Source organism: Perissodus microlepis, chromosome 9 (assembly GCF_051167445.1).
Source record: "Perissodus microlepis isolate ML-2025 ecotype Zambia chromosome 9, ASM5116744v1, whole genome shotgun sequence".
Taxonomy (NCBI): Eukaryota; Metazoa; Chordata; class Actinopteri; order Cichliformes; family Cichlidae; genus Perissodus; species Perissodus microlepis.
The window spans coordinates 1,304,462-1,376,550 of NC_140469.1; the positions used below are offsets into that span (position 1 = coordinate 1,304,462).

At 44.2% G+C, this 72,089-nt stretch overlaps 1 protein-coding gene across 1 annotated transcript; it reads left to right on the forward strand.

The window, feature by feature from the left end:
* Positions 1-22,535: 22,535 nt before the first annotated feature.
* On the forward strand, positions 22,536-58,815 carry snx7 (sorting nexin 7). The gene is made up of 9 exons (XM_084938715.1): positions 22,536-22,717; positions 40,859-41,047; positions 42,337-42,447; positions 42,949-43,107; positions 43,217-43,415; positions 44,770-44,969; positions 45,603-45,689; positions 48,618-48,770; positions 57,283-58,815. The coding sequence occupies exons 1-9, from the start codon at positions 22,634-22,636 to the stop codon at positions 57,355-57,357; spliced, it is 1,257 nt and encodes a 418-aa protein (XP_084794841.1). The 5' UTR covers positions 22,536-22,633; the 3' UTR covers positions 57,358-58,815.
* The last annotated feature ends 13,274 nt before the right edge of the window (positions 58,816-72,089 follow it).

Genomic DNA, 72,089 nt, shown 5'->3' on the forward strand with positions numbered 1-72,089 from the left:
ACAATAGCTGGTGACCTGCAGAATCACCGCTCTCACAATTGGAGGCAATTACTTTTACACAGCGCACAAAAACACTGTGACGTCAGACACATTCACACTCACTTTTTCATCTGCGTAAATAAATCATTTGGCCAGTGGCATGTGCCATGGTGATCCATAAATGTGATCACAAGTTCATTTAATTATTTTCAACCCAACAAAACAAATAAACAAAAACATGATGCTGATGCTATGAACACTCTACACACATGAGTCAAGATGCAGGAAAACTGCTCACGGAAACGCTGCACACTCCAGTTATCATAGTTATCATAGTTCTGTTTCCCTCTCTTTGATGAGTTCTCAGCCAGCTCTCGATCTGATGATGTGTAGCTTGCTCATCAGCCCAGAAGAGACCACAACGCAACCTCACACAGTGGTTGCGTGCTTTGTCCACAGTGGCAAAGACTTGCACTTTCATATTCAATTCAGCTTCTCCATCATGTACTTTTAGATGTTTCATACAGGGTTCAGCATATTAGTTGTTTTCACAGGTGTGCTCTATCTCAACAATGGCTCATAATAAGACGACAGTCTTTCACACAGGTCAAGTGCCTCTATGCACTTCATTAGTTTAAATATTTGCCTATATCACTTCACCTCATATGTCATTGTACTGAATTTCAGCAACCCTAAGCTTAATGCAGATTACTTTTAACAATTATCCACCTCAATTAAATCTATGGTCTGGAGCACAGGCTGTTGTCGAACAGGGCAAGCTAAGGAATAAACATTTTGTGTCAGCAAGGGGTGGGGGGAAGCCATTCACCAGAGCATATCTTAAGTGCTGCTGATGTGGGCTGGCCTTCTCCACACGCTCTTCAAGGCTGGTGTGTTTTCTGAAAACTTCTAACATTTGAATCTCTTCCATTTATAAGCCTGCGATTAACCGCACGGCTCAGGTCCGCGTGAAACCCGTGCGACCGTGCTCGCGTGAACCCGCGCAGCTAAGGAGCCGTCGCTCTCTTTTATTTAAAGTCCAGCATAAACGTCTGTCACCCTCTGACACACTCTTGGTTGCCTAGGAACCCATGATAACAACAACAGCCGGTGTCACAGACCACGTGTTCTGCTCCACACCCACTCACACAAACACACTCAAACACAACAACAACAACACAGAATAGGCCTATTGTCCAGCACATTCTGGACCCCGCGGAACTTCTCAACGCCCCACAAAGTGGCGGAGAACTCACCTCTTGCTCCACAAAGCAGCGAGGAACTCACTTCTCGCTCCACAAAGCAGCGAACTTCTCAACGCCTCACAAAATGGCGGAGACTGCACAACCACACGGTTATAGAGTCGGGCTCTAGGGACTTACTTGGTGTTGCTTAGCGTGTAATATCAGCCTCGGATCCCGCCGATCGTCATTCATCGAGGAGAAAAGACAGACAGTTAATCCACAGGAACTTCCTGGCTGACGTCAGTCTTTCAGCGTGTCTCTTCTCCCCTCGGTGAATGTCGACTCCAGGGATCCGGCATCGAAGGACCAATTAATGATAGGTTTGTAGCTTGAACCTTTTCGCTGGAACGTTGAAGACAATATAATTACACAGCAAAAGCATTGAACACCAAGTAGGCAAAGTTCTTCGTGTTACTCATGCATGAGGGAGACCTGCCTGGAGCCAAGTGTCGTTCCACCACTTGACCCCCGTCAGACTCTCAGCCAGGTTCCCCATAGCACTCCTTTTATTGTGGTTACATGAATATGCATAGGGTCATTAACATATAACATCTTACATAGGTATACATGTGAACAAAGAATACTGTGTGTGTGTGTGTGTGTGTGGGGGGGGGGGTCAGAGTGTGACCCCATAAATGACTTCCCTAAACCTGCTGGTCTGGAAGTCCAACAGTTCATCTAAACAAAAGGCACTTAGCCTAAAACAGATATAACCACGTTTATCCTACCATAAAACAATAAGACAAGGTACGACCTCTTCCCATGCTCCCAGGATGTAGGTGTGCATTCCAGTGTGGAATACACACCAAGCCTTTGCAGCCTGCTAAAGATCACACATCCTATCACTACACAATTGATTATACACCTCTAAGCATATATGGTTAAATATTTCTAAGCATAAATGACAATCAACAATACAAAACCTAACAGGTGACACCACCAAAGGTGGTTTAGAACAACAGTCCTGTGTGACTTCAAGTACCAGACAGACATGAAGCTACTGTCCAACCAAACAGACACAGGCAAGGTTGACAAGGAGCAGAAGACTACAGCTGAGACAGCTTTGGCAATCCCATCAAATAGCAGCATCAGGACAAAGAAGCATGAGAACACAGAGCTGTGACCGTATATTGTAAGGAAGGTGGGATTGAAAGAGTCCCCCCAGCTTACCTCTCATCACATCTGAGAGAGGATAAAGGTCTTAACATCAAGCTTTTTATGTTTAAAATGATACAGAGTGCAATAACAGATTTTATCAATGTGCTTTTGGTAATAGTTACCATCTTTATTCATTATCAAAGACATAATGAAACACAATTTCAACCTCTGCATATCAGTGTCTGTGTGCGGCTGCAAAAATGCGAAAGATAAGAAAGGTGTCACCAATTCTGAATAAGAGAAACGGTATTAACTGCAGTAGTGGTTGATCACAGAACCGTCATTTATAATTGATTTTTGCGATAGTTAATTGTGGTTAATTGCTTAATACTGAACCAAATATAATCACATATAAGTTTAATCACTATAAGGAAAAAGAAAGTATGGTTCTAATTAGAGATGGACCGATCCGATATTAGGTATCGGTATCGGTCCGATACTGGCCCAAATTACTGGATCTGATATCGGAGAGAAATAAAAAATGTAATCCGATCCATTAAATATCAAAAAAGCACCTCACAAAACTTGCTACACAGCGTAACTCGGCCCATAACGTAGCACGTCGCAGCAGTGTGGTCACGTGATAGAGCGGCTGTGTGTATTTGTAGCCTCGCTACCAAACCAGCATTTCATCTCCGAGGAAGTGATCCCAGAGAGAAGTAAAGCAAGTATGTAAGTTCATCTCTGAATGTCTGTAAAGCATTCCCAGGTTAAGCTTAACAACAGAGCGACTGCCTCTCTCTCTCTCTCTCCTGCTGCTACTTCAATCGTGAAACTGATCAATGATCAGCTGATCGGCTTTTCTGTCGCGAGTCCGTCTCTCTTCTTTGTTTTTGGCCCACTTCTCACCAGAAAGAGGAAACCAGCGGCTGAACAACAGCAGCACTATTAAGCTTGATAAGCTTTTGTTAGAATTTATTTAATATTACTTTCTACACCAGGATCTTTTTCTACGTAGCTGACGGCTGGTAACTGTGCAGGGGCGGATCTAGCAAAGTTTAGCCAGGGGGGCCGATAGGGCATGAACAGGGAAAAGGGGGCACAAAGACATACTTTTCTTTCTTATTCTTATTTGAAATATCGAGCTTTTAATAAATAATTATCTGACTCTTACACCCAAAGTTTTAATCTGATGTAAAATATATAGAAGTCCATTACTGTATATAGTAACTGTTAAGTCTAATATACCCTAGTAAGCTATAGTACTTTTTCCTTTGGCAAGATACCATCTGTGCAGTCTGCAGTTCTGTTGTAGAAATATGTTGAATCTATTTAATTATTCTTGAAAAATAATTTATTTCTGTGCATTTTTCCCCCTGCATCAAATTAAATTTGATTACATCGATTAAGCATCATGAGGTGGGGGGGTGGTGGGGGGTGGTTCCCTATTTTTTTTTGCTGGGAGTTTGCAACCCTATTAGTTAGGTTGCTTAATATTTCTGCTAAGTACTCTTTAAAATACCAGAATAGGGAGGATGGAGTAGGTTTAAGTTTATTAGATTGATCAGTGTTGCTGAACTATGAAATATTTTGGGCACAGTATATTTTTTACATACAGGTGTAACAGAATAGCTTTAGTGTTGTTGTTTATTTAAACTTGAGTATAAACTTATACAAAAAGCAGCAAGATATTAAAAAACGTTTTATTGATTAAAAAACACACTATATCGGATTCATATCGGTATCGGCAGATATCCAAATTTATGATATCGGTATCGGACATAAAAAAGTGGTATCGTGCCATCTCTAGTTCTAATGGTTCTAGTGATAGGCCTCCCCCTGAGAATCCGCATGAAGACAGCCTTGGATGTGTGTTTGTGGAAACGTTGGGAGGGGCAGTGAGTGAGCGACACCAAGGTGCAACTAATCTTAGATAAATATCTCAATTTAAATGTATGATTTAACAAAATAAATTGTATCAAGTATATTGTGATCATCAAACACAGAGTTTTGAAGAGAAAAAGTTAAAGAAAGTATTCCTGGATTAAAAAGAGCAGAAATGGATGTTCATGTGAAATTGAACTGAAGATAAATTGCACGAGCTGAATGAAACATGAAGTATTAATATGTGAATTATTGACAAATTATAATAAGCATAACACAAAATAGAAGAAAATGTAATGAAGCTATTTCAAAGTTTAAACAGTGTTTTAAATTATGTATATAAAAAGTCATATAAGGAGAGGATTATGTGGTGTTGCTGGACATTGGAAGATTATATGTCGACAACTGTGATTGGATGTCCAGAGGGGAGAAGAGGGAGGGGAGGAAATTGGGCAGATGAGTATAAAAGATAGCACCTAGAAACATTCTGGGACACTTCCTCTAATTCTCACAATGAGCAGACTCCAGAGAGTCCACAAGCTGAATTATATCAAACAACGCTAGAGGGGTTACCAAAACTGTAAACCTGAAAATTAGTTTTGTATTCATTCTTTTTTCTGTCTGCTCATTGTTTTGCTGTATTTAAGTATAAATTCAAGACTCTGAGGATTTTCATTGTTCCCTGCTGGACTTGGCTTCTCTCCTATTGGACAAAGAGAAGGGCATTGGTGGCCAAGGCGTGTTCATTCTCTCAACCTGTCTCCTCACAACAATAAGAACAAGGTCAACACTGAGTCAGAGTCAGTTAATTAGATAAGTATAATTCAGTTCAATTTTATTTATACAGCACCAAATCCCAACAACAGTCACTTCGAGGCGCTTTATATTGTAAGGTAGGCCGTACAATAATAAAAAGAAAAAGGAGGAATCTCAACAATCACATAAATATTAGAAAGAGGTTGCAGATATCGGGAGCTGAAATTAGCAAAGATGCTCTATATACATATATATAGCGGGAGGGGCCCACAGCAGCACCTGCTGCTTGTTGAGAGTAAGAGCAATACCTGCTTTCACACCAGAAAGTCGTCATAAGTCTCCAATAGCACCAGCAAAAGTTGCCAGATTTGTCGCTAGTTGCTTTTTAGAAAGAAAATTGCTAAGGGTGTCTGAAAACTCGCTAAAGATAGCGACAAAGTTGCTAAGTTGGCAACACAGCTTGATGAGTTCCAATACTTGGACAATATTATACAGACCGAAAAGACAAAAGTCAAACTTTTTGGAATGTTTGAATCCCATTAGGAGGAATGGGAATTTTGTGCAACAGAATGGTATATAATATGGTTGCATCACCCCCACCGAGGTCTTCTGTGCAGACTTTGCTGCTGTGCAGGACAATGTATCTTCATCACTGATTATCTCTGTCTTTGGCATTTTGGATACAGAAAATAGGTGATTTCTTTTTCTCTTTTGTTCCTTTTTTTGCCATGCTCTTACACCATCAGTCACAAGAGACACACACACACAAACACACACACACTTGTGTGTGTACCCGGCCCCCAAAAGGACATTGTTGCCCTTAATCATCACTAGTGATGCAACTCAGCTTTCATATCTTTTTATATAACCATTTAAAACTATTTACAGAACAATCAGGTGTTCTGCATCAAATAAGCAGTCACACAAATTATTGATTTTTAAATATAATTTTATTTTGCCTAAAACGCCAGAATCGCAGGTTAAACCTCACAAAATTTCAACAACCACCAAACAGCTAAAACAGTAAATGAGAGCAGGAACACGGATTCTGCACAAACCGCGCTTTGTGTTTACTCCCTTTTTGCAATAGATTCAGAAGCTGCAGGTTTTTCTCTCTCTCCAAACAATATTGAATGAACCAGCAGCAAAAGAAGATCCAAACTACGCTTCACATTTCGCTTCACATAAACATCGTCATGAATTCACTCTAAGTTTTGCTGTTTTGCTTCCACCACGATAAAATCACACTTCATGCAGAGCTCGCTGTCTCTCTCTCTCTCTGTACTTCAAGAACAGTTTTACATCCAAAAATCTGTTTTCTGCATTATTCTCTTGCTTATTACGCACCAGTCTGTTTACAGCGCTGTCGGCCGCGTTTTTTTTTTTTCCTTTTACTTAATTCCAAAAAGAAAACCTCATTTCTGCTGTTCAATAGGCTACTAAACAAATTGAAACTTTTTAAAATGATGCAAAATTGCAAAACGCTCAGCTGTGTCTCTAATCAAACCTCTATAACTTTGCTCTGCTTCACATCAGCAGCATCAGGTAATGTTCATATGTTGATTAATGACTTTCTTTCGTTTTTGATCTACTGCAGAATATTTTTCAGGTTATCTGCTATAAAATCCCAGGCAAGGAACGTTGCCTTCATGTTTTTCTGTGTTTTTTCCTGAGTTACTGTGACACAAAGGCATCTGCTGTGATGTTTACACTTTTGATAAAGTCTTGCAAGTGTCAGCTTTCTTTTTATAGATATAAATATACGGAAATGTACTGATACGTGATCAGAATTATAATATTTCTGACTGAGGCAAAATTTCCCCGATTCGGGACCTTGTGAATCAGAATCGAATTGATTCTAGAAATCAGTGACGATACCCAGCCCTACTTGCGGCCGCAGCTCAATGCAGCGGCTTCAGCAATGGAGATGCTGAACATGGTCTATTCGGACTCATTGTCCCCAGTCTCCCTCGTAGTACTGTTGAAGCTCTGCCGGAGGTGTGAGTTGAAGATCTCACGGACCAGGGCCTCTGCTAGGCATTCCCAGCACACCCTCACTGTACGTTTAGGCACGCCAGGTCTGTCCAGCGTCCTCCCCCTCCCACCTGATCCAACTCTCCACCAGGTGGTGATCAGTTGATAGCTCGGCCCCTCTCATTACCCAAGTGTCCAAAACATATGGCCTTAGGTCTGATGATACGGTTATAAAATCGAGTGTCCTGGTGCCACATGCACTTATGGACACTCTTATGTTCGAACATGGTGTTCGTTATGGCCAAACTGTGGTTTGCACAGAAGTCCAATAACAAAACACCGCTTGGGTTCAGATCCGGGAGGCCGTTCCTCCCAATCACGCCCCTCCAGGTCTCGCTGTCATTGCCCACGTGAGCATTGAAGTCTCCCAGTAGGTCAAGAGAGTCCCCAGGTGGAGCACCTTATTCATAATTAAGAATAATTAAGTCATTCATTACGGAAACAGTGAAAAACAGCCGAAAACACATGAGCTGCTGCAACCAGCACAGCAGAGCACCATGGTAACTAATTTTATACATTTGTTGTATCAAAGTAATTGTAAATTGCACCTTTTCACTCACTTCCCTTAAAGTCTGAGGGGGCTCAAACAGCAGTGTTCAGCTTGCCTCTTCCTCGTCCTCTATAGCAGTCTTTTTCAAACTGTGGTACGCGTTACACTAGTGATACTTGGGTTCTCTCTGGTGGTACGCGGGAAATCTCCAATTTTTTTAAAGATTCAACAATATACCATTGTGGAGGTATGCAAGGACGATACAAGAGTTCCCAAGACTCTTCTGGGAGCCGGAGTCAACCAGAAAATGTCTCCCTGAGCATGAGACCTCTGTGAAGAGCAGCCTTTCCGTATCGCCAGCGGTCACGACCGCTACAGAGCGCTGGCAGGCTCATTTCCCTGGCCTTAAAACTGCAAAGGCGGCACTGTCACGCTGATGGTAAAAACACAACCCTTTTCCACTGTGCCGTCGTGCTGCGATCCCAGCCACCATCGATGAGTCGGAGGCCCCCAGGAGAATCGTGGGGCCGCGGGAGATTCCGTCAGTGAGTCGGGAACTATTGCCTGGATGCCGAAGCTCCTAGTATCCAGGAGAATGCAATCCGCTTCTTCTGCGAGTGAGCGGTAATCCTTCACGGCAAGCACAAAACCATGCAAAAACCACAAAGGAGGGTCGTGAAGCCAAAAATCCGGCAGCTTAACTGCCACAGCACAAATTCAAACGTACAGCTCTGCTATCACTTCCAACATAAATGAAGACAGAAAACTAAACAGCAGTGACGTTTATAGGGTTACTGAAGTTGGGCTAGCTGGTATATAATGATGTGCTACGTGGTGGTTAGCTACACAGCTATGTTAGCATAACATAAACACAGTGAAGCTGGAGGATGAACGCTAACTTTTTTCCACTCAGTGAGGGTTCTCGATGGTTAGGAACAAATGTAATCACATGGCAGGATGCTGTAAACGGACCAAACTTCAGTCAGGAGAACAACTGCAACATAAGGTTAGTCATTAATATACTGCTGCATGGGCTGGGCTGTAGTTACATCGTAAGGTTTTAAAAATTGAGCTTTAAAATGATTAGCGGTGATAAAAACCGAGAGAGGCCGACAGTGATCACTGACTTTTTTAGGGGCTTGTTGAGATTAAATAGAACAAGATAAAAAGCATTAAAACATGTTAAAAACACAACAGCCTTAATAAATGCAGAGTAGTTTGGACCTGGAAGCAGGATTCATCACATCATCACTTAAAGATTGGCTATCCCACCTAATATGAATGTTTCAATGCAGTACAGTTGTTATTATTATCACTCGTCACATCCTGTTTATGACACTTCAAACAAATAACATTCATATAAGAAACAAAATTGTCTTGTGTAAACTGTATGTGGTGTTAAATAGGCCTATACTACTGTACTTTAATGTCGGTCATAAGGGAGGTACTTCAAGAGCCATATATTTTATGAAGTGGAACCACTGCTCTACAGTATGTATATCAGAAAGCCTTTCTCCTGGAAATCAGCCTTGCTCGCCCACGTTAGGGCCCTCCAACTCTCCCTTTACCCAGCAACTTAGAGATGCAGTGAGCAGGTGGTTGAGCATTTGGATAAGATCTTAAAATCTATCATTCATAAGTTCATTTATAACAACAAACACAGTCAGAATCAATTGCTAGACCCTGTGTTGTTTGTAGTAAAGGAGATGAGCTGGTATTCAGTAGAAAACCTCGTGGGGCCTTTTTATGGCCTCTGACAGTGGACAGTGCTTGTCCTGCTAGATCTCATTTCGATACTGTTGACCATAACATTTTATTAAAATGATTAGAGCACGCTGTAGGTGTTGAAGGTACTTCACTACAGTGGTTTGAATCAAATGTATCTATAACAGACTTCAGTTTGTTTCTGTAAACACAGAGTCCTCTTCACACACTAAGGTTAATTTTGGAGTTCCACAGGGTTCAATCAGAATCAGAATCAGAAAGACTTTATTTATCCCCAAGGGGCAATTAACATACAGCAGAGCAGCATGGCGTTGAAGATAAGGATGCTAGAACCAGTTCTGTTTACATTATACATGTAAACAGAATTATACATGCAGTATCATTAGAAGGCATAGCGTACATTTTTACTGCTATGGGGATGACACCCAACTTTTTCTGTGCATGAAGCCAGATAACACACACCGCTTAGTTAAACAGCAGGGATGTCTTGGCTTGACTTGAATGAGCTCCAATTTTCTGCTTCAAAATTCAGATAAAACTGAGGTTATTGCACTTGGCCCTAACAGTCTTGTCAGATGCTTACTCTGGTTCCTTTTTTGATAAAGCATATGGTTAGGGATGGATATTGTTGTTACACTCTAATAGGCTGCTGGGGGATCCCAGTGATGCAATGAGTGTTTCTTCTTCTGTCACCTTTTTCAATCACTATGTATTTATACACCTCTCTGCATTTTATCATTAGTTATTATCAATCTCTGGCTCTGTTCCACAGCGTGGCTTTGTCTTCCTTCTCTCACCCCAGCTGGTCGGGGCAGATGACCACGCCGCCCTGAGCCTGGCTCTGCTGGAGTTTTGTGCCTAGAGCAGGGGTCTCGAACTCCAGTCCTCGAGGGCCGGTGTCCTGAAACTTTTCCATGTGTCCCTGTTGCAACACACCTGAATAAAATTAGAAGGTCATTAGCAAGAGTCTATAGAACTTGACTGCATGCTGAAGTGGCAACCTCTAACCCTACTCAAGTAAATTTAAGTAAATGTACGTGTTTGGAAAAATGTACTTCTAAAAGTACTTTTATTGGACCATGTTCATTCACTCATGAGCTGCTATAACAGGAATCAAATGGCTGAATTGCCACCACAGCATGCAGTCGCGTTCTATAGTCTTGCTAATAACCTACAAATCGTATTCAGGTTTGTTGCAGCAAGGAAATATGGAAAAGTTTCAGGACAGCGGCCCTCGAGGACTGGAGTTTGAGACCCCTAGCCTAGAGGCAACTGTTGTTGTGATTAAGCACTATATTAATAAAATAAAATGGATGGATAAAAACAGTGTATAGAAATAATAATAATAATAACAAATGCATGCTCAATCATCCAGGTAAGTAAATCCCAAAAAGTTGACTTTCTTTATCCATCAAGCTAGGGTCCCCTAACAGAGGAGTTCCTCTTCTTGCCAGAGATCTTCGATGATGACAGGATCTTAGCTTGGTTGTTATCAAAGTTTTTGTAAAGTATACAATAACTAGTATTATCATTATGCTATATTTTCAAAAATAAGTAATGCCTTGGAATAGAAAATAGTAATACTTTATTAACATTTAAAACTAAAGTACAGTATTTGAATGTGTGTATTGTGTCTACTGTTTGTTAACTCACCATATTCATAATGGGTTTGCAGGGTTAGGGGTGTGTGTGTGTGTGTGGGGGGGGGGGGGTTAGGGTCTTTAGGCTCCCCCCCCCCCCGCCACCAGTATATTTTTAAGCAAATATTTCTAACTTTTATTTGAATATTCAGTTTCCTACCATCTTCTCTTAAAGGGTAATTGCCAGGTAACCCGCCCTCCCCCTTCGCACACACATGCACACAAAGAAAACACACAGTATAATTCACAGCCTCGTTATAGTGAATAAATATTTATGCCATTTACACCATCAAACTTAGATTGCTAAGGATGAAGAACCTTTTGTTCTTTAAAGAACCATTTGTAATAGCTGAAGAACCATCTACAAAATAAAAAGGTTCTTTGACGTATGATGGTTCTTTAAAGAACCATGAGGACATCTGAAGAACCATTTAAGAACCATAATTTTTCTGAGTGTAGGGGGCATATCCCAATTTGACCTCAGGTCTTCAGGCAGAGAAAAACAAGAAACACGAGGAGCAAGAAGCATGAAGATACCAAAAGCATCTTGCTGAGGTGTTACTTGCTATGGGAAACTTATTAGTGTGGGAAGGGTATATAGTTGAGCCAGTATATATTTGATCCCATGTAGATTGAAAACCCAAAATAAATTCAAGCTTGTGCACCCAGTTATTGTTTCTTTATAATCCCCCTGGAAAGAGAAGAGTAGGATGAAATCATTAATAGTGGATGCTCATAAATGGTAAATAGTCTGATTCCTATATAGGGCCTTTCTACTCTATACAGCATGCCACATTCACCCAGTCACACCCATTCACTTCCTTCTATTCCTTTAAGTGCTTACTAAGAGGCTAAAACAGCTTGTTTCATACAGTGGATGGGCTAATAAGCGGCACCAAAGCACAGAATAAAAATCATACAATGCTCTTCTACTCAAAATAAATACGGTGCCCTAACTTAATCATCTTAAGTAAACTCTACTCAATTTTTTGGAGGCAACGAGTTTGCATGGTTTTCTCCAGTCCTGTGAACTAATTAGATTTTACAGTGCAGAGTACAACAACACAAATATGAATCTGGGAAATTAAAAACTCGTTTGGCTCTCGGTGAAGGCAGTCGCACTTTTCTCCTCTCCTCCTCTCCCTTATCTTCCCTGCTTAGCCTCTTGTGTCCTTGCCTTGTCTCATGTGTATTACTTTTTCCTGGAACACTCTCTCACAGTCTGTTCTCTAAACCAGCGGTCTCCAACCTTTTTTCTGCCACGGACCGGTTTATGCCCGACAATATTTTCACGGACCGGCCTTTAAGGTGTCGCGGATAAATACAACAAAATAAAACTAGTACCGATACCAAAAAAAAGAAGATTTATTCATAACACACGTGAAAAGACCCAGGAAAACCGAGTTAAAAACGATAACAAAATAACTCTAAAAACGGATAAAAACCCTGAAAACCATACATTTCACACCTGAGCCTCAACTCTCGCGGCCCGGTACCAAACGACTCACGGACCGGTACCGGTCTGAGGCCCGGGGGTTGGGGACCGCTGCTCTAAAACCTAAAGAGAATTATGGATTTGATCAACTGGTCTCTGAATGCTATTGACACCCTTTTCTCAACGAGAAGTCTGGGCTCGGGAGAGCCTGAGTGCCCTGGAGGGACTTTCCCTGCCGGATACACGATGGACGGGTGGCAGACATGGAGGATTGTGTGCCTGGCGGGACTGTCGATCGAGGAAGCTGAAGATATCTACCTATTCGGAACCATGATAACAGGGTTCTTGGTGATCGGAGCTGGCTTGGCCCTGGCTTATCGGAGAATTAAGAAAGCGGAACCGGCTGTTCAAACCCCCCCAAGGCTGCCCGCTGGGATTGAAATGGTGGGACGAGGCGCGACTTCTCAGAACGGGCTCACTGAGAGCAGCATGGTTAAGATCTTGGAGACTTGGAGAAGCTCACGGCTGCCGTGAATACTCAGAATAAGACCTCTGAGCGTACATTGGATTACATCATGGAGAAGTTTACTCAGAATAACATCTCTGAGTGAAAGTTGGATCACATCTTGGAGCAGCTCACTGCGGTCGTGAGTTCTCAGAATCTGCTCTCTGAGCACAAGAATGATAAGACCACGGAGCGCAAGTCTGATAACATCATAGAGAAGCTCGCGGCTCTCCAACGGGAGATTGAGAGACCAGTGTCGGTGTCAACGTGTTAAAGAGCAACTTTGAAATTCTCATGAGTTGTTCGCAAAAAAGAAAAACCACCATTTTATTGCGGTTATCCCTTCGGCGCCAGCTGTGGGCTCAAGGCTGGAGCTGAACAAAAACTCCCTGATAACGACTGTGTTTAGACTGTTCTTCCCACTCCATGCAAGGCCACCTGGGTTGGCTGGTAGACTGTTTACTTAGCCTGGCAGGGCGAAGGACACTGTCTCAGCTGAACTCTGGACACGCACACACATACTCTTACACTGATAAGCACTCACTCATCCTCCCTCCCCTTCCAATGCCTTCGATGCTTGTTGCCTCCTGGGAACACGAGGCGGGTCTGAGCCCGCGCTGGAGAGTCGGCGCAGTGGCAGGATGGCTGCTGTGTTGCCTGGGAGAACTCCTTATCCCCTACCCAACCCTGTTGCTGGTCACGTGCTCTATAATGTTGTACTGTGGACATTTATGTGCTTTCTGTGCAGAGCAGTTTTTTTGTTTCCTGTTCTCATGCTGTCCTCTATAGCCCAGCATGAGGTCTCTTTTTTTCCTCTTGTACTTTCCCATTGTAGTGTATATTTCAGAGGTTTTTCTGTAATGCAACCGTTCTCTGACTTGTATCCCCATGTGATGTCTGTGTTTCGTGTGTAAGGTCGGGGGGCGGGTTCATTCCACTGCAGGGCAACCTGCCACTGCATGTGGCAAATAAAATTTTAACTTGAACTTGAATTACAGATTATGTCTGTGAGATCAGATGATTTTCAGAGCTCACATAAAGCTCCTTTTTTGCTTTTCTTCTTTAACGTTTATGCATTTGTTACTACATGTGGTCAGAGTTTATACTCTATCAGGCATTGTAAAGTTTTGTGCTTTATGAGGTATTGTCATCTCCCTTTGGAACAGAGATGGGCCCCAGCCCTGCACACCTGCTGGGAATCAAAACAAATTTCTGGCCATTTGGGCAGAAATATTTAGGCCTATTGTACTACAGTGTGCCTGAATAATACACTATTTGCGTCTGCATTATCATTATGTGGGCTTGTAAGCAGAGGATGAAAAAACAATGGGATAGTTAGGGAGGGGACAGCAATAGGAGTATGAAACAATTTGGTTTAGGAGAAAAAATGCCCTTCAACAGAAAAGGCCCTGTGGTCTGCATGTGGTCCTAATTAGAAGGCAACATTTTTTGACGGTAAATTGATTTTTAATTGTTCAGTCCCTGATTCATCCAGGTGGCCGAGTTCTCCTATTTAATCCCTCTCTGTATGTCTGTCTCCCTCCCTCTCTTTGAGTGGAACATGTTTGGAGCTGCCTGCCACACTTAGCAGCAATTTCCTGAACAAGAGCAATTCATTCAGCATTAGACAGAGAGGAGGGTGCTAGGAGGGGGACACTGGAAACACACAAAAACAAGAGTTCATCCATAATTGTCAGTAATGCTTTTCTACTTTAGTCATTTTGGATGTGGTACAGGGGAAATAGTCACAGTGGATGTTTCCATTTACCTTCATTTTGTTGCCTTCTTACCAAGAAGCCACTCAGACTTGTGCAGGCTAATGGCTGTGATGGTGTGTAAAAGCAGTTTGACTGCACTGATCTACATCAGCCATTGTTGAAGCAGGCCTGGGGATTTTCTGATCTGATTATTACACTGCCACTGGCTGCGCATGAAATCTGGTGCTGTGCCAGTTTATCTGGTGAATGGAGGGGAACACTGGGAGTCTGTGACAGTGGGGTGACACCAGTATCTCCCTTTGTCCACTCCGCTTTTTATTAAGAATCAGCTCTTGTCACGAGGTGATCTGTGGTCAATACTTCTATTTTTGTGGTTATATACACACTACAGCGTGTAACTGCAGCCTGCTCAGTATTAACTATGAATTACATGTATTTTATCAGCTGCAGCATAACAAGTTACATTAGGATTCACAGCAGTTTCATAAATATATGAAACATAAAAATGTTAAGTTCATTTTAAAGACTGGCAGCTTTTCCAGTCTGAATGTGATGTTGTGCCAAAGACGTTTTGCTTTTCCAACATGAGCTCTATAAATTCTCTTGTTTGTGTGTTACTTTTATTTGGTTATTTATTCAATTCGTGCTTCAATTTCAATTCGCATTATTTCTGTTATTACGGTGCATGTGCAATACGGCAATATCCAAGCTGACAGGCAGGAGGAGGAAAAAAAGACAGAAAAGGAAAAGCATCATAATTCAACCTGGAATTCAAATGATTAAAATGACCCAAGCTCAGTTTAACTGTTCTATAAAATAAAGCTGCTATTAAATGTTTCTCCTTCAGACTAAACCTGGATGTACGGTTCAAAGGACTTAGTATGACATGGCTGCATTACAGCCTGGATTCCCATCTACCCGGATGTATAACTCCATGTCACAGTAACATAGTAACACTGCAGTATATTGATTAATACAGCCGTGAAACAGACTGTAAAATGAGGTGCATGCAAAAAGCTCCAGGAGCAGCTCACTGAATATCAAAAGTCTTACTTTGTGGTAATCTTCTCAGCCACCTGTGGAACTGATTCAGTATGACTTCTATTTTTAGATCCAATCTGCGCATTTTCTCACTTTCAGTCTGCAGCTCTGAATACCCATGTGTTCAGTAACTGTTGTTAAATATTTATTGACCCCAAATCCAACATCACCTGCTCAGTATCCATTGCAATGGCTTTAAGTACTCGAAGGATGTACTTAGCAGCGGTGTGACCTTTCCCTCTGCTCGGACACACCGTGGCACCAAAATGAGGTTCATGACATCTGTAATCACTCATCTGCGTGCATTCCCTGGTGTTTAGGCTGCAAGTCTATTCTTTATATTGCTTTTATGTTCCCACCAAGTCAACCTCCAGTACAGTTCCTCATCTCTTATTATCGCTTTAAAAGTCACAGTTTCATAGAAATTCACAGAAACTGTAATCCAGGTGCCTTTTTCCTAACATCTGTCTTGTTGAACATTAGTTTATATGCAGTGTTGCTCCATTATGATAGCAAAGATGTTGAAATGGAGACATGATTAAAAAGTGAGAAAATCCTTAGCAACGGCCAAGCGAATGACCCAAATCACCAGCTGCTGTCATCACAAAGCAATATACGCACAATGCACAAACAAAAGAAATGAGTTCACACAACAGTTGGGAAAAAATGTCTGTAAAGCTGCGTTTCCATCTTGTCCTTCCACCACAACAAATCTCTCACTTTTTACACACCAGTGTTGAAGCCAGAGCGCCAACTGATGTGATGTTTGATTTTTACACCTGCGCTGACGAAACGCACAGCGAAACAGTGAACCCTGACAAAGCTCATCCACCCATACAGCAGGGAACGGTCATCACTGTCACCATCACAGGATTTCCAGTCTAACAGCCACAGAGCTACCCCCACGCAGACTGCCTGTTTTCACTGTGAGAGAAAAGCAGCCACGCTGAGCCTGGGAGGACGTGCAGCTTTATTTTAAAAATCAATCAGACAGACAAACTGGTATGAAATGGCAGGGAGATAATGTGATGGTGTGGCGTGGTGACCTTTAAACACGGCCTGCCGCTACAGCCCAACCACCACAAAACCCTGACCTTTGTAGAAGCATTACAGAAGCCTCTAATCTGAGAGCTGGTTGGGGGATGGGGACACATGCACACATATGTACCTAATTTGCACAGGCATGGACACCACCTTGTATTTGTTTCATGCATATTTATGGATAAAGGCTGACACACGCGCAGCCATGTATTTACAGGTAGACACACGGAAACATATCGTGCAGACACACACAAACAAACACACACTCAGCAGCCTTCCAGTTGGCTGCAAAGGCCAGATGTGATAATGGCTTCCTGTATGTTAATGCTGCTGGCTGGAACGCCTCTGTCTGCTCCTCAGTATTCCGCTCAGGTGACGCTCACATCATTTTGAATTGCAAAATGCCAGAAGTGGAATGACACATTGTTTTTAATGCCATTGCCAGTGTGCATTTAGAGAAAATACAGGAAAAATATCCTGTGGAGTGTTTGAATAGATAATTATGTGCGGCACTGTGTGTGCATATGTAAGTACGTACGTGTGCAGAGTGCAGACTGAGCAATCTGACCCAGGCAAGTGGAAGACCCGTGGTAATTGTTGGAAATGAGAAGATGGATCCATATATATTGATTATCTTCGTCCATTAGGAAAAATTGGTGATGTTTAAGCAAGTGATGTGATGACACATCAATACAAGAGAGCCAGGAATAAAAAAAATAACATCTATGATTCCAAAGGAAGTGCACATTCTGGCAGTCTGGTTGAATACAGTCTTATCAACAACTGCTTTGCTGAAGAGGAAATATATGACTTTTTCAGCTGAGTTATTTCTGCACAAACCGTCTGCAATTAAGAAACGGTAATTTATGGTTGGATGTCATTTGGCAGAGGAGGGAGAAGAAAGAAGAAGGTGGAGAAATGTTGTTTTACTATTTAAAAATGGGGATATTGATGCACATTGTTAGACAGTCTCCAAGGAGACATTGATAGTGCTGCAGTGTTATTCACATGAATAGTGTCATGGTGAAAATGAAGCAGGATATATGACCCTGAGTGAACTGCATGTGATCAGTGTGTAGAAGTGTCTTCCTGCACATTCCTGGCGTCATGGCAACATGAAGCCAACATTCATTATTTGAATACAATATCAGCAGTAACACTGCAAAAATGCCCAAGTGCTTCAAATAAAATACAAATAATCTGAAGTATATTTATTCATAATGGAAGAACGAACAAAGAATTTCTTTGTAGTGAAGCGACACTGTGAGTTTAAAACAATGAAAACTTTCTAGTGGACTCCACTGCAATCAACCTATTCTGCACATACACAGCATCATCACTGTGGTGTGCAGTGTTGGATCTGGGATTAAAGCACTCAGTGTCGTCTTCAGCTTCCGCGTTGGTTGAATACCTCTGGATACCTTCTCCACTTTTAATATTAGGCTGCAAGCTTTACGTTTCAATGAAGCTCATAGTTGGTGCAGGATCAGGTAAAACTGTCATCACTCATTGCTGGCTCTTTGGTTCGTTGATCCAGATCAACACAGGGCTGTGCATGGCTTTCCATTTACTTCTGGTAGCTGGTAGATCACAACCAGGAAGTGTGAGCAACTACGATGAGGATGAAGAGTGGAGATGACACACCTGTGGATGGAGATGCCTACGAGAGAGAGCAATGGACTGTTTAATTCACGCATGGAGAGAGTTTGCACAGGTGTTCCCCTGCCAGTAGGAGGTTCTCTAACATGAATGGGTGGGAGTAGATTGCCTGTGGCCCACTTCCCCCAGTAGATCATGCTCTCACCCCATTGATTGCACTCGCTAGCTCCCTTCTTGTGAAGGCCACATGCCCGAGCAGAGACTCTAAGGTTATGGATTCCCTGCTGGCTAGGCTACACAGGGCCATGTCAACCACCTCCCCATTGACTTTTCTTCGGGCCAAGCCGGCCAGCCCTCTTCCCTGTCTGCCTTACAATGCAAGGCAGCTTGGTCTGCTCTGGGGGCAGAGCCTTGGTTTTAATTTTCCATGACCCAGGGGGACCACCTGCAGTTCCTCCGCAGACCCCGCCGTCATGTCCATCCCAAACTTTACGATCCAGTGTCGACCAGAGCTCAGCCACTCTCCCCAGTAGTTCCCCAGACAAGGCTGATCAGCAGCAGGTGTGTGCCATCATCCCCCTTAGGTGTGACTGGCCTCCCGGGAGAACACACTCACCTGTGAGGACTGCTAGTCCAAGGCAAACCCATCAAATATATTCAAGTTCATAAACACTCATGAACCCTGGGTCACCAGACCCAGGCCCATGACACTCAGCTCTCCTGGGGAAATGTGCAATATGGGAGGTGGATGCTGGGGACCACCAAGCTGGGCTTTTCTCACACTATCTTTTGGTTCCCAAGCAGGATGCAGGACTGGGGACTCTGCCTGATTTTGGATCTCAGGGGCCTCAACCACTATCTTCAGTACCTGAGATGCAAGATACTGAAGGTCCCCAAGGTAAGGAAGGCCATCAGTGCCAGGGATTGGTTTACCACCATCGACCTGAATGACACCTGCTTCCAGATTCCTATCTGGCAGGGGCACTGTCGATTCCTAAGGTTCGAGTTTTTATGCACCTGTCATGCACCCCGGACCTTTACACGGTGCATGGATGCCGTCCTTGCTGAGGCCTCAGGGTATTGAACTACTTTTTGCAATTCGCAGGCCAGGGCCCCCACTTTCCCTTTGGGACTTGGACCTGGTCCTCAGCATCCTCCTTTTAAGCTGCTGGAGGACGATGAACTGAAATAGCTCTCCCTCAAATAGCCATTTTGCTGGCTATAACCTCTGCCAGAAGGATTATTGAACTCCATGCTCTGTCAGTCCACAGGGATTGCTGCAGGTGGTTGTCGGACGGGAAAGGGGTGCTCCTCTGGCCCAACCCTGCATTCCTACTGAAGGCCCTGTCTGAATTCCACCTGTTCCATTCAGGTGAGCTTCGAACAGCTCCCACTGAGAGGTTGGCCCAGGAGGCAGCTCAGCACCAGGCTGCCTTGTGCTCTGGCCATGCTTTGGCAGTGTAGTCAGTACCCGGCCGTCCATTCAGGGATCCTGAGTCGACAGCTTTCTAGGACCTGGTTGTCCCACTAGATCGTGGACACCATTTAGGAGGCATATGCCTCTTCAGGGTTTCCCCTCCCTTCTAGAGTGCGCGCCCACTCTACCCGGAGGGGTGGCCACATAGTGGGCCTCAGCCATTTGTGCGGCGGCAACATGGTCATCTGCATCAACCTTCCCTAGGTTTAACCACCTGAATGTGGCAGCCAGCCCCTCTGTCGGGGAGAACGTCCTGCCTCTTAGTGGTAGGTGGATAAGGGATCATTTGTGTCCAAAGCAGTCAGTATACTAAATAATGAGATGCTGTGACATATATTGTTTAATTGTTGTATTAAAGTTTTGTATATTAAAACTTATATTTCATTGTGTTTTTTATTATATATATTTATGTTCTTTTTGTTGGTTCGTATGAAGTAACTTGATTGCTTTATGACTTGGTGAAGCGAAGACAATTTTCCATTGATGTGAATAACAACGTTATTCTAGCCTAGTCCTCTAGTCAGGGCTGCTATGAAGGATGGTTTGGAGATGGTGGCTCTGACAGAAAGACAGGAGGCCAGCTGACGATGTTCATGTCTTCATGGGGTGTAAAAAGCATGGACATGACTAGTGTAAAGAACACACGGCAGATCCGTCCACACATTCATGCTATTCAGCATCTTGCTTTTATTCACTGGTTGCTGTTCACACGTGGCTGCAGCTTTCCAGTCGCCAGCCGAACATACACACCAACAACAACAATTCTCAGGACCCAGTACAGATTTTAAAGCCGGCAAGGTGTGATTGCAGATGCCGCACTGGTGCGTCCGCCTCACTCGCAGCGGCACCTCAGACCACGCCCCGCCACAACTAGAAATTAATACAAGAGCTGAGGCTGAGTGCTTTGGAGACAAAGTTAGAAAGGCAAGGCTGAGGTGGTTTGGACATGTGCAGGGGACGAATAGTGGGTATGGTGGACAAAGGATGGTGAAAATGGTGCTGCCAGGCAGGAGGAAAAGAGGAAGACCTCAGAGAGGTTCATGGATCTAGTGAAGGAAGACATGCAGAGGGTTGGTGTAAAACAGAAGAAGATGGTATAGAATGAGATGTGGGGACTATTAAAGGGAGCAGATAACTCTGGCTCTTCCTGTAGAGTGCTATTGTGTCTCTACACAGACTCCAGGGATGGGCACGGTTCTGGTCCTCTTCCTGTCCACAGCCCACTTAGTCTTTGCCAGGGTAACCTGCAGATGCTTCTGTTTGTATCATGTAACAGAGCAGACTGCAGCAGTCCTGCAGAAAAGTGAAATTTGGATATTGTGGTCAGTTTTTCTGTACCCTTAAATTGTGTAGTGAAAGTAGACAGTAAAGGAGAAAATCGAATCACAAAGAAAAAAATAAATTGCAGAGAAACTTATTTTTTATTGTGAATAAATGAAGATTTTCTCACATTCAAAAGGAAAACAATAACTCTTTGTGCAGGAGCTCCTTTGCTTCTTTCAGGCACAGCGTTTGCTGTAAAGTGTAGGGAAGGTGACTGTGTGAGCGTGCAGTGGTGGTCCAGCCTGAGGTGTGACACATTGTTGCACAGCCTTATGCAACACTGACATCTTTTGGTGCTGGTGGGGCTGACTGTCAGTGCAGCCTGTGCGCCAGCCACACTCCCCTAAATAAACACACAGTTTGCCTGTTTGTTGACAAGATTGCAGGTAAGTGAAAGTCTCGCTCAGCCAAATATGCAGGAAATACGACCGTGTTCTGGGTGTAGTGCGGGTGTTAATTTTCACTGGTTCCTAAACACTGGATCCATAGTTCATAGATGACAGAGGTACAGGAATATCAGGAGGAGTGGAAGGTCTAACAGTATATCAGAGCTCACAACCTTTCTTCAACAGAATGATGACTTGAAATATATTTTGAAGCTAAGGCTTCTATATTGTTACTTAAGTAGAGTCATGGATGCAGAACTTACAGTAGTAATTGTTCTTTCATAAACCGTATAAAATTCAAATATGTATGCACTTCAAATAAATCTTTAAAAATGTTTAAAAATCCATGTGAATGAAACTATAAATGGTATAAAAGTGTAAAAAAGGCTAAATACACAGAGACACATAAGCAAAGAAGACGTCATACAAATCAGGAGTCAAAGAGAAAACCTCTCTCTCTCTCTCGTGACAGCCCTGACCTTTATTATTATTATTATTATCATTATTATAATAATTATTATTATTATTAGCACTTTATACAAATTGTCTTGTTTACCCGTTCATACAAGCCATCAAAGAACAACTCGGAGTCAGTATCTTGCACAGGGATATTTGACATGCAGACTGGAGCAGCCAGGGATCAAACAAACAGGTTGCTGTCAGTATTTTTCTTTCCTAGTTTTAAGTTTGAGTTCACTGGAATGAATAAGAATAAAAGGCTAAAACGATACTGCAGTGTTGCAAAACTAACTTGAATCAATCACATTATGGGGCAGCGCTTTTACACTTTGACTTTGTTGGATCTGTTAAGCTTAACATTTAATAATACATAATAAATAGCACATATGTTATCATAACGGAAAAACAAACTTTAAAACAAACAAACAGAAAATATAAAATGAAAAGAAAAATTAGAATGACTTAAAAATAAAAACACAGAACTCCAGTGGTCCTGTTCAGACACGTTTCTGGCTAAATCATGCTCATGGCCTTTCCTTATGATATGAGGCAACACATGTACACTCAGCATTTTGGCCAAAAAACACGAACAATCTACAGCCAACACTCAACTTTACTGCGAACAACAAAGACGCATAACGAGAACTCAGCTTCCGGGCCAAAGTCAAACGTGACCGGTCGCAGCTTTTACTTTGAAATCCGTTAGAGGAAGTGGCATCCTCGGCGGACCTCTGAGTGCGGCTGCTGTGCGGAGTTGAGGTGGAAGTTTGTGTTTAGTTAGTCTCCGGAGCTGAGAGCGATGAGCGGGCACACGGTCCCTGGAGACTTCTCAGAAAACATGCTGGACCTGGACGAGGACGAGGACCTGGAAGTTTTCACCAAGGTAACTCCCGCAGCCGCGGGACTGCGCTTCCAGCCGCTGCTCAAGTTTACTCTTTCCGAAGATTCACCGCCCACACTCACACATACACTCGTCGGGTCGAGGGGCAGCTCTTCGGCGCGTGTTTGCGCAGGCGCAAGAGCTGAAGAGCTCGAGCTTGAAACATAAAAGATGAAAGGTGGGGCTGCTGAAAGTTTTCACTGTCATGTTGTCATCAGGTTAAAGAGTAGGAGAGCTGTGGAGCCGGCTTTACGCGACTGAAGAAAACTTTTGTGATACTTCTCTCAAAGTGTCGAGTTAGGATCTCAGACTTGACAGATAATAACTCAAAACCGAGAAACTATCTTGAAATTTCGATTTAGAAGTCGAAGCTTTCAGCTTGGCTCTGTCTGTGTGGAAGCCTGTGAGTTCACTTCATTCATGCGTGCACACTTCCGGGCTCAGTCATGTGACATCACTCTAAAAGTGTGTGATCGTCCACGCCGACACATAAAGTGCGCTCACTGTTAAAAATTCACTTGCACGATTGGGAGGAAATCTCAGGTCCACGGAAGCAGCAGGTTCCTTCTTCACTTACAGTCTATGTACACTCAGCAGTCACGTGATCGGAACCTCCCAGGTGTGTGTTTTCTGACGATCAGCTGAGATTTTAAGATTTAGTGCTGCTGTGTGATGACTGCAATGTTATTCTCACAGCCACGAGAGCCTGAGTGGCAAGTCTGAAAGAAGTTCTATAATATCTCTTAGTCATTGTGTTTGCAGCTCTCTGTTTGTAGATTTCGTTTCAAATAAGAGTGAAGCAAGATGTGTGTGGTGGCCTGTGCTCAGGTAAACAGGGCTGTGTTCTAGTTGTGATGAAATCCATAGTAATAGTAGAACTCACTCCAGCTGTAACAGTGATAGTGCTGTGCACTCGAACCTCGATTCGTTGTACTAACCAGGTTCCAAAACAGTGAGACACTGTGCAATCTGTAAATAAAAACCACATTTGAACATCTCATACGTCCACATTTAATTCACAAGAAAACATAAACAACATAACAGATGTTTAAACTGGGAAATTTTTTTTCTCAGGGCCAGGGGCGGATCTAGAGGGTGTTTTGCATATGACAGTGTTGTTTATTGAAATAAGATGGCAATAACACTTTGAGCCTAGCTACAGTTTACACTGAATATATTGCATAGTGTTACCCCCCTCCATCATTAACAAATGGTTCAGCCCACAGCGCAGACCGGCTTTATTACTTGTTGTCAGTAGCAACCCATGCCTATGATTGTGCCAGAGCACATTTTGAATGAACACCATGGGCATTTCAGATTTCACACAGGTGGTTGGTTGTTACACTCTGAAAAAAACCCTATAACTACTTATAGGATTTTATGTTTTTTGTGTGATTTTAGATCAGTTGTGTTACTACAGCATGTCAATGAAAAAATAAGTGTAAATTCAGACACGTGAGGTTGAGCTGAAGCGAATGAGACCAAACAAGGCAAAAAAGATAAAATGAAACAATTTAAAGATGAAATACAAATGGAAAATCAAAACTGGCCGGTTATATTTTGGACCTCAGAGGGTGAACCCAACAAATCATGAAAATTTAGGCTTCACTTTTGTTCACGGTGCAGATTTCTGACACTTTGTGTAAATTAAGCAACAATTTGATTATTTCTTTTTTTTTGTTGTTGTTGTTGTTGTTGTTGTCCCGTTTGGATCTTTAGCCATCAGAATTGTTGTCTTAAGGCCAAGAAAGATGCCAAGCGGATTTATTTTACCAAGTGGATCATCATGGCCTCGCCATATTGGTCCATTTGATTGACCTTTATTATAATTATGTGTTTATTTTATTTTCGGTTGCTACAAACGGGACAAACAATTTGATTATTTCTAACAAACAAAGTGTGAACTTGTGTTTGTAAATGAACCGCCCCATGTTGTGTAGCTTTCTGGATTTTATACTTATTGGGCTACATATTTATTTATTATACAGGCTATACAGTACATAGCATCAAAATACACATTTTATGCAACTGAAATGTTTAATTATGTGGGCTACAGAGAATAATTAAGTTATTGACTGTATTTATATGTAACGTGTTTGAGCGACATGTATATATGTACACGTTACATATAAATGCTGTAAGTATATTTACGGCATTTAAATCATTTTAACCATATGTAACACCTGCGTATGTGTTTGTTTGTTTTAAAAAGGCTTTGATTTTGCCACCCCATCTGATCTCCATGCCACCCTAAGAAAATTTCTTTACATCCAGCCCTGTCAGGGCCATGTTTCCTACTGTGCACCAGGCAGTCCTGGCTGGTTTCATGATGCTCTGGATCAGGGCTGTCCAAACTTTTTGCAAAGAGGGCCAAATTTTATAAAGTGAAGATGCCCAGGGGCCAATGGTTCCGTAACAAAGTTGCATGAAAATATAATGAAGAACAATTTTAATGGTCACAATTACCTTTATTTTTAAAATGGAAATGTACCTAAATAAAAGCCACTCAGGAAAGTAGGAACAACTCTAAAGACACAATTGTGCCTTTCATTTATATCTGGAGAGTCAGATAACATTGAACAAACTGTAAAGAATACCCTACATTTCCATGAGTTTGCAATATCTTTGCCTCATGAACATTTTAAACTGGAGTTATAAGTAATGAAAAGTGGTCTGTTATCAATAAAGTTAAAACAAAAAGTGAATTTTGCCCTTGACTTTTACAAGATCTTTAAGGAAGCCAAAGTTTTTCACATCTACAGGAAGATTACACAACTGGGAAATTCACTTGCACAAGAAATACACATATATACACATATGTAAATATACACAATATGTACACAACACACACAACTATGAATTAAGAGCATAACATCAACCAAATCTTAAATGTTTAATAAAATATGTTTGCTTTTGTGAATTGCGTTAGTGCAGCGGTCTCCAACCTTTTTTGCACCACGGACCGGTTTATGCCCGACAATATTTTCATGGACCGGCCTTTAAGGCGTCGTGGATAAATACAACAAAATAAAACTAGTACCGGTACCGAAAAAAAGAAAATTTATTCATAACACACGTGAAAAGACCAAGGAAAACAGAGTTAAAAACGAAAACCGATAAAAACCCTGAAAACTATACATTTCACACCTGAGCCTCAACTCTTGTGGCCCGGTACCAAACGACTCACGGACCGGTACCGGTCCGAGGCCCGGGGGTTGGGGACCGCTGCGTTAGTGTACTTTATGCTTTTTACTGTTCAGGAACACATGACTAATGCAGGGATGTCACTCCTGGAGGGCTGCTCTTCTGCGTGTTTTGGTTCTCTTTCTGGTTTGTAGTTGAATCAAATAATGGGTCACCAGCACATCTTCTCATTTACCAAAGTTCTGCACAGGCCTGCTGATGAGCCATCATTTGATTCAGCTGTGCTAAACCCGGAAGAGAACTCAAACATGCAGGATAGCAGCTCTCCAGTAATTTGGACATCCCTGCACTACTGAGAGGGCTGATACTGAGATCTAGATTTCAGTAAAGCGATCAGGTCTGGTTTGAGGGCAGTGGTTGAGATGCGTAAAATATCGTGGGAGACACTCATCCTTGATCTCACAGGGTTCTTGTTTAAGTTAAAGTAAATATGTGGAATAGGCCTGCACAATAAATCGAAAATTTATTGTCATCGCGATATCAGCCTGTGCGATGGGCCCATCGCAAAAGACGGCGTAAACTGCGATAATTGGGTACCTTAAAATGTTTACACACGTGCTTTAAAGAATTTACCAATCAAAGAAACCCCTTTACACATTTGACCAGTCGAATAGAGCCCTTCACGGCATTAACCAATCAAATGGTAAATGGCCTGTATTTGTATAGCGCTTTTACTCGTCCCTAAGGACCCCAAAGCGCTTTACACATCCAGTCATCCACCCAGTCACACACACATTCACACACTGGTGATGGCAGCTACATTGTAGCCACAGCCACCCTGGGGAGCACTGACAGAGGCGAGGCTGCCGGACACTGGCACCACCAGGCCCTCTGACCACCACCAGTAGGCAACGGGTGAAGTGTCTTGCCCAAGGACACAACAATCGAGACTGTCGAGGGCTCGAACCGGCAACCTTCCGATTACAAGGCGAACGCCCAACTCTTGAGCCACGATCGCCTCTGGATTAGAGGCCCGCCTCCTACGCAGGTGGGGAGCGAACAACGCTGCAGCAACGAGTCAGAGTTGTAAAGGCTGAGAGCGAGAACGCTACTCACTATGAACTCGTGCCTAAAAAAAAAAGTAGTACCTCGCTTATTTGGAGGTACTTTGGATTTGATAAAGACGACGTTCTCCAAACACAGGTGCTCTGCAAAACTTGCCGAACACTTGTGGCAACCCTCAGAGGAAACACGACTAATCTCCACCATCATCTTCAATACAACCACAGAGAACTGTTTGAAGAGTTCCAGAAAGACAGGGCTAGCCAAACAAAGGTTGCTAATGTTAAGACAAAGAGCGCAGCAGTCCAACAGCCGTCTCTGTATCAGAGCTTTTGAAGTGGAACTCCTTATGAGAAAACGTCGAAGCGCTACAAAGAAATAACAGAGGCCATTACACATTTTTGACAAAGACATGATGCCTATAAATACAGTTAGCAGAGAGGGCTTCACCAGTCTGATACATAAAGTGGACCGGAGATACCGCATCCCTTCACGAAACTACTTTTCCCATGTCGCCATTCCACAAATGTACGAAACATGTTTGAACTGACCAAGCTGAAAACTACGCAACAACTACAGTAAAGTTTCCTCTCCAGTTTTGACTTACATCATAACTACTTGGTGAGTGGTAAAATGATGAACAGCTGCACTGAGATAATTTGCAGTATAATTGAAGTTATGTTTATTTAAAACTAATTCTAGAGACCAGGAAGGATGTCTTTCAGAATTCAAGCCTCAGAATTTTTTTTATGGGGGCAATGTTTCAATGTTAAAGTGCACTTTGTTGTTATTTAAAGAAAGCTGCTGTATTAGCAGCTTTCTTTAAATAAAACTGTTGCAGTAAAACGGAAATTATGTATTCGTTTTTTTGTTTGCTATTTATTTTATCGCAAGTCATATCGTTATCGCATTATTGATCAGTTATCGCACATCGCAGGTTTTCCTAATATCGTGCAGCCCTAATGTGGAACCAAATAAGCTCAGCATTTTCAGGAAACCTGTCTTTGTCTAGCTGCCGATAAAATTCAACAAGAGAACCCTGCCGGTGTTTTCCGCGGCACTCATCGTCACACTGCAGCTCAATGAGATCCAGCTGAAGCTGGAGCATCATCAGGGTCCACGGAGAAGGGAGATGAGAAAAGCAGCATGTCATATTCAATAACTGCAAAGTCCTGAAAGCGTTTGTTAAATTCCCCAGAAAGAGACGCGATAGCTGTTGCGTAACTCTTCATTTGGACATTAATGTCCTCTGGGAAACTGTCAGTAACCTCTTTCAAAGCTGGGAAGTGTGCGGTACAGGGCTCTGTTAGGGACAAGTGTCTTTGGAAAAGTTGCCGTTTGCTTCCAAAGGCCTTGATGTGAGCGTATAGTTGGCTCCCCACTGCGTCTTTTCCTTGAAGATTAACATTCAGCTAGGGCTGCACGATTTTGCATAAAATGAGAATCACGATTTTTTTTGCTTAGAATTGAGATCACGATTCTCTCACGATTTTCTTTTCCAGTATAAATATTTATTGCACTTATTAACTGCACATCAACTTCGTAACAGTTGAGACTGAACATAAAAACAATAAATAAACATAAAAACAACAAATGTCTCACGTTTTGTCGTTGCCGCAAAATGTTGTACTGCTTGAAATTCCGTCTCCACCGCTGCTCGACGCTGCGTGTATAGAGCAGGTAGTGCAACAATAGAAAAATAGTTGCAGGACGGCACTGCGTAGCGTTTGGTGTTGATCATTCTCCTAAATCCCTCGTTTTGCACAGTGTTGATGGAGCCATATCTTTGGTCAGGTGATAAGTGATAGCCTCCGTAATTTCTCTGTGCCTGCGGGAGTTCGACGGGTATAGGGAAGCGCTGTATAAGGTTCCCGTTATTGATGTTTGGGTGGTTGACCGGGACGGATTTTCTCCTGTCACTTTCTCGTCATCCCTGACCTGCTCGCCGTTGTTTTTTCCCTGCCAATTTTAGCAGCCAGCTTCTGTATCACGTGGTATAAGGCTCCGCCCTTGTCATTTGTTGAGCAGGAAGAGTGAGCGCTTGTTTTCATGCAGATTACGTCCCGGATCAAAATGCGGTACAATCGTCGTCTTTTTTTTCTTTTTTTTTTTTTTTTTAAATCGTTGTCATTTGGAAATGAGATCGCACATAAGTATGAATCGAGATCGCGATTTTCTAACGATTAATCGTGCAGCCCTACATTCAGCGCAATCCGATGCTTCGTGATGTCGACCAAAAAGCCAGATTTGCCAGCCATACAGGATCAGACAGTTCTTCCACTGGTTGTCCCTTCTCATCCAAAAACTGTCTGATTCTTCTGAGAGAGAAAAATCGCTGTAGTGCAGACCACCTCACATCGTTGTGATAAATTATGTCACTGTATTCAGCCTGGATGTCATGCAGAAACTGCTGAAACTGCTGAAACTGTGGGTGGTACAGAGCTTTAGAGCAAATACAGTTGATTGTGTTTGCTACTGGTTTCATAACATCATCAAATTTGAGACGTTTGGCACAGAGAGCCTGCTGATGAATGATACAGCCAAGTTTAACAGCGTTACCTGCTTCTTTGCTGACTTTATTGCAGATCCGCCACGGCAGGTGCACCATCAGTAATGATCCCTTTACTCCATGGTAGCTTCACATCATCAACAGCTTCACAAACAGCAGCCAATCCTCTGGTTTGACCCTTAAGGCTTTTGAGATCCAGCGGCTCCTCTGTCACGTTCATCTTGTCGTCGACTCCTCGTAAAAGAATCAGCAGTTGCGCGGTGTCAGATGCGTCGGTGCTTTCATCGCAGTCTAATGAGTAATAATCAAAATCCACTCCTCTGTCCCGCAGCTGTCTGTCAGCGTCTGACGATATATCCTCAACTCTGCGTGCCACAGTGTTGCGTGCCAAGCAAGCATTCAGAAATTCTTGCTTCCTCTCGGAGCAAATGTTCTCCACCATTTTCATGACACAGTCTTTGACAGACGTATCGCTGTTGCGAAGCCAGAGCAGCTTGGAGTTGCTTCAGTTTTTCAGCGCGCTCACTCCCTGTTAGCTTGTTATATGTTGCAGCAAGTTTAGTCTCGTAGTGTCTCCTAATGTTGAAATCCTTAAACAAGGCAACAGTCTCTTTACAAGACAAACACAACTGCCTCGAGTTTCAGTAAAAAAATGCTGCTATTCCCACCGCTCCTGAAAGCGGCGGCCCTCACTGTCAACCTCTTTTTTTTTTTTTTTTTTTGTACAGTCGCCATGGCAGAAATGAGCAGAGAAGGGCGGGCTCGCAGCACAGGTGCAGGTAGCTGAAAAATGTGCTGCCACCATGTGGTGAACAAAGGAATTACATTTTTAAAGTCATGATTTATTTATTCGGACTAAGGAAGTGAGCCATAAATAATACATAATTAGACTGAAGCTGCGGGCCACGTGAAATCTGACTGTGGGCCAGACTTTGGCCTGCTCTAGATGTTCTCAGCTGGTGAAACTGGACTCTTACTATGAAGTAAGCGAATGGTCAAGTGTTCCAAGTCCTTGACGAAAACTGCATTGTCTCATGTACATGTGAGGTTCAGCTAACAGACAAACTCTCTTTTGCAGTACCCCAGCATAGCCTTAAGGGTGAACCAGTGAATCGTCCCACTCATCCCCAGACAGTTTCATTGAAATAGCGCCAAATCACAACAACAGTTGTGTCAAGGTGCTTTATATTGTAAGGTAAAGACTAGTGATGGGAATGGATAAGAATTTTTCAGTTCCATTATTGATATTACTTATCGATTTGATACCTTATCAATTCTCACTGGGATCTCACTAGGTCTGCTTTAACAGTTACCACCATCAGTAAGCAGCATATCAAAGACATTTGAACAAATTAACTGCATGTTTTTGGTCAAATGTTTGTCCATTTTGGATGTGTTTCCTCTCTTCATTGTGATCAGTGTCATTACTCAAAAAAGTAATGAACAATTTTATTAAAAGTAATGCAGTACCTTACTTAATTACTCCAAAGAGAAAATTATTCATTGTACTCCTCATAACATGACCTGAAAAACAGTGTCTCATAATTGCCATTTAAATCTAAACCTACAGTCCCACACACCAAAACAAGTCCCTGTCCTGATGAGGATCTTTCTCAGTGTTTAGGTATGAACACAAAGCCAGCAGCACAGTACAAAGATGAAAACCAGCAGAAAGACACTTCGACGCGGTCGTCACAGTGATTCCACACATGAACAGGTAGAAATGAAGGCTGCTTCGTGACATCTGTTACCTGATGAAGTGGAGTGACGGCACACTTGACCGCGGTCCTAGGCTGGCATTTACTCAGCTTTAGTGTCACTCTGGATTTTTGGCTAGCGTTAGCGTTAGCATGCTGTCTGTGCAGGTGTTTGCAAAGAGCCGAAGTTATGTTAGCAGTATAATAGTTTCTGTCCGTCATGCGGTTTACACTTTACCATTACATTCTTGTCCTTCTGTGCAATAAAAATAAAAGTAATGTCCACGCTGTAAACTGCCCTGCAAGAGCCGATATGCGCGGTCGATAGACAAGCAGACTGACGATGACTACTCAAATTCTCGATTACTACAATGATACAACTAAGGAGGTCCCAAAATATTGCTTGCACCCCCGACTATATCCCCAGTTGAGGTCAGCAGCACCTTCACCCCCACTTTACACCCTCTGAGTAAAGAACTGCCTTCCACTCCTGAGTCACGTGACAGTTTGCCATGAAAGGAACTAAATTATGTCTAAACCAGTTTACCCTAGCTGGGATAGGGTTACTAGGGCCCCAACCTGGAGCAATGCCTGGGGAGGGAGCTCCAAGGAGAGTGTCTGGTGGCCGCAGCTTGAAGAGACAACATGGGCCCGCCTTCTATAGACCCACCACAGGAGGCGCTGTAAGGGTCGGCTGCAGTGTTGTGTCGGACTGCAGTCGGGGAGGAGGCCCTAGCAGTCCGATTCCTATCGGGACATGGAATGTCACTTCTTTGGTGGGAAAGGAGCATGAGCTAGTGCGTGAAGTTGAGAGATACTAGCTAGATATCGTTAGGCTCACCTCAGTGTAATCCTGGCGACTAATTTGTTAGTCGATTAACTGTGGAAAAGAAATTAGACTAATTATCAGTCTGAAATGAAGAAACACTCAGAGATTAAGTTAAATTCAAGAACTGTTTAATGGAAAACGTCGAAAACTAATAAGAAAGGCGTCTAAAAGGCGTTATTACGTTCTTATAATGACACATGATGCTTAGCTGAATATGACAGAATATGACAACCGCTTCACTAAAAGCTGAAGTAACAAAACAATAAATCATCTAGCAATTTTCTTTGGCTTATCTGAATGACTGGTAAGTCTGGTACTGAATAGTGACAGCAAAGATTAGTCGGCTAGTTGAGTAGTCATGTACATCCCTTTGGGTCGGGGGACAGGTCCTGACTATCAGTTGCAGTCTTCTTGGAGTCACTGAGTGGGGTGATGGAGGGTGCTCTGCCTGGTGACTCCATCGTCCTACTAGGGGACACCTTGGCAAGGGCGGTGTGACCTGGAGCCTAATGATGTCCTTCACTTGCATCAGCATGTCTTTGGACGGGCTATTTAGAGATCCACTGAATGGCTACCTAACGCAGGCTGAACTCCAGTTTCATGTAGAGTCCACTCTGGTGTGCAGAGGTAAAATGACACAAAATGTGTCATTGTCCAAAATCTATGGACTTACCTGTGTGTTGCTTCAGTTATTTCACATGGGCGTTACCCGTGCAGGTATTCGTGTTGGACGCTGCAGAAAGAAAGAACAGCAGTTTGCACAGGCTCACCTATAAGAACCTTTGAGATCTTTGATCCCCAAAGGCGGCTCCTCTCTTCTTGACTCTACACGAACTAAACTGTGATTGTGAGCTTATAGGAGAGATGACAGCATGCCGTAAAAAAAAGGTGCAAAAGAGCCTAGTCCTGAACATAAACACGAGTCGACATACACACTGATATGAAAAGTGGTTTAATGGAGGGATTTCAGTCAGGACGAGCTGTGTGCATGAAAGAAATGAAGCTACCAACAGTCCTGTTACTATGACAACTGTTGCTGTCACAGTCCAGTGCTGCTGATGAGGATCTGAGCGTGTGCAGATGCGTCCTGCATGTGGCTCAGGTGTTTTTGCACATTTAACACACTGCACAGCTGTACGGTGCCTGCAGCCGAGCACACATCTGTGCTTCCACATCATGTTACCATAACAACCAGTTCACTCACAAAGACATACAGGGAAGTAGTTGTGAATAGATGTTAGCCGAGGGCAGAAGCATCGCTGCTGCTGTTTCTGCTTTCTGCAGATGGAGATAATGTAGAACTATCAACCATCCAGAGACCAGAGCCATGCCACGTTTGTCACCACACACCATCACAGGAGCCCGACGCTGACCTCAGACTGCTGTTAGAGGAAACACACCTGTAGGCAAAGCATGTACGCTTCACTACTATTTGCATAAAGTGGATCATTTGAATGCAGCAGCAATAATATCCATGGTGAAAGGGGCGGGGCTTACAGATGACATGCTGCCATTAGCTTTTTGGGAGTCTGTTGTGAGGTGACAGTTTGATGGAAGTGTGTAGATGCTGTTGATGTTGTTGCACTGTGTGGCTGAATTTGAAACGGGGAGCTGCAAAGCTCACTTCGTGATGTGAATATGAGTTTGTTGTTTGGACACCAGCTTCTCTGGTCTGATGTCAGAACTGTGCGTGTGGAGCTGTAAAGGTAGCCAAACATGGATCGATGGCTTCTGCCTCCACACTGATGTCGGCGTGTTTCAGGGGCCAGCTGTAGTACCAAGGACGTGTCTGTCTATTAAAACTACACCCAGCTTTATTGTCATTCAACTACTGGACAAGATATGAATGAAACACACTTTTTTAGTCTCATTACTCATCACTATGCTACTAAACATAATATTGAGTCCCCTGTCTTACCCTCTAAATAGGGCTGCCACAAACGATTATTTTGATAGTCGACTAGTCAGATCATCATCCATTGGAAACAATGTGCCAGGAGTCCGACCCAGAAAGAGTAATAAGAGTAATATTAACACTAAGTAGCTGCCGCCATTGCTGGAAACTGGAATTGGCTGGGCTGCGCTATGAATTCTGGGATAGGTTGGGCCACACGGATACACCCGACCCATCCTTCAAATCTGGAGAGTCTTCGTCGCGTCGCTGTGATGTAATCGGGCTTCAAATGCGGCCTCAGGAAGATGCTGACCTTGAATTTGGACACAGCTACGATACCGGACACTGCTTCTTCTTCTTCTTCTTTGGTGTTTAACGGCAGCTGTGTGTACATGCAGTGCTGCCATCTTCTGTTTCAGTCCGTTATTACACTCTTAAATCCTACTACTTATTCCTGCGTCTTTCAGGATCTTACAAAGCTTCAAACTACGCCTCGACTATTAAATTAGTCGTTGACGATTCGTGACTAGTCGACTAATCGTGGCAGCCATAAATATAAAGAAGGAATCATTATAAAGCAGAATATTGCACAGCTGCTGTCAGGTGTGGGTAACATCAACACTTCAGACTCATGTTCAGTAAGTCATGTTGTTGAGGTGGAAGGTGTTGACTATTGAGGGTGGAGCAGTTTAGCAGTCGGGCTGAAGGTTTTTTACTGGATGCAGCGCGGCCTTCTACTAGGCTTACAGGTGGTGCTTGTTCTACATCTAATGGTGTTGGTGTCACTGATGCGTGGTAAGTCTGCAGACTTTTACCTTCTGCAGCTCCTTCCCCCAGTGCGTCTGCCATGCCACACAGTGAAGGCGTAGGTCAGGACGCGCTCCACCACACAGCTGTCGACCCGAGCATGTCAACATTCAGTCCAGCACATGCTAGGTCGTCTTCTTAATAGGTGTAGTGTTGATGGTGTTAGTCTGAGGTACGTAATGGAGGGGCCGTCTACTCTATCTAATTAGAGAGCAGGGGAAGTGCCAGGTTTGCAGAAGTCCACAACTATCTGCCTGGATGTTGAGGATGAGATATTTGTCCCCACACCATGTGTCAGGTCCTCCACCTGCAGCATGAACAACATCTCATCCTGTAGCTCTTTCAGTCACAGGTCATCGGTGTGGGCAGCTGTGGGCTGAGCACAGTGGCTGTGCAGGCTCTGTGGCCTGCAGCTCAGGAAATCCAGGACCCAGCTGCACACGGATGAGGAGGTACCCGGTGGTGCTAGCTTAATGGTGCTGCATGCACAACTGAGCTCCATAAACTTATGAGTCATTGTTGTCTATGTGAGAGAGGGCCTGATGTCGTACTGAGCACTGATAGGAGTCCTCTGCTCCAGGGGCTGTATGCGCTTCCTGATGTAGTGAGAAAAGACGACGTGTTTTCCTTCAGGTCCTCACTGCTGCCTGTCTGAACACCTGCCAGTCTGTAGTCTCCAACATGGACACAGCCCCTCACTGCATGTAGTCCTGCAGCTTGGACACAGAGCCCGTTATGACACCATAGTTTGATGTGGAGCCTGTCAACACCTATACATGGTCCTTGATCAGAGCACTTGATCAACAAACTCCAACATGAAGAAAAGTGAACTTTGTAGCTGCTCCATCCACCGTCGTTTGTTTTACACAGGAAAAATATGTGTCAATGCTTTTGCATTCTTTCAAAAATGTATCTGGGTAATTATGTCATTGGCATCGATGAGCCACTGTCAATATGTGACATATTGAAATCGCGTTGGGCTTTGCGCTTGTTTTTTGCTTCACTTTCACTTTGCGATTGCGCGAACTGTGTATAGAGAGCGACAGCACTGATTGGTGAGTGACGATTAATTGCGCACCAATTCCTCTGGCATCGTCTTATCAATCGTTAGCTTACTATGCAAACATGACAAGTGAAATCTCCCACAGCTTAAACATGTGAGAGGTTGATCGCGCAGAGAATCGCTGAGCGTTATGTGAGTGCCTGTGTAAAAGCAGCAGGATATATATTTTAGTTCTGCTGAGCCAAATAAGACAGTTGAGGGTGAAGAAGTGACAGCCAAAGAAAAGCTTACCACAAAACGGAAAAGTTATGACAAATCAGACAATGAGGCAAAACGAAAGAGCAGCTTTATGGTTTCATGGACAAAAGAATTTCTGTGGCTGAAATATGATGAGCTAAATAACATGATGTTCTGCCGGGTGTGTTGTGAGTTTCCCTCGATTTCTGAGTCGACAAGCGCCTTTGTTACTGGGACCAGTAATTTTAAGAAAGACCCCATCAGACCCCATGAGAAATGCAAGAAATGCATTATTGCTCAGTCTGCAGCATCTTTCCCAGAATTTGTTCTGGGAAAGATTGCAAATTGCAAATTTTGCACCAATTGCAAAAAGACATACTAAAAATAAACCAAGCACAAGAAGTCCTGAAAAAGCTGTTTAGAGCAGCGTGCTCTGTTACAAAGAGTGAACTACCTTTGGCCACATTTAGCCGTCTTTGCAAACTTCAAAAGGCAAATGTCCTAGATGTTGGTCCCACTTGCCTCTTACCCGTGACTTCAGTGGAAATGTCAGATTCAGGATCTGACACAGACTGATTCATGTCCTACACAGTTCTTACAAGTTCATAGAAATTTCTGTTCAATGAGAGCCAAGTTGAGTTGATGATTGTAATTTTTATACAGTTGTTGTAATTTGTGTTTTAACTATTTTTTGAGTGGTGTTTTGTTTCCTTTACAATATTATACACTAAAGTATAATATTGTAAAGGAAACAAAACATTTTAAATTTGGGCTACTTAAATGTATTTTGGGCTAACAAAAACTGAAGAGTCTCTGCCAGAAGGGCTACCAGGGATCTTGAAGTTTTGCGAGCCCTGAGTCGCATGTTTTTTATTAGGTTTAGCTGTGGATCACTGGGGACTTAGAAGCAGCATCAGCTCATTTGACCAGCTGTCCAAATGAGCTGATGCCGGAGGCAGAGCACAGCCCCACACACGCACACTGTGATAGCTTGTGTGTCAACTTCTTTGTAGTTTTGTAATTGTAGTATATAATGGTTTTATGTAACTGAGTGTTGTGAATGTAAAAGCCCAACAAGGGACAAAGGTTGAAAATCATCAGCAGCTATTGGCAGCTTCATGCTCCGTGTTAAACTGTGTTGTTGACTAAAAATATAAAGTGTAGAAGTTTGTGTTTTTACTGGTTAGAGGTGCTCCACAGTTTGTCTGTCCTTCTCTTCCTCTCGAGTTTGACATTTTGTCATGTCGGGGAGCTCGGTGGGAGCCCCGTCCTGTTTGTCAGGACCGTGTTTCTAACTTTGCTGCACAACGAGGTTACTTCTGATTGGATCACTTCCAGATTCATCCTGTCTTTTTACACAACTTAATTAGTTCTGGTAGGATCCCATCTCTCCAGAATCTCCTTTTTATTCATTGATGAAGTGTCAGTACATCTCATCGCAGTTTTTGTCCTGTGCATTATTATTTATTTATCTCATTTTCATCAGGAAAAAAGGTTTTTGAAGAAAGAAATTAACAATGCTGCCACCTTAAAGGCCTGAGTCATCGTGTTTAAGATGAAAGCATTCATTCATGGTACGACTTCTTTGAGCAGGTTTGGAGGAAGATGCTTTTTCTCTCATGGTTAAAATTTTATTTGTGAAGACAGAGGTCTGTGGAGAGAGCTCTCTTCTGTAGGAACAGACTTTAGTGAGTGGACAAATTATATTCTTAAATTTGGGTACAGAGATTCAGATGTTTCTAAGAATTGATCAATATTCAGTTTTTAGTCCTTGTGTCTGTGTGGATATTAAATCCACCCACAATAATTCTTTTATTTTAGCTGAGCACTAAATCAGATGAAGTCTGAGAAATTCAATAGAAACTATGAGTGAGGATGGATGATGGATAAAATGTGTGTTTGAGTTGTTCAGACGCACAAGGCCAAGGTCGCTAAAACACTCGATATCCAACACAGGACCTCGACTCAGCAGTAGATCCTTTTGTTCCTTTGTTTTATTCGTAGGCCTGTGTGACATGACTCAGGTTGCTCTGCCATTTTAATTTTATTGGATCTGTCCGCTGCTTTCGATATGGTAGACCATAAAATTCTTGTAGAGAGACTGGAACATGTTATAGGCATCACGGATTCTCCACGAGATCAGCTAGCTGCCCGATTTGGTCCGTTTGCTTTCTTACAGATACTGTAAGTAAGCTAGGTGTTTGCCTGGATAGTTCATTTAAGCTGGATAAACAGGTTTCCTCAGTGGTTAAATCTGGCTTCTTCCAATTGCACCAAATTCCAAGGTCAAACGTTTAATACCGTACAAAGATCTTACTTAAAAATGCCTAAACAACCTTGCCCCTGACTTTCTCACAGACCTCCTCAGTCTCTATACTCCCAGAGGTTCTTTGCGATCTTCTGGCCCAGCCCAGGCATCGTCTGAAGGCTAGGGGTGATCGTGCCTTTGCCTCTGTAGCACCAAACCTCAGGAATAGTCTTCCTGCTACCATTCGTGCCTCTGACTCCATTCAATCCTTTAAAGCACGGTGGAAAAGTTACCTATTCAGCCTGGCTTCTCCGACTCGCTAATTCTCACCGCTCATTAATTGCTGTATCGTTACTCACTTCTCTGGATAATCATGAATTCTCCCGATCGCTACTTACTGATGCTTTTGTTTGTTTCTCTATTTTACCTTGTTTTAATGACTTACTGTTCAGTGTAATCATTTACTGTTTATTGCTTACTGTGAAGCACTTTGGTGTACCCCCTGGTTTCAAACGTGCTATATAAATAAAATTGTATTGTATGACCAAATGAAAACATCTGTCATTTCAAATTATACACAATCGTTTGTTTTGTCCACTGTTTACTGTTTTCATGGGAGAATACTGTAGGGCCGTGTGATATGACCCATCTCTCATATCCCGATATAAGACATTTGTCGTCCCAACAACGATATATATCACCAAAACTTTACATTTTCTTTAAGTTCTGTGAGTCTCAGGCAGCTCGACCTGCGTGAAGTGTTTTCAGCTGGGCGTCGTGTAGCTGGAGTCGAGTGTTTTGACCGATGCATGAAACGATACATTTTTAGGCAAAAGTTGTAACGGTCGCTATTGTCTTTGTATTTATTACACGGCGTGCTGTAGGGCTGGGCCATATCATACCGTTCACGGTAACACCGGTATAATGTTGGGCAACGATAAGAAAATGAAATATCGCGATAGAATATGGGTAAAACGCGCATGCGCAGTGCCTTTGTTTTCATACGCACATGGCGGAAAAAGCATGGCGGCGACGGAGAACAAGAAGGATGAAAGCGGATCGTTGAATGAAACGGATGAACCTGAACTGGTTTGTAAAAATGCTGCAACTTCAGTGGTTTAGCTTTCGTCCGTCAGATACACAACAAAGCACTATTTTTGGTAGCGCATGCTAGCGGGCCGTCGTTATTACCGTGTTGTTTGGAAAATACGGCACAATTAAAATCAATCCTTTGATTTTTCTGAAAGTCGACAGAGCCCCTTATAATCCCGTGTGCCTTATGTATGAACTCTGGTTGTGTTTACTGACCTCGAAACGATTTTATGTACACGGCGCTCGAAAATCTTTCAAATGTTTTAGTACGACTTTGCTGAGCTACGAAGCCGCACCGCTCGATGTATTGTCGGAGCATTACGGCTATCGTAGGCGGAGCCTCGCGGAGTTATACGTATTGTGCTTCAACATAATATTACCGTATTGTGTGTGTATAACCTCTTTAAGTTTTGTGGATATTATACATGGTTATGCTGAGTAGAGCAGGGCGATATGACCAAAAATATTTCTCACAAAATACATTTGAAAATTTGCGATAACGATATAACTGACGATATAATTGACACGAGACAAAATACTTTACAACTCCACAACTTTATTAGTGCAAAAAAAAAACCAACATCAATGTATTTTCACTTAAACAAGCAGCTGTTTTTTATGTGCATTAAAGTTATATAAAAATGTAACAGTGCAAATGCAAATTCCTCGCTGACAGTTTAACCAAAAGGCATCTCCAGTGGAAACTGGCCGACATATCCTCAGCATAACCATGTAGAATATCCACAATACTTATCATACATATCCTCATTAAGAAATTAATATAGCCACCACAGTGACCATCAGAACCATGAAAAAATATTGCTGTAAACAGTTTATTTTGCGACACCACGAAATAAATGATAGCGTAAAATGAAACAATAGACGTTTTTATGTCGTCATCTGATACATATCGTTATATTGAACAGCCCTACCAGCATGTGCAGCGACGATGAGGCAGAACCAGGTAGCTCTGCAGCATGGACATGGTTTGGTTCTGAAAAGTCCGACACGGACCAGAAAACTGTGCTGTTGTACAAATGATGGCACAAACCGGCCCCACCTCAGACTCGAACACAAACCTCTTCTACCACCTACGCAAGAATCACGTGAAAGAGAAAGTAAACCTTAGACTCAAAGGTTGGAGCAGGCTTTTCCCCGCAGCACGCCGTGTAATAAATACTCACAAAGAAACAACTAAAAATACAAAGTTTCCAGACTCGACGCCCAGCTGAAAACACGGCACACAGGTCGAGTTTCCTGAGATTCACTGATTTTACACAAAAAGCACAGGTTTGTGATCTATATGGTTATCGGGAGGAGAAATGTTTATATCAGGATCTGAGATTTCTGTCACATTGCACAGCCCTGTTTCTTCAGAAACTGGATAAATTGTTTACTTTCTACAAACATTCATTAAGGCTTTCATCGAGCAAAGCCTTGCGTCTATAACAACATTCAACATAAACATGTTTACCTTCAGATGCTTTGGTGAAGAACAAAATCTCTCCTGAATTCATTGACTGTGTTTCCAAAGCTGACAGGAGTGCACACACAGCTGACACTGATGTGTTGTTGACATATAAAGTGAGTGAGGCTGTGTTTGCACTTTCTCTGTGCTCCAGAATACTTCCCTGCCAGATGGAAGCCCCTTCCCCAACTCTCCCAGCTCCATGGTCAACCAGTACAGACTGGAGGACGATGATGAGGGCAAAGAGGATGCCAACACTAAGGACATCTTCGTCACCGTCGACCACCCAGAGAGCCAAGTGACGGCGATCGAGACGTTCATCTTGTACAGAGTGGTGACCAGGGTGAGGTGGTGGTCCTGCATCAGCGTGGTCACATCGTGTCTCACACACAGTAGTGCTGTTTGGATGCTTTCTGCCATTAAAAGCATTTAGTCTCTGTAGTGTGAACAGTTTGTAAAGGCAGACTGCACAGGTGCTGCATTTTATCTATGTGAGGGAACGGGACTGAAAACAGTTCAAGATGAAGAGTTGGCACGGTGTGGCCCACACAGTTATAGGTGTGACCCACACAGTTATAGGTGTGGCCCACACAGTTATAGGTGTGGCCCACACAGTTATAGGTGTGGCCCACACAGTTATAGGGGTGGCCCACACAGTTATAGGTGTGGCCCACACAGTTAAAGGTGTGACCCACACAGTTATAGGTGTGGCCCACACAGTTATAGGGGTGGCCCACACAGTTATAGGTGTGGCCCACACAGTTAAAGGTGTGGCCCACACAGTTATAGGTGTGGCCCACACAGTTATAGGTGTGGCCCACACAGTTATAGGTGTGGCCCACACAGTTATAGGTGTGGCCCACACAGTTATAGGTGTGGCCCACACAGTTATAGGTGTGGCCCACACAGTTAAAGGTGTGGCCCACACAGTTATAGGTGTGGCCCACACAGTTATAGGTGTGGCCCACACAGTTATAGGTGTGGCCCACACAGTTATAGGTGTGGCCTACAATGTGGACCTTGTAGGCTGCTTGGCTTTCACTCTTCTGTCAGTTCATCCCAAAGCAGCTCGATGGGGTTTAAGTCTGGAGGCTGTGCTGGACCTCCATGTTTTCAAGCTCACCATCTTGTTCTGTTTTCCTGAGGTGGTTCTGGCACAGCTTGGATTTATGTTTTGGGTCATTATCCTGCTGTAGGATGAACGTCTGACCAACTAGGTCCGTACCAGAGGGTCCTGCATGGTGCTGCAGAACGCTGTGGAGCTGTTTTGGTTCAGGGAGCCTCTCACTCTGTACAAGTCACCGATCCAGCAAACAGCCCCAGACCATCACACTTCCTCCTCCAGGAATTAGTAGCAGAAGCTTTCAAGGCTCGATCAGCCTCCATTGCTGCAGAACACATTTAAACCCAAGTTGTTCCCTGAAAAAGGCCAATTCTGAAATGTACATTATTTTTCAGTTTTGGGTGACCTTTGTTTAACTTCTGTCAGTTCACCACTTACGTTTGGACTTGAACAACTTGAATTGCAGTAAAGAATTGGCTTGTTCAAAAAGCTTTGAGCAGTAGTGTAAATGTCTGTATATATGTGTGTTAACAGATACTGTCTGTACTCATGTGTCTCTCTCTCTCCAGACCACTCGGAGTGACTTTGACTCCAGTGAGTACGAGGTACGGCGACGCTACCAGGATTTTGTGTGGCTCCGTAGCAAACTAGAAGAAAAGCACCCCACACTAATCGTCCACGTACGTATCAGCTCACCAGGTCACTGCTCTGCACAGCTGCAGGCTGCTGCACACTACTGCAAGGCATGTGCATGCGTCAGTTCATTCATTCACAGGCTGCAGGTCCATTTCTGAGGTTCCCTTTCTTTGCTTTCTGTGCTGTTGGAACATGAAAGATTGTTGAGGTCTGAAGTTCAAGCAAAGCCACCGTCCTCATTTCCAGCTCTGTGTGTGTATGTTGGTTAGGTTACTGCTCTGCCAGGACAGAGCTACTCTTAGGTGTGTTTGTCATAGAGAGGATATCTCTCATGTGGTCGCCTCAGGCGTGTAGCCCCACCCACCTGCTGCTCATGCAAAGCTGCTCTGCTAGAATTGACCAGTGAAAATAGACTGCTACGAAGAGTGTAATGCATCTCGCCCTCTTCTGCACTTTTATGGACAAACTTGTGTAAGTGGGGCGACGTGGAACAGCTCCCGGTCTGATAGCGCCGTCTCTCACGCTTCTCTCGTTTCTGTCTCCAGCCCCTCCCAGAGAAGTTTGTTATGAAAGGCATGGTGGAGCGCTTCAACGACGACTTCATTGAGACGAGGAGGAGAGCCCTGCACCGCTTCCTCAACAAGATATCCGAGCATCCCATCCTGTCCTACAGCCAGCACTTCCAAGTCTTCCTCACTGCACAGGTGTGTGTCTGACGCACGGATGCACACACACACACACACTTCTGGTTTTAGAATGAATTGAATTGTGACTCGGTGGTGTTTTGACCCTCTGAGTGTGTGGCTCCTCCAGGATCTGGCACCTCACAGGAAACAGGGACCGGGCTTCTTGAGCAGGATGGGGGAGACGGTGAGAGCAGTGGCCAACTCAGTCCGAGGCCTCAGAAGCCGGCCTGAGGAGTTCGCTGTGATGCAGGAGTACGTGGACGACTTCAGTAACAAGATGTGCTGCATGGACAAAGTCACCCAGAGGATCGTCAAGGAACAAAGAGGTATCCGTCTGTCTGTTCAGAGGTATTCCCAATCCAGCAGAAAGCTGTCATCTGTCCAGCTTAGTGAGCTCCAGGCTCTCCTCCCAGAAGGACATGGCTCTTATTCCTCCATATCAGAGGAGTCAGACCCAGATGCTTCCTGGCACCCTCTGTACATCTCATATAGTGCACACAGTTTAGGCTGCTTTAGCCTGCATACAGCTGCAAGCTGCTTTACAACCCAGCACAGCTCCTCCCCTCATGTTGACCCAATGAGTGATGTCTCTGTGGTCACTGATGGAGAGATGGCTGAGCCATGACTGCACATGACAATAGGAGTTTTCTTTGGAGGAGAGTTCCTCTTATTGAGGGTACATTATCTCTGTATGCAACATATTCATGTGCACATATTGTTCCACACTTTGTTCTTCTGTTACAGTGTCACCAGTATCCATGGTATCACTGATCAGCTGTGTAGGTGAATTGTGGGTAATACATGTTTTCGGTCCAAGTGAAAAACTCTATTTCTCATACTGTGTTCAGTCACTTTGTACTTGTTCAAACCGGCACTCACTGTAATACAGGTTTTACTTGCTGTCAAATCGTGTTTTGTTTTTTGTATTTTGCTGTTTTTTTTGTATTTTAATTTATTAGAAACTATTTTAATCTACTGTTTTGTTGATGTCATTTTCTCTTTGTAAGGTGACCTTGGGTTTTAAAAAGGCGCCCTCCAATAAAATGTATTGTTATTAGTAGTAGTGGTAGTATGGCATCAAGCCAGTTAAACTGGCGTAGTGATCTGGTCCCATCTGCAGGGCTCCTCTGTGGCAGGACGAGCAGTGCCAGAGCTACAGATGACCTCATGCAGGCCACCGTTGTCAGTGCCTCTAACCACACAATGAGAAACTAACTTCGTGAGGGTTTTCCTCACGATTCTGCTCCAGTGTGTCTGCCAGATATCCAGATATCCTTGGGCAGCACGCTAACCCAAGTTACTGTCTGAGTGTAAATGTGTGTGTTAGAGGGGAAAAGTGCTTATATGAACGGGTGTCAGTGGGTCAGTGAGGTAAGTTATAATAAGCTCTACAGGCGTCTGTGGGCATCCAAACTACCGAGCAGCATTTTGCCGCATCGTTTTCTCACTTTGATCTTCAGGCTGTCGGAGTTGGATTCAGCCCTCTTGTCCATTTGGCACCCTCCTCTCCTAACACGTTACCCACTCCGTGTCAGTACAGACACCAGCCACTCACACGTGATGTGTTCAGAGTGTCTCACCCTTTACTTCTTTGCAACACTTCCTGTGACCTGCTTCTGTGTAGCTAACAGCACCTCCTGGTCTGAAAATGAGTCTTTGTGTTTTCCTCTGTGCTTCCAGAGTATGTGGACGAGTTGAAGCAGTACAGCCCCACCTACGCCCGGTGGGGGGAGTTGGAGGAGGAGCTGACGGAGCCGTTGAAGGGCGTGGCCAGCTGTGTGGTGCAGTGCAGTAAGGAAGCAGAAGAGCACATCCAGCATCTGTCTGAGGTCCTGGTCCCTGCCCTGCACGAGTATGTCCTCTGCGCTGAAACGCTCAAGGTGAGGCATGAGCACGCTTCACCTGTGGTGGTGCTCTGCAGGTGGGGCTTGATGCAGAGCAGCAGTAAGACAAGGTGTGATGTCAAAGTTGAACACCGAACACTCGAAGCGCTGTGCGCTCATTCAGGGGCTCGAGGGAACCACGGGGTTCCCTGTCTGGGACCAATGATCCAGACTTAGGGGGTCAGGCATTGAACCGACAACCTGTCCGACCTCCTGAGCAGCAGCTTCTCCTCATTGTGTTTCTCTTTAAAAGTGCAGTGTTAGTGGGCCTTAGCATGTAGCATGGAGGTGACACTCCTGCCACTAACAGTAGAGCAGACACAGCACCGTGTGTGGAGCAGATACTGGCTGTGACTCAGCCACTCCACAGGTAACATCTGAGATTCACTGTGGAACGGGAGCATGCAGCAGTGTGACCTTTAATCTAACGACTTAACCTTGTTCACCCAGCTCTGGGAAAGCACGTGTGTGACAGAGAATATGGAGACAAGAACAAAGTGCTGCTCTGTGATGCCATGTGTGTATTTGCAAATGTCACATTCTTTGTGTCACCTGAGTGTGTGAGTGAAAACGTCACAGCGTGTGTTGGAGCATGTGCACTGACAGCGGGTCTCTGGTGGTTTGTGGCAGGCTGTGATGAGACGGAGAGACAACATCCAGGCAGAGTTTGAAGCCAAGAACGAGGCTCTGCTGACCAGGAAAGCGGAGCAGGAAGCAGTAAGTTTAATTTGATCCACACATGCTGATAAAAAAGCACGCACACACTTTCCTCCTCCCCTGCACGTGTCTGAGCCAGCCGTGCGTTTGCGGTCATCTCTGAGATTAGCTGTAATAAAGTGAGGTGTGCAGTGGGCCTCTCTCGCAGGGCCGCCCTCACCTCATATTGGGAAGGAGGAGAGGGCTCCCTGGAGGATTATCTAAATATCCCTGCTTGGCTGGAAGTCTGTGCCGAGCTCAGAGTGAATAAAAGCTGCTGATATTACTTCCTGCCGCGCACTGACAGCTGATCGTGGCAGGAGCAAAATTCCTTCTCAGATGACGCTTCGCTTCGTAATGTCAGGACGCAAAGACCCGAGAAGAAGGGCATCTTTGTCTGTGTGTGAGACCTGCAGGTGTCTGTCCCCCTCATCAGGCCAACATGCAGTCCCATCTGTTAGATGTTAATTAAGAAGCTGTGCTTCCCCCACAGACCGCCGTTGTACTCTTGCTTTGTGTGAGCTCTGATTTAATCCAGCCCTCCAGGTTCTGCTGTGTATCAGCCCGCTAATGACAGACCTGCACTAATGAGAAGTGAATGTCAGAGGAAGGCTGAAAGACATGCTTTCATTCAGCTTCAAGGTGTTGTGGCGGCGTTACTGGGAGGGAAACGGGTCTCGCTGCTCTGTGGGCGTGGACCCGGCAGGTCTCTGCGGCTGCTGTCAGTCGTGCTTGTGTTGCTCTCCGCTCTCGCTCCTCACTGCTGCCTGTTTTCTCACAGCATAGTGTAACAAACGCTGCCTCTGTTACAGAAGGCGTGGTAGTCATGTGACTGTGCAGTCTCTACTGGTGTAATGGGCGATGAAGGTGAGGAAGACGGAGAGCAGGACAGATTGCTCGTAAAGTTGGCACCGCCCACAAATTCAGACAATCAAGTGATATGTGCAGAATGTGTCCATGTAATTCCAAACAGCCAGTGTTGTGTAGCAGTGTTACCTCCAAGTACACACTTTAAAGTACACGTCGACTCTCAGACTCAGTGCGGCCCACAGTTCTCAGCACCTGCTCAGCATGTCTACGACCATGCCACCTGGTTGTAGACATGCACAACCACATAAGCATAAGCATCCACACAAACATGCTGTGTGAGATTCGTAGTGGACATACTGGCGTTGTGCGTTGGAGAGAAAGGTTTGATCAGATCATTGGAGATCAGGTCTAATCACGCTGTTCAGCTCACTTCCCAACATTTGTTGTTCTCAACAGGAAGCACAAAACAGTCTGTGCATGTTGGGAAAGTGTTGTTCTAAATGTTTCTTCGTGGCAATCAAAGAGGACGTCAGAAGGAGTCCAGCTTGTGCGGGCTAGCACTGATCTTCACATCTGTCAGCACATCTGGTCCTGACTCAGCTGCTGACCCACTGGCTGTGCTTCTTCCATGTGGCTGCTTTACATTTGACCTAAAGCCTGCGTCATTATGACCAAATTTCATCGCTTAGTTAGCTGACAGCCAAATGCTGTGAGCGACTGGGCAGCAGCTGCGATTACTGTGTAGCTGGCTGAGTAAATTCAGACTCCCTCTGAGCTTCTGTGCAGTTTTATTGGCCTCATAGTTTCTTCTGCGGGGAAATGAGGCCTCGAGTGATATTTTGTCTTAATGCAGTTACGAGTGTGCTTATTGAAGGAGACTCTTTAAACACTGTGGTTGTTTTCAACTACAGCTCATCCTGCTGTGAGGTTGTTGGGCTTTCACTATACGTTGTTATTGCTCTTACATTCATTAACCCACTTCCACTGACGGCCTCAGTGGAAGGGGAACTCCACTCATTTACAGTTGCAGGTGAGAACCTCAGAGCTGCAGGTTGTGATGAGCTCAGACTGGTCCACATGTGATCTAACTCCTTCACCTCCCTTCAGTCACACAGGATGCTGCAGGAGCTGGCTCTTCGTCACCAAGGAAACCAGAACCTCCTGTGCACCCACTAATAATTTGCTCAACCAGCACCGGCAAAAGCAGTGAGGTCAAAACAGAGGCTTGAGCAACCAGCTATCATAAGCAGGCCCTTACCTCTCACATCCTTTAGGTCTTTTATTTTGAAAGTGAATACTGTTATGCTCTTGATTTGTCTACTGTGAACCCAAAACCACTAAAAGTGTCTGACACCAAGCAGCTTTGGAGCGTTGGTGTTTGAACCCATCATACAGATGCAGCGCTGAGAAGGGATCTGATTGGTTAGTGGAATCTGTAGTCACATGTGACTGAGCTGCTGGACACAGCACGCAGTCTGTGTGTGAGTCTGTGTCAGCTGACTACACTGACCAATAAGACGAGAGGCTCCTCAGACATTAAACTTCCTTCCTTCTAGAACGTCACCTTTGATGGGAAGAAATGCTCGACTTTATGAGTCACGTATTCCACAGGCTGTGTGTGTGTGTGTGTGTGTGTGTGTACGTATTGTGGCCAGGAGGGGGCACTGTTATGTAAGTGAAGTGCACACACTGACCTCTGGCTTTCATGTGCTTCACTGAGAGTGATGAGGTGAGTGTCTGTGGCAGGAAAACTCCCAGCATGCACTCTGCTCCCACAGTAACGCACCTAAATATAATTTCACAGTGACATGAAGTTGTGCTGTAACTGCTTCATCTTCTACACTGATGTGTGTGTGTGTGTGTGTAAATGCTTTGCCAGGTGAAAATAGGTGTGGAATAAACAGCTTCACACAATTGCATACAAGCACACACGTACACAGGTACAAGTACATGTTCCTGTGTACAGATACATGTACCTGTATAGGTAGTGTAGTAGGTGCTGTATTGAACCAGTGAATGCACTGCCTGTTGCGTTAGCACAGAGGCGTGCTGTGGGAGGAGCACAGGGATACATCAGGACGTCACGCTTCCATAATGAACAATAATATGTCAATAAGCATAACGTGTGTTTGGCGGCAGCTTCAGGAGGAGGTGGATGTCCTGGCAGATCGGATGGAGCAGGCCAACAACAGCCTGAAGGGAGACTGGGCCCGCTGGCAGCACAGCATGAAGACTGACCTCAGATCAGCCTTCATCTCTGCTGCAGAGAAGAACGTGGAGTACTACGAGAAGGTGAGCTTAGACGCAGCACGCAGAGACACCTTTCATCTCACCTGACTTTGGTTTGTATCGAAGAGCGTTGTGTGCTGTTCAGGTGAGTGTGAGAGCAGCCTGAGCTGCTGCTGTTGAAGTGTGTGCTCAGCAGAGTCCATTTGTACCTACATGACACTCTGACTGTACTGATGACAGACTTCCATTCAATTCATTTTCACATCTGGAGTCATTAAAATGTGTGTTGTGTATGCCCAAGAGTACATGCTGACTGAGTGCTTGTGTAAACTGAGTGAAGAGCAGAAAGCTCTTACAGCACTCAGTTGGTTGTAGCCCTGCAGTCTCCACCCAGACACGCCCCCAGCCCCTCTGTGCTCCAGCAGAGGGCAGCAGCTCTGCCTGCAGTCCGCTCTGTGCTTATGTCAGCTCTTTGACTTCATGGTGCCACATCCTGCAGGTAGAACACTGACTCCACCTCTCTCATAGCTTTGGAGATGAAACTTCTCCCACTCGTCAACGTAACACATATCTTCTGTGGATTCTTCTCGGCTCCACTGAGCAGTGGAACAAAGGCTGGACTGGTCTTACTGCTGTAGAGCGCCGTGTGTGCTGCTGAGCGGACCGTACTGGTCCTGGATCAGATACCGGGCTGGATTCTCCCACATAGTGTTAGATTAGACACATAAGACCTGGACAGGAAATGACTGGCCTTCCTTTGTCTTCAACAACACACTGAGCTGGACGAGTGGAAGTCAAGCCCTTCATGCCCGCACACGCTCGTATGAATTCACTTGTTAGGAACGTGCAGTGCCTGCAGCTGGGCCGTGTGTGGAGCTGAAACAGGAAGTGATCGCCCCAGCCACACTGCAGCATGTCCTGCTAATTCACCTCCAGGTTCTGCTGCCGAGTCCACATGTAATAATAATAATAATGGATTGCATTTATATAGCGCTTTACAATTCCACTCTTCATTCACTCTCACATTCACACACTGGTGGAGGCAGCTACAGTTGTAGCCACAGCTGCCCTGGGGCAGACTGACAGAAGCGAGGCTGCCATATCGCGCCATCAGCCCCTCTGGCCAACACCAGTAGGCGGTAGGTGAAGAGTCTTGCCCAAGGACACAACGACCAGGACAGGCAGAGCTGGGGATCGAACCGACAACCTTCCAGTTACAAGTTAAACTGGACCTTTAGTTCATTTCATTTGGAATATTTCAGAAATATTAACCAAACTCAAAGGTTCTTAACTTGTGGACATTATTTCTATGTTTTCATGAGTGAATATAAAACTGAAGGCTTTGAGAATGTGTTCTCGTGATTGTGTTCGTTGGTGTACTTTGAAGTTTCGGTGTTCTGTGCTCATGTCAGTGGTTTGAAGTGGAAAAAGGAAAAGGGCGTGTCACACACTGAATGTGCCAGCTGACCAGTAAGAAGAGCGTGTGCTGAATGCTCAATGAACACTTGACACTGTGTCTAATGCAGGTGGTTTGTGTGCTCTTCAGTGTGGTGGAGGCTTCTTAAGCATGTGCAGCCTTTTGGTGTTTTTATGACAAACCTGCAGCGTGCAGCGCTCTCTGTTGTCTCGGTGTCTCACTCAGCAACACTGGCTGATGGCAGCTTACACGCTGAGTCTAATAATCAAAAGATGAATTGCTGGATTTATCGGATTAAATTACTGTGAGCATCAGCAGCGTTTTCCAGGATTATTTTGGTTTCAGGATGACCTGTCCCGCCCTCCTGGTCTGAAGCCCAGTCACAACAGCAGTCGCATCCAGCTGCTTTAAATTGTAAAGACACTCCAACAAAACAGGCGTGGAAGTGAAGAAAGGCTCAGACAGGATCATGAATCTGAAGATGGAAATCAGTGTTGGTGTTGAACGCTGTCAGTGCGTATGCTCCACAGGTTGGAGGTCAGCGGGAAGAGAAAGGGGAATTCTGGAAAAGTTGGATAAAGTGGAGGAGAGTGTCCTGGAGAGGGGGCAAGACTGGAGTTTGGAGTAGACTTCAGTGAATTAAACAGAGGTGATGAGGAGGTGCTGGGTAGGTAAGAGAGAACTGCAGAAGGAGACATGATCGTGGATTTTGTGAAATATCGACAGTGAACACTTCAAGAACAGGGAGGGAGATAGAAGTATGAAGGTAGAGCCGGTGACTAAATGATGGAAGCTGAAGAAGGAAGAATGTTGAACAGAGTTCAGCTCTGGGTGGTCGGGAAGAGTAACCAGATGATGTGCCGAGAGAAACTGCCAATAAGGTGTTTGGTGTTGAACAGAGGAAGGAGGCTTGGGATGCTCCTGGTAGCTAGTTTTTTAACATCTGAGTTTCAGACTGGTCAGTTCGTCTAATGTTTTCTCTTGTTTACTCAATTAAGTTACATTCGAGAAGTGTTTCATGGACAGTCAGAAACTAATATCAAAGGCATCTGAAACCAGTTATCACATTCTTCAATAATGAACCATGTGCAGCACCTCGTATCGTGCTTTATGATCATTACACCTTATAAGAAAGCAGACCCGAGTACTGGGAGGCCCAGTATAGAGAGCTGACGTGTGTGAGAGCCTGGACAAAAGTCCTTTTTCAGAATCCAGTGGAACCAGGAAGTTGGATCAGGTCTCTGTTTAAAAAGTCCTAATGTCTGATCCTATCATAGACAATGCAGCTGATAGGTGAAAGGATTCACCCAGCTGTAACTGCCTCCTGTGATCTACTCTAAGCTAATGCTCACTTTGTTCTGATCTTTGAGAGGAGAGAAACAGGCCCGTCTCTGTGTGGGTGTAATCCAAGAGGGAAGGAGCCAAGTTATGGGAAGTTGTTTTGCACTCAGAAACAGTGAGCAGAGAAAAAGCCAAAAGCCATGAATCCAATTAGTGCGTCCACAGTCTTGGACAGTGTTTGCCTCTTTGGCTCACACGTCTCATTGGCCTTGTTTTCTATATTTATTCCACATCAGAGGCCTCTTCAGCAGAAGTGCTACATCACTGCAAGCACAAGCTCCGCTGTGTAATAGCTGAGGCACGGTTTGGTTTGGTGTGAGAGCAGTTTGTGTTGTCTTGAGGAACGGGGAGGTGTTGAGAAAGTAATGAGAGCTACTCTTTACAGGACGGGAGAATAGCCCGAGTGAGGGCATCAGCGGACACACAGTAATCAGAGTGGCAGTGGGATCGGTTCACTGGCTCATTCGTGACTTTAGTGAAACTCTGCACAGCGACGTTTAAAGAGCTTGGTGTTTGCACACTGTGTGCTCTGGGGTGCACATCTGAGCGATCACAGAGGCTGTGTGCACATATTGTTATTCAGGTGCATATGTGGGCCAGTGTGGCCATGGGGGCTGTGAATGATTTATTGGTCTGGAGCCCAGAGAGGCTATAAGAATCTAATAAGAAACCTCCACCAGCTAAGAGCGATGCAGGCAGGGCTAGAATAGAATAGATGGACGTAAATGAGTGAGGATGGAGAGATCAAGGAAAGAAGGGGTGGTGTTGCTACATCAGGTCAAAAACAGTCGATGTGATCCTTTAATGCTGGGCTTTGAGCCGCTTTTTGAGTCGTGCGACCGTTTTGGTGATCGGCCCGATTTTGGCCTTCATCGTGTAGTATACGTGCGGTAACGAGAAGCGATTAACACCTCACGACCAGCTCCCGATCATCAATTGCTTGGTCGTGGTTTGAAATCCTCACGACCGTCGTGAGGGTGTCACCGCAGCTTCTCACACTGCGCACGCCCAAACACAAATGTCAGCGAAAAGGACGGCGCAGCACGGCAGTGCGGCGTGTGATCTGGACACAAGCGATGGAGGCACAACTTGTAGAACTTTGGAAAGCTCATCCGAGCCTTTTCGATGTGGCCTCGAAAAATTATCACGACCACAACAATGGCAGAGCCCATTTCTATGGTTACCTCATAGCAACAGTGTGCTGGGGCAGGGATAGCTCAGTAGGTAGAGTGGTGGCCCCATGATTGGAAGGACAGGGGTTCGATTCCCCTGAACAGCTACCCTGAGGTACCCCTGAGCAAGGTACCATCCCTACACACTGCTCCCCGGGCGCCCAATGGCTGCCCACTGCTTCACTGAGTGAATGGGTTAAATGCGGAGAGGAATTTCCCCACGGGGATCAATAAAGTATACTTTCTTTCTTTCTTTCTTCTTTCTTCAACCGTGAAAATAGTTGGATGGACACTGCTGCTCAATCACAGCTGCCTGATCAATGTTTTTCATTAGCAATTTAGCAAAGTTGATGGTGGTGGTGTGCGTGTGTGTGTGAGTGAAAGACAGAGAGGGAGAGCGAGCGACAGATTTTCTGTTATAACCTTCATGTTATGGACGCACAGTGTGAGCACTCGGGTCGCATCAGAGCATCGTGACCTACGAACTTCTAACCCCTGCGAGTCAATCGTGCAGTTTGAGCAGAAGCTGAATACGCGACTGAAAAAATGGCACAGCGTCTGCCCAGCTTAAGGCATCGAGTCCACTCAGTGATATGTGAAGCAGGACAGACAAGAGAATATTAAACAGAACAAGTTCATTCATGATCTATTCATCAGAGTCAGAAGAAGTTACATAGTCACACTAAGAATGCAACCAACAAGTTATTGTCTTATTAATGATGCACTGATTGTCATGGTGATACACAGTTATGAGGAGCTCTGCCTTCATTCTGGATGGCAGAGCCCATTTCTATGGTTACCTCATAGCAACAGTGTGCTGGAGAAGTGCTGCTGTAAATAGAAATATCATCTCTGAGCCTTTGGTACTGCTGCAGCTTCTCCTCTTCCTGATGCTGCTGTCACTCGGTATCGCTATGTTTGTCACTACGGTCGTCTTCCTCTACTTGTCCGCTATCCTTTGACCCATTTTGACTTCGGGATGTCCAGACGTACTCTGCACAGATCACCATAAAAAATGTATATACATATACAATCCATGGTTTCTGTGGAAGTACAAATTGAGCAAGTGCAAGCGATTAGTTGGGTGAAGTGTGCACAGTGAAGGAGGGGATGACCATGTGACCTGATGAACAAATGCATGGAGACATTGAGATGACAGTTTGGTTTCTAAGCAGATTATCTTATTGGGCATCCTCTCGCTCTGCACTCACCAGGCATCTGGACAGGATGCATGATGGGAGAAATGAGAAGAATCTGGCAGAACTGTACTAAGTAGAGAGGTCAAAGGTTGCACACAGAGGCGAGAGAGGAGCTTTGGTGAGGAAGCTGCAGGTGGTCGAGTGTCTGCGGGGCATGTATGAGGGCTGCGATAAGCGTAACAAATGGTTCACAGCGGGATTACACTGAGGGATATGTCTAATTCCTGCTTCCAGTGGTGATGAACAGGCTGGTGAGACACGAGCAGGTGGAGAGTGAGTAGGGGGGCAGCAGGGTGATGACGGCTCACCAGCTGGCCCCACATTTGTTCCTGACACCAGCTGAATACCACCCCGCTCTGAGTTCTGGTACTTTTCTGTCTATGTTTTAAAGAATTATACGTTTTTGTGCTACAAGAGGACGAACACACCCTGCCCATCTCTGTGTGTTCGTCCTGATTCTGGTCACCTGCTGAGCACCAATGAGTGTGGAGGAGAGCTGTCAGCTGATCAGGCTTTCCTAATGAGGTCAGAGTTGAGTCAGGGCCGTGTTTCTGACTGTGCACCGTCCTCTCGTCCCATTCTTCAGACTCAAAATGTGGTTTTAGCGTCAGGGTCACAGTTGGGTTATGGTTAGGTTAAAGGGTAAGTGGCGAGGGAAAGCGTCATGCCAATTAGATGTCCCCACAAGCTATGAATACCCGATGTGTGTGTGCACGCGTGGACAAGATGATGTGTGTGGAAGTAGAAAGCAGCAGCAGTCTGTTAGGATTGGTTGTCATGACGGAGTTTGTCTGAGGCGACGCCGTGCTGCGCTGTCGCGAGGCTCTGACTCTGTCTCGCACAAACTTTATGTGCGCCTCACACGGGCGTTTGAGTGTGTCTGCTCGTGATGGTGTGTGCTTGGCATTTTCACTTTGTGGTTTCATGGCTTCTTGCTATCAAGATAACTGCTTTTTTGGGGGGGGGCTGGGCAATATGGCCTAAAATTCATATCTCGATATTTTTTAGCTGGATGGCGATATACGATATATATCACGATTTTTTTTATTTATTTATTTTTTATTTATTTTTTTTATTTTATTTTTTTTTAGCTGGATGGCGATATACGATATATATCTCGATATTTTTTAGCTGGATGGCGATATACGATATATATCTCAATATTTTTTTAGCTGGATGGCGATATACGATATATATCTCGATATATATATATATATATATATATATATATATATATATATATATATTTTTTTTTTTTTTTAGCTGGATGGCGATATACGATATATATCTTGATATTTTTTAGCTGGATGGCGATATACGATATATATCTCAATATTTTTTAGCTGGATGGCGATATACGATATATATCTTGATATTTTTTAGCTGGATGGCGATATACGATATATATCTCGTTTTTTTTTTTTTTTTTTTTTAGCTGGATGGCGATATACGATATATCTCTATATTTTTTTAGCTGGATGGCGATATACGATATATATCTCGATATTTTTTTAGCTGGATGGCGATATACGATATATATCTCTATTTTTTTTTAGCTGGATGGCGATATATGATATATATCTCGATATTATTTTTTTTTTTTTTTTTTAGCTGGATGGCGACATACGATATATATCTCTATATTTTTTAGCTGGATGGCGATATACGATATATATCTCGATATTTTTTTTTTTTTTAGCTGGATGGCGATATACGATATATATCTCGATTTTTTTTTTTAGCTGGATGGAGATATACGATATATATCTCTATATTTTTTTTAAAGCCATAAAGTAAGAACAGAAAGAGAGTTCTTAGTCAAAGCTGTGTCCCAGATGTCACACAGGCACTTTTAATAACATACAGCGTAGATGTACATGAAAAAATTACTCTGAAATAAATTATCAGCATTTATTAAATAATAATCCTCTAGAAATAAAAGAAAACAATGTTATTTTTGTGCATAACAAAAAGCTCACAATTGTGCAGTCAAAATGTAAACTAACAGACACTGAGCAGAATAACAGAGACAGATTTTGCAGCTGCTCTGTTCCCAAAAGTTCTGCTGCTGACAGCCTGGAGTTTGAAACCGTGTCTCTTACAGGTGCCATTTGTGGTCCTTATACACACACAGTACGGTAATATTACGTTGAAGCACAGTACGTATCACTCCACGAGGCTCCTCCTGACTACGGTAGCCGTAATGCTCCGACAATCCATCAAGCGGTGCGACTTCGTAGTTTACCAAAGTCGTACTAAACATTTCTAACAGATTGCTGAGCGCCGTGTACCACATAAAATAAAATCGGTTCGCGGTCAGTAAGCACAACCAGAACTCATACATAAGGCGCGCTGTCGATTTTTGAGAAAATGAAAGGATTTTAGTGTGAGGTTATAGTCCGAAAATACGGTATAGGAGTTTTGTAAGTAATTTGTTTCGAGGCCAGAGGCTGGAGACTTCGCGGTCTGGGACACAGCACGCAGTTTCACACACTCTTCATTTTGCACTTGATGGCGCTGTTGTAAATGGTGAAAATACCAGTAGTGCTAGCTGCACGGTGTCAACACGTTAACGAGGTAACCGCTAACGCATTGATGCCGTGCAGCCCCATGCACGGGGCGATCCGCGGTAACTTGTTAATGGGGATTTGCCGCGTTAATACAGTTATGGCGTTAACGTCATTTTAACGAGTGTAACGCTGCAGCACTACAATAGTAATCTCCAAATGTTTTCTTTTTACCGACCAGCTCCTCTTTGATAGCTGCCGTGACGCACGCACACACACGCACACACACACACACACACAGACGAGATGATGAGGGCGTTCATCACACTGTTTGGTGTGACGGGGCTGCCAAGAACCAACAACAAAGGTTTACTTTGGTTTCACAAACATGATGTAGGAGCAGGTCATGGATGACGAGCTTGAGTATTTCTTCTCATCCTCTCTCTCTTGACTGTGTTTAAAGATGGGACACACTCTGGGGTCAAATTGAAACAAAGGCAGGTGTGACTTGAGGTCAGAGGTCAAATGTGATATCTTAAATCTGTGTTCAGTATGTTGAAGGACATAACTAAAGATTACCTTGGTAATTACTCAATGATCAGTCCCTCTGTCCATCTCTGCCTCCTGTGGTGCGCTGGGCTTACAAAAACACATTTATGTGGTCTTACAATGTGACATGTAAACAATAAAAATCCACGTCGACCAATTTCTATAGTTAATGTCAAAGTGACAATGAATATGTTGAGTTATAGTTTCTACGTTCACGCTTTTTGTCAGTTTTCCACCAATAATGATGAAGCTGGCTTTGAAGGCCTCGTGGATGGAAGGACCGTTAGTACGAGCTGCCGTTCCATGTGCGCTGAAAAAGTTTTATTCTCCACCCAGCGTTCACGTGGCTGCTACTCGTAGTAATATTAATATTGTCCGTCTTTATTTCAGTGTCTGGCGGTGTGGGAGTCGTTCCTGGTGTCACAGAGAGCAGAGGCCAGCGGAGGCCAGGAAGACGTTGCTTAAAATGTGGAGTTCAAAGGTCGACGCCGCCCCCCGCCCCCAACCCCCACATGACACACACCGCTCTCTCCAGCAAAACCTTCAAATGTACGAATGTACCACTGCCCGTCTGCTTTCTGTCTCTCCTCCTCTGACAGCAAACTGCTGAATCCCAGTCTCACCATTCCAACATTACTAAAACCAGCACTGTAATCCACACACACACACACGCAACAACCGTGTGATTGGCAAAGGTTCTCTGGTTTGTGTCGTTGTTGTGCTGCATGTTTCCTACAGTGACGGCCATAGCTAGCAGCTGGCTCCTGTGTCAGGTGACAAGGATGCCCTCAGGTGTCCTTCGGTAACTCGTGGATTTGGCAGCAGGAGGCGTTTTCACACAAAGCAGGGACGATCAGTTAGAGCCTCAGAACATCCTGCTCAGTGATTTTGCCACAACAAAAAAGTTGAAGTTTAATTTGTAATAAATGGTACATTGATATTGATTTCTACTTTAATATTTAAAGTTTATAATGAAATTCTGATGTTTATTAGTCTTTAGTGATGCGGTAGTTTTAGTAAGTTCTGAACTGTATAGAAGTGATAGTAGACAACAACAGACACACGGCTCATGATGGTGATGATGGTGATGAGCCTGTGGCGGTAGTATTTGCTACATCAGCCCGACGTTGTTGTGCAGATTCACCAAAGAGTCGTGTTTCCTCACAGCTGCTGCTGTCTGCACGTGTGCAGCAGCGTGTTTAAGCCAGACGGGCATCTCGTACCGAAGCGACCAAAGTATCTGTGAGCTGAAACGTAATCGGTCAGTAATTGAAAAGTAAAGCAGTGTTCAGGCTCCGTCTTTACTCACCTGCTTCTGTCCTTGTAAAAGCATCTGTTACTATCAATCATTAAGATGAGGAAATGATGGGTTTGCAGGAAACATCCATACATAGCACATAGTTTCACAGCCCTATGTTAAAATAATAATAATGATAAAACGTCAGTCTTTTGGAGATTATAAATGTGATGGTCTGAGTCATGTGTCCATGCTAATGGTAACAATAGTGAACCAGAGACATAAAAACACAGCTGCGATGAACTCGTCAGAGCGTGACCGTCTACTTTTATCAAGACGAGCTACTGAAAGTTGAAAATCTGAGTCCTTCTTATTGCCAACTTCGACTGCAGGTGGGGAGACAGCTCCCCGCCAAAGTTATGCACCAAACAAATGTCTCACATTTCATTAACAAACCTCACATGTGATGAAAGTTGAATCAGATGCATGTGAGCTGCAGACAACACTACTGGAGACGTCTGGAAGCTTTAGTCAAGTTTACTCATCTGCACTATAGCAGCCCCGTTCCAGCTGTTCTACCCACCGTTTCATACTGTGGACCTTCTGCTCACTGCTTTTATCATTGTGAAAAATAATGTGTAATAACACGATTTGAGATACTGACAATAAAGACTGATGTGACGCTACAGAGTTTGTCTTCTTTTTGGAGTATAGAGCAGCAGCAGGAGTTCTGTTAGGTCATCAGTCAGTGGACCATCCATTGACAGCATGGTCCCTGCATCATCTGGGCGTGCTCCTAAGTAGTTTTGTTCTCAGCAAATTAAAATGCATATCAATAAAGATTTTCAGCGTGAATATTCAGTTGATCGCGATCCGGTGTGTGATTTCAGTTTAGACATGCTGCCTGTTGACCCGTATCACTGAGGGAAGACATGCAGGTTCAGTTCCCTGCATGCTCTCATCTCACATTGCTGGAGTTGCAGCATATTGAAGATTAAACTAGTCAGCAAAGTTTGTTTCATTTTGAGCAGGCCACAAGCTGAGGTGATGCCTACTTCTGTGTCATCAGGCTGGAGCAGCATCGCACATGAATGACTTTCCTGTGTTTAAATGGAAACATGTAACACTGAGAGTGCTGATGATGTACAGATAAAGTCAAAGATTAATGTCTTCCTGCTCCTGACTTGTGAAGTTTTTTAAATATAGTATAGATCTCTGTCACCCTTCCTCTGACGATGTCACTAACTGAACTGATTGATCCACTTTGTACAAGACTCCACTTTTTTTTATCATCGTTTTTTTATGTGGAGCTCTTAAGAGACTGAGGAAGAGGGGCTGGGTTAGTCGTCTCTTTGCTCATGCAAAGACGTTCTCGTGTTACCACACTTGTTTGAAATTCGCCCCCGTGGCTAAAGTGTACAAACTAGTACCTACACATCCATTAGATACAAAGCAGCATCATTAGCATTTGCTTTTTATTTGGTGTCCAGTTCAAAACTACAGAGTAGGAAATACTGTCATCAGCTCAGGTCAGACTTTGAAGCACGTTTGATGACAGCATCATCAACGCACATATTAAACAAATATGTAAGACTGCGTTCTTCCATTTGTGCAAAATCTGTAAAGTTAGAAATATCCTGTCTCAGAGTGACGCTGAAAAACTAGTTCATGCATTTATTACTTCCAGGCTGGACGACTGTAATTCATTATTATCAGGAAGTCCTAAAAACTCCCTGAAAAGCCTTCAGCTAATCCAAAATGCTGCAGCAAGAGTCCTGACAGGGACTAGAAAGAGAGAGAAGATTTCTCCTGTTTTGGCTTCCCTTCATTGGCTTCCTGTTAAATCCAGAATTCAAAATCCTGCTCCTCACATACAAGGTCTTAAATAATCAGGCCCCATCTTATCTTAATGACCTTGTAGTACTGTATCACTTCACTTTGCTCTCAGACTGCAGACTTACTTGTGGTTCTTAGGATATTTAAAACTAGATTGACAGATAGCAGCAATTAGAAAATTAAACAGATGGTGTGGTGTCCTTTCCTTGTCTATAAAACTGAATCTTGGTTTCATCTGTCCAGATATTTTTTAGTTCCAGACCCATGAAGGCCGTGGCAGAGACCGTGTTAAGGTTACTTTATTTATACCCAAAGGTAAATTAGCTTTGCAGAAAAATGACAGCATTTTTCATCTCTTCACAAAACACACACAACGAAACCTGGCAAACACATATTTGATAATTAAATAAAATGAATCAAATCAAAACAATTCTTATTGAGTTCAGTGACAGCAGCAGGACAAAGCTGGTTTATAACGCTTTGTCCTGCATCTTGGAGCTGGAAACCTCCATCCTGAGGAAAGAAGCTGGAATTCACCCCGGAGGAAGGAGACCATTTTAAATAACTGTTAAAGCCATCCTCTGTATCTGTTTAGAGTACAGGGAGGCTCAACAGGACTGTGACTGGGTCAGAACCTCATTTATTCCCACCAGGATTTTCCTGATTTCAAACTGCTCTTAAAGTCTTTTGATTTAAATATGGAGCTGTATTGTTTTAAAAGCAGAGGACAAATCGATGAACTGAAGTTTTACTCTCTACGTGTTTGAGAATCAGGGTAAGTAGAGTCCTCTATTGGGCCACTATACAAACTGCAGTGGATCCAGCTCATGTTCAGTCTCTTCCATTCGTGATGATTTTTTCAAATACTTCCATACTTGGCCTTTTGGACATCACTGAGTTCAGTGATAAAGTGCTGTTGTGTGGTGTTAGTTCAGCAGGCATTACACACACACGCAGGTAGGAACAGAGATAACTCCTTTCTTTATTTTTTATTTTTTCTTCTTCCCAAATACCACAACAACAACATACTCACTAGCGCCCTCTAGCGCATCTGGTAAATGCATCTACAGAACAAATGCAATAGTATGTGGACACAACAAGTGCTGAGTATGTTTCAGTTTCTGTTTCACTTCCAAAATATCCTCGTTAAAATCAGAAGTTTTTTTTGTTTTTTTTGTCCCGATTGGCTCTTTTGCCATCAGAATTATTGTCTAAAGGCAAAGAAAGATGCCCAACGGATTTACTTTACCAAATGGACCATCCCAGCCTTGCCGTAATGGTGTATTTGATTCACCTTTTATTGTTTATTTTATTTTATTTTCACTTGCTAAATACGGGACAGACTTGACTGGGGAAAAGAAAGGGGAGAAAGAAAGAGGGAAAGAAAAACAGCGGGGAAGAGGGACGGGGTTAAAGGGCAAAAACCAAAAACCAACAAAATAAGCAGACAAAAAATCCATCTATCAATCACCTGGATCACCTGTTGAGAAAGAAAAAAGAAAACAAGCAGAAGAAAAAAAAGAGCAACATAATAAACAACATCACGATGATCTATGTGAATATAACAGTAAATACTAAATATTAAACATTATTGTGCAGCACGTAAGATCAACAGCACACAGTGTGCTTTGAGGTAGGAGCCAAAAAGGGTGTAGTTTGTGTGTGTGAGCACCCGTGTGTACACCTGTGAGCATGAACGCGCTTGTATTAAAAGGTTCCTTCATGTAATGATCTGCTAGAGGGTGTGGGGGAGCCACAGCCCCGTCCTCCAGGGCAAGAAGCAGGTATGGAGGAGATCAAAACTCCAGACATCCAGAGGCCCTCAGAAAACAAGAGACCAAGGAAGACCAACAGAGGGGCAGCTGCGCCACTATCCCAGAAAGACACCCCACCCCCGAAGTGGCCCCAGCGAGCCCCAGGCTCCAGGCCCCGACAAGCAGCCACCAAGGAGTGAGCGGTGGGTACCTGGACGCCCACCCCCAGACACAAAGAACCACCAATGCACCGATGTCTGAGGGTGTCTGCCACTGGCAGGGGGAGTGGTGGGGGGAGATAGGCCTCCATACCTTGGAGGGCCTGAGATGTCCCCAGAGAGGTGGCGTCTGATACCCAACCTGACATATAGACACAGACACACAGGCACACACAGATACAGACATCCATTCCCACCCTCATGCTCTCATATGCAATTACTCAACACTCACCCAACGTGGAGACAGAGACAAAGAGACACTGTACACACAATCACACTCCTCAAGCGTACTCTAAGTCCCGGGTTTAGGTACCCTTGCCCCTGGAGGGGGAAACTGCACCCAGACCCAGGTAGTGTTACCCTTTTCCCTGGGGTGGAGAGAAGCAGACCGCCCCGACTCGGCAGCAGCAGGGAGGCCCCACACTCCAGACCCCAATCGGATGGCCAACTCCTCCTCCTAGCCCCCCCCCCGCTCCAGCAGGTCGCAGAGAATGGGGGTGTGTGAAGACTCCAAACCTCCCTCTGCCCGCTCATATGTAGTGTTGATGCATGTGTGTTCTAAGGTGCATTTAAAACCCAGGAGGGCATGGAGCTACCTGCCAGAGAGCAGCAGGTAAGCGCATAGCCCCTCCTGCTAGCCCTCAATGTCTACGTGTATTTAAAACTGAGAGGTGGGCAACGACGCCAGGGGTGAGGTGTACACCCTGATGGTCTTTTAGAGTCCGTGTAGCGTGCCCACCCCCAAGATCCTATATGTATATGTTATGAGAGTGTGAGTAATGTGAGTGTCTAAGTTGTGGGATAAAATTGAGGCACAGGCAGCCAGAAGGGGACAGAGGGGGGGATGCCTCCCCTGCACCCTGGTGACACACCTTTACCTCAAGGCCCTGCATGTGTGGGTGATTGTGGTGGAGCGGGAAGAGGGAGGCAGCTGGAGATGGGGAGGGAAGGAAGGGAGGGGCAAGTGACCCCTCCCTGGGGCCAGCTCCCCCGCTGAACCCAGTAGGCACCCCCATACTCTGCAACCTGCCAGGGAAAGGGGGCCCAGGCCCATCCGGACCAGGGGCCCAGTACAGCAGCGCCACCCGGCCCCACAGTGCCCGGGACAGCCCACCCGACCCCACCACAGAGAAAACTGCACCCACCCCGTCATCCACTCATCTTCCAGACTACACGAGACAATAGACGACCAGGCTGAGATCTTCCTCCACCTCTCCTGTATCTCCCCCTCCTGCAGAGTGAGTTCCTGAAGAGAGGAGACCTCCTGCAAGATGTAACAACCTCCCCCACCAGTTGAAGAGCCCCCCAGGTTGCTCGATGCACTGGCGGCACCCTGCGCCAGGGCTGGGCCCCCATACACCCACCCGCCCACAACCCCGGCAACACACCAACCAGGAACCAAGCCCCCAAGGCCCAGCCAGGGCCCCAGCCCAGAGACGGAGCAGCCCCAGAACCCCACGCCTGTCCCGGACCCACCCAGGGGCAGCCAGGCTACCAGGTCAGTAACCCACGTCCGTCAGCACAGACCCTCCCTTAGCCCCGCTGCACACAGCCACGAGGAAACCGTCACCTAAGAGCCAACAGAGCCCCTAATAGGCCATGACCGCAATCCCGGGTTGAGCCCTCCAAGGAAGATGCTCCTGGGGAATCCCCCGACGCCCCAAGCCTGTCCCTACACCTACACCAATCACAACAGCGAAGGTGGGACCAAACTATGACTCCCCACCCCCACTAGGTGATGGAGCTGATCAAAGAAGCCCAGAGCAATTGATCTGATGTGGTGGCAGAGGCTGTATCGAGACTAATGTAATCTAATAGATAATTTCTATATTGGTTAGAATTAAGATTATTTTTATTTTTCCAGTTCATGACGACTGTTTTCTTGGCTATGCATAGGGCAGTGAAAACCATATGGGCTATATTCTTTTCTGTAGTGACATTATCTAAGCTGCCCAACAAACACACTAAAGGGGAAGTTGGAATGTTACATTTCAGACACTTTGATAAGTCTTCACATATCTCGCGCCAAAACTTCTGAACTGGTGGACAGAACCAAAGAGCGTGGATATAATTGTCCGGTGTATTGGTTTGACAGTGTGAGCAGTTGTTGGTAGACGTAAAGCCCATCTTGAACATCCGATGACCTGTATAGTGCACTCTATGTAGTATTTTCTATTGAATTAATTGAAGACTGGGATTTCTAATTAAATGAAAGGTTTTTAAGCAAATCTGAGACCAGAAGTTTTGGTCTAAGTTAACTGATAAATCCGCTTCCCATTTTGCAATAGGAAGTGATATTGATTCATCTGTTTTAGAAAGCATTCTGTATATTTTGGAAAGTAATTTTTGGGTTTTAAGAGTAAGAAATTGAACCACACTTGGTGGCTGGGGTGTGGTTTTCATACAAGTCCAGACAGACCCCCATTTTTTTGCAGCCAATTTGCTTTCAAGAAGGTTTTTGTAGCTCTGTTTTGCTTTCAGGATTTTGGTTTTCAGTTCTTTGGTGGCTGCAAGAAAGTTAGTAACAGCCCCCTCTTTAAAAAAGCCAGTCTCTTTTTCCTTAAATAGGATTTAATGCTTTTGGTGACCCGTGGCTTATTGTTAAGGCACACCTTAACACGATTAGGGGTATAATCATGTCTTTACAAAAAACTGCATATGAGCTAGTAACATCCACCAAAGATCATCTCCACAAGACTGGATTAAAACTTCCAAATCTGTACATTTAAAAAATTCCTCCAAAGTAAGCACAGATTCTTCTGACCATATAACAACAGTTCAGCAGAGGAAGTGGGAGGGATTTAAGTATTAAGTATTCTTCACCGATCCATAACAAAGGTCCAAGATTTTATCCCGTCTGGTAGGACAGGACACATACTGATAAAAATTTCCCAAAGTCAGTGTGAAGGTGTTTCTTGAGGAAATAATGGTGCAGTCTCCCCCTGCTGGTGTCTCCATGCTCCCACAAATTGCTCCTTTGTAACAATGATTGTACCAGACTGTTCATTGGGCCACCCTTTAGCCTTAAAGCGCCTGTACCCCCTACGATAACTGAGGAAGTTCAGGGTCTTGCCAGTCATCAAGATTTTCTATACAGGCGCTGTGGAGAGCATCCTCACACAGGACATCTCATCCTGGTTTGGGAACAGCTGTGTTAAGGACCAAAAAGCTCTTCAGAGAGTGATCCGTACAGCAGAGCGCTGCTGCAGGACTGCTTCACCCCCTTCAGGACATCTACACCAGGAGTTGCTGGACCAGAACAGCTCAGACACTGAAGGACCCGTCCCATCCTGGCAACAAACTGCTCCAACTTCTGCAGTCAGGCAGAAGGTTCTGCACCATCCGGGGAAGGACAGAGAGACTCAAGAGGAGCTTCTATCCCCAGGCCCTAAACCATAACACACACACACACACGTGACTGAGACAGGACTCTCTTCTAGACACTTTAACACACTTTAACAACAATGTACATTTCAGATTTTTAATTTTAAATTTTCAGATTGTCTATTTTATTTAATTCATTTAATGTACACAATTCACCCACTTGCTGCACATAGTGCTCCCCATGTATATATTCACTTAATGTATATAATGTTCTTCTCTCCCCTTTTGCAGTCGAGGAGTGTGTCAGGATACATTTCACTTGTACAACTACGCATGTGACTGTTGAATCTTGAAAACAGAAAGAATCTGTTAAGAGATATACTCTAAAACACTTCTTCAGTAGAGAATCAGAGAAGAGAAACACACGGAATTTCTTGCTAGCAAGGGCAGCCTCCAGAACTGACACTCCAAGACTGAGGCTCAGAGACACGCGCTGAGAGACTGCCCCGGTCTTTATTTATAAACTCCAGTGAGCGCTTGTTCCTTACATTGGAATGTGGAGGTGTGTGTGTGTGTGTGTGTGTCAGAGTGTGACCCCATAAACGACTTCCCTTAACCTGCTGGTCTGGAAAGTCCAACAGTTCATCTATATGTAAAAAGGCACTTAGACTAAAACTGATATAGCTACGTTAATCCTACCGTAAAACAATAAAACAAGGTACGACCTCTCCCATACTCCTAGGATGTGGGGGTGAACGCCAGAACACCCTGGAATGTTACAGACCTCCTAGGATGAGACATTCTTTCAATATGCCACCAACTATATACTTCTAAACACAAATGATTACATGCAGTATTCTACCATATGCAAACTTATATCATTAAAAGATTATACTGACTACTAAGTACAATTTTCCATTGACATTCCCTCCTGTTGTCAGTAAAACTTTAAATGAGATATCAGTATGTAACACCTTGTTGTACATTTTCTGTCACATCGTCATTAATCACACAAAGTCTTCATGTTCCAACAGGTCGGAGTCATCATCATCATTTGTCACGGCTGTATATGCAGCAACAGTGGAAAATATTATGCGGTTAATCATGAGTTTTAGACATGGCAATATACAGGGAGTGCAGAATTATTAGGCAAATGAGTATTTTGTCCACATCATCCTCTTCATGCATGTTGTCTTACTCCAAGCTGTATAGGCTCGAAAGCCTACTACCAATTAAGCATATTAGGTGATGTGCATCTCTGTAATGAGAAGGGGTGTGGTCTAATGACATCAACACCCTATATCAGGTGTGCATAATTATTAGGCAACGTCCTTTCCTTTGGCAAAATGGGTCAAAAGAAGGACTTGACAGGCTCAGAAAAGTCAAAAATAGTGAGATATCTTGCAGAGGGATGCAGCAGTCTCAAAATTGCAAAGCTTCTGAAGCGTGATCATCGAACAATCAAGCGTTTCATTCAAAATAGTCAACAGGGTCGCAAGAAGCGTGTGGAAAAACCAAGGCGCAAAATAACTGAGAAAAGTCAAGCGTGCAGCTGCCAAGATGCCACTTGCCACCAGTTTGGCCATATTTCAGAGCTGCAACATCACTGGAGTGCCCAAAAGCACAAGGTGTGCAATACTCAGAGACATGGCCAAGGTAAGAAAGGCTGAAAGACGACCACCACTGAACAAGACACACAAGCTGAAACGTCAAGACTGGGCCAAGAAATATCTCAAGACTGATTTTTCTAAGGTTTTATGGACTGATGAAATGAGAGTGAGTCTTGATGGGCCAGATGGATGGGCCCGTGGCTGGATTGGTAAAGGGCAGAGAGCTCCAGTCCGACTCAGACGCCAGCAAGGTGGAGGTGGAGTACTGGTTTGGGCTGGTATCATCAAAGATGAGCTTGTGGGGCCTTTTCGGGTTGAGGATGGAGTCAAGCTCAACTCCCAGTCCTACTGCCAGTTTCTGGAAGACACCTTCTTCAAGCAGTGGTACAGGAAGAAGTCTGCATCCTTCAAGAAAAACATGATTTTCATGCAGGACAATGCTCCATCACACGCGTCCAAGTACTCCACAGCGTGGCTGGCGAGAAAGGGTATAAAAGAAGAAAAACTAATGACATGGCCTCCTTGTTCACCTGATCTGAACCCCATTGAGAACCTGTGGTCCATCATCAAATGTGAGATTTACAAGGAGGGAAAACAGTACACCTCTCTGAACAGTGTCTGGGAGGCTGTGGTTGCTGCTGCATGCAATGTTGATGGTGAACAGATCAAAACACTGACAGAATCCATGGATGGCAGGCTTTTGAGTGTCCTTGCAAAGAAAGGTGGCTATATTGGTCGCTGTTTTGTTTTTGTTTTGTTTTTGAATGTCAGAAATGTATATTTGTGAATGTGGAGATGTTATATTGGTTTCACTGGTAAAAATAAATAATTGAAATGGGTATATATTTGTTTTTTGTTAAGTTGCCTAATAATTATGCACAGTAATAGTCACCTGCACACACAGATATCCCCCTAAAATAGCTAAAACTAAAAACAAACTAAAAACTACTTCCACAAACATTCAGCTTTGATATTAATGAGTTTTTTGGGTTCATTGAGAACATGGTTGTTGTTCAATAATAAAATTATTCCTCAAAAATATAACTTGCCTAATAATTCTGCACTCCCTGTACACGTTACAAAGACACACAAAAAAGTAAAAATATCCCAACTCCGATGAGTAGTCTTTTTAGCACCTGTAACCAGGAGCCAGTGTAAAGCCAAGAAAACCAGTCACTTGTATCACTTACATAGTCCTGATTTTGGGCCTGCTGGATCTGTCTCAAAGCATTCAGGGCGTCAGTCATGTTTGATGAATGTACATCGTCTGGTATGTAAGTGCAGCAGGTGTTGTTGATGAGGACGCAAAGTCCCCCTTCCTCTGCTAGTATCATGGAGTGGTTCTTCCCTGGGAGTTGGTCCAGGAACACATATAGTGTGGGGTGTGTTGACATGCTGGGCATATGGGAACAGACATAATAGTCTGTATTTGCCGATTCTGTCTTTGTCCTGTAAAGGTGAGCGTCGTAGTCAAGGTAACCAGGAGGGTCCACCTTCCCATGGCTACGTACATGTCCATCACACCCTACTACTTGATTACTCTAGAGTTGGCCAATGGCTGGAGGTTGAAGTGCGAGCAATTCCCTACGGGCGCCCAATCAGCACTTCTCCCTCGCCACTGAAGCAACCAAGTGAGGGTGAAACTTTCCTCTACTAGTTGATTTCTGTGGAGGAAGTGGAATCCTCTGGGACCTCAACCTTTTTGCAGTGGCTCTGATGTATCCAGGAGGGTCTCTCCGCTATTTTGCAGGCAGTTGGAGTGGTCAGAAGCACTTGAAATGGCCTCTATCAACCCCCATCACCTCACTTTAGGCCTTCATCCTGCGGTAGGAATAGGGATGGATACCGGTATCCGGTGCCATGATGGCACCGGTTCTGACATAAACGGTAGTAACCAGACCGAAAAGCAGCGCACATTTCGGTGCTTTATTTCGGTGCTTTTTTTTTTTTTTTCCCTGCGATGTCATACACTTTGAATTCTAGCCAATCATTTTACGTTTCCGAGGATAGTAGGCGGGTCCAGGTACGTACGTTCTTTTAGAGCAGAGCTACAGATTAAAAATGCCCAAGGCGAAGCGGTCAAAAGTCTGGCTGTACTTCACAGCAAAATATGCAAACTCAGCAGCCTGCAACAAGTGCTTTAAGGTGATACTGTGCAAAGGAGGTAACACCTCGAATCTGATGAAACACCTGGCGATGCATAGCGTTTTTTTAAAAGCCGAGAAATGCACAGTATTTGATAGCTTGCTGCGAGACCTCACACCGAGCGCATCTACTGCGGGTGGGTTGCCTGTTATCGGACCCGGAGTTAGCAACATCCCCCAAGAACCCGAAGAGGAGAGTCCTGGCCCCTAGCCCTGCCAGTGTAGCAGAAATGATGAGGATGATGATGCAGCAGCAGCCGTTCTTCTCTGCGTGAGTAGCTTAATGTTGTTCGTGTGTAATTTACGTTGAGTAGGCTAACCACGTTATTACATTAATGCATGTAAGGTGAACTAGCAAACACCGTCGTAGTTACATGCGGCTGTCTTCTTGTTTGATGGCAGATACTCCCTTCACCCTGGCCAAAAAGGCTAAAATGACCAAAGAAAAAGTGGAAAACAGCTAAACATGAGAGGTTTTTGGACAAAGCTTGTGTTTTTTCCATTGATTAAGCACTGCTTCCAGCCAAGAGTGATACCATATATGCCCCATAGCTGCAGAAAAGGCTAACATTGTTACCTTTTTACAAAAAAAACAGCTGAACATGAGAGGTTTTTGGACCAATTTTGTGTTCTCCATTCTTTAAGCACCGGTTTGAGCACCGGTTTGAGCACCGTTTAAGCACCGGCACCGTTTCAAAAGTACCGGTTTGACACTGGTATCGGATAAAACCTAAATGATACCCATCCCTAACTGGGACGTGGCGTCTTTGGTACAGGGACGAGGAATGACGTCTTCCACAGCACTGGGACCCTCTGTTTATGAAAGAGTCCACAAAGCTGGGGGCACAAACCTTGAGGACACGGGGGCTCACCTCACCTGGTCCAGACTTGCCTGAGTGAAGTATTCTCATTTGCCTCTGAACCTGATCATGAGTGAAAGTGACAGGTGGAGGAGGGGTGTCAGGATTGCAGGCTGATTACAGGTAAGCTAGTAGGGGGATGAGCATTTACTGCAGTATTGAATCTGAGGAAAAACACAACACATGAAATCACTGGCTCTGTCCTCACTGTCCACAGGGATCCAGTGATTGTCTTCATGCCACTCCACATCTCTCTCATGCTGTTCTGCTGGAGTTCCTACTCCAGCTTTCTACTGTAATTATCCTTTCTGATCTTTTAGCCAAAAGCTTGACATGTCTTAGGCAGTGTGTCTTTAAAAAAATTGAGGAAACTGGACAAGTAGTGGACAAAAGAAGACATGGCAGGCCTAAAAAAACCAAATTGCAGCAGATGAACAGCATCTCAACAGCATCAAGTGTGAAGAAATACAGCAAAAAGTTGATGCAGGACCTGAGAGATGCATCTGGGTCCTCACCGGAGCCTCGTCAGAGGTGGCTTAAATGGAGGTCTTATGAAGTGATGAATCCAAATTTGACATTTTGGGTTCAAATCATTATTGGTGTGTAAAAGGGGGTCGGGGGGGATGTACAGCAGTGTTTAGCCATCAAAAGTAAAACACTTTTGGAGGCTCTGTCATGTTTGGGCTGCATCAGCCATCAGATTTTGATCCACCATGCAATAACATTTAGATAGTATCTGATAGATAGTATCTGGCTTAATCTTCAAGGGGACAGTGATGATAAACACACTGCCAATGCAGTAAAAGCATACCTGGATAAAAAAGGATCCCCCCGTTAGCATTGTACATGGACTAGCTTCAGAAGCTGTGACATTATCTGCAGAATATTAAAGTGAAAGATACGGCTAAAGTAAATGTGATGATTTCAGTCACCTAACCAGCATGACATTTAAGTACGGCACCAAGAAACAGACTCTAAAACCCCAACCCAAAACTGCCGAGTGTATATCACAGGACCTTGGAAAGAAAAGCATCTGGACTTCTAACTACAATGACTACAATGACCGGGATGACTGAGAACCTTCACAGACATGTTGCTGGTGCAAGCTGTTTCATGCACAGACATTAACATGCCTAACATTAACTTATCTTGGTAAATCATGTATAATTTTCCATGAATGTTAAATTTATTTAAACAAAAGTTCAGTTTTATGTACACAAAACACCGGAGATGATGCTTTTCTTCTCTGTCTCTGAATCATACAAATGTAATTCTGTCTTGATAGAGCAACTCTAACAGGGCCACACGTTATCAAATTCCATTACGAGGGGAAGTAACAAATTCTCTTGTTTTCGGTCTGCTCATCTAGATTTTCAGTGAGGTCATTTAATAATAGTAATGGATTGGATTTATATAGCGCTTTTCAAGGCACCCAAAGCGCTTTACAATGCCACTATTCATTCACTCTCGCATTCACACACTGGTGGAGGCAGCTACGGTTGTAGCCACAGCTGCCCTGGGGCAGACTGACAGAAGCGAGGCTGCCATATCGCGCCATCGGCCCCTCTGGCCAACACCAGTAGGCGGTAGGGTAAAGTGTCTTGCCCAAGAACACAACGACCAGGACAGAGAGCCCGGGGATTGAACCGGCGACCTTCCGGTTACAAATACGCTTCCCAACCCCCTGAGCCACGGTCGCTAAGAACATTTGTCCTCAAGAGCTCTGACGCTGGTGAGTCACAGGCTGTATGTATTGATCTCACTCAGTAACACTTGGATCCATATCCAGTCAACACAATCTCACTTGTTTTGTCAACTGTCAAGGCTCTGAGGCTGATGATTTTTGCAGACAAGAGAGATACAAATCTTATCACAGCTAAGAACAAGCACGTTTTAGGTAGTGGAGACAGAGACTCACACACAAATAACACTGACACATGAACAGGGTCAGAAGAGGCAAATGAAATGAAAAGAAGATAACAGGGAGAAGCGGTGCTGCCTGGGTAGTATCAGAGTGGGCCACAGTCATTAAGTCCTATTATGTCACATTTGTTCTCAGTCTGGAACTCCACTGGTCTCAGGGCGCAGTGCGTGGGATGCAGTGTTCACATGATGTCAGGAATAGAAAGAACAGGCTAGCCCGTCAGTGTTTGCGCTATGAGATATTTCAGAAAAAAGTGATCATTCATTTCTGTGAACATTTTATCTCATTCA

Excerpts from the sequence above, each read along its gene's own strand:
- snx7 (XM_084938715.1), top strand. The coding sequence starts at position 22,634 with ATGAGCGGGCACACGGTCCCTGGAGACTTCTCAGAAAACATGCTGGAC. Across the intron at positions 41,048-42,336 it reads TGTACAGAGTGGTGACCAGG|ACCACTCGGAGTGACTTTGA; the intron begins GTGAGGTGGTGG and ends CTCTCTCTCCAG. Across the intron at positions 43,416-44,769 it reads GATCGTCAAGGAACAAAGAG|AGTATGTGGACGAGTTGAAG; the intron begins GTATCCGTCTGT and ends CTGTGCTTCCAG.